Source organism: Rhinichthys klamathensis, unplaced genomic scaffold (assembly GCF_029890125.1).
Source record: "Rhinichthys klamathensis goyatoka isolate OS25496 unplaced genomic scaffold, OSU_Roscu_1.1 h1tg000103l_1, whole genome shotgun sequence".
Lineage (NCBI taxonomy): Eukaryota > Metazoa > Chordata > Actinopteri > Cypriniformes > Leuciscidae > Rhinichthys > Rhinichthys klamathensis.
In genome coordinates this window covers 4,289,287-4,361,375 of record NW_026606642.1, presented here as the reverse complement: position 1 = coordinate 4,361,375, position 72,089 = coordinate 4,289,287, and the positions used below count along the sequence as shown (strand labels likewise).

General features: G+C 39.7%; 1 protein-coding gene and 1 pseudogene across 1 annotated transcript; one reads left to right on the top strand and one right to left on the bottom strand.

Moving 5' to 3' along the window:
• Nucleotides 1-34,405: 34,405 nt before the first annotated feature.
• LOC130087023 (piggyBac transposable element-derived protein 4-like) lies at nt 34,406-37,535 on the bottom strand. The gene is made up of 2 exons (XM_056253224.1): nt 37,384-37,535; nt 34,406-35,975 (listed from the first exon to the last, which is right to left on the bottom strand). Exons 1-2 carry the CDS (start codon nt 37,533-37,535, stop codon nt 34,406-34,408), a joined length of 1,722 nt encoding a protein of 573 aa, XP_056109199.1.
• Nucleotides 37,536-48,529: 10,994 nt separating this feature from the next.
• On the top strand, nt 48,530-63,795 carry LOC130086930 (ribonuclease-like 3; annotated as a pseudogene).
• The last annotated feature ends 8,294 nt before the right edge of the window (nt 63,796-72,089 follow it).

Below are 72,089 nucleotides of genomic sequence, written 5' to 3'. Positions count from 1 at the left end.
CACACACACACACGTCAAGTCACTTACATTTTAGATGCAATATTGAATAAGCAGAAAAATCGGATTTTCTGCTCTGAAAATATAAATAAGCATAAAAATTTAATAAGCACTTTGAATATTCTAAACAGAATAAGCACTAGTCGCTAATGAATAAGTACTAGTACTTAATGGAATAGATACTAGTATCTAAAAAATAAGTACTAGTAGCATGAAAATAGAGACTAGTAGGTTAAAATGATTAAATGTTAAAACGGCTTGCCATATTGGCTCAGAGAGAGAGAGAGAGAGAGAGAGAGAGAGAGAAAATGACCTTTTAGATACTAGTACCTATTAATAGATACTAGTATTTATTCAATAAATACTAGTACTAAGTCATTAGATACAAGTACCTATTAAATAGATACCAGTACTTATTCATTAGCTACTAATACGTATTCAAAAGAATATCTAAAGAATAAGCACTAGTATCTAAAGAATAGGCACTAGTGTTAGGTAATGTTAGGTTGACTATTTTATCATTATATATTATTAAGGCTATAATGAACAGGCTGCGATGTCAAGATTGCAATGATGCAATATGTGTGTGTGTGTGTGTGTGTGTGTGTGTGTGTGTGTGTGTGTGTGTGTGTGTGTGTGTGTGTGTGTGTGTGTGAGATTGAACATTGTTACACATAAAAGCATACTCTGTCATTTTGTTCATAGAGGACATCATTCAAACTGCAAATTGTTTACTTATATGTGTGTACAGTCGCAATAAAACACAACAAAGTGCTTTTGTCAAACTGTAACTCCTGTCAAACTGTAACCTACAACTGTCACCCAACTAAAATCACACGCACACACTGTCTAAAAGCAAAACATATTTATCCAACCTCATTTAAAAACAGTCTGTGGGAGCCATCTTTTGGACATTCACCATATCGCATTGATTTTCATTTATTGTCTTCGGAGCCCTAATCTGTTTATTTTTCAATTACACATTCTACATTGATTAAGAAATAAAGTTCAAATGTGTTTTTATTTTATACAGGAATAAATTATTTATAATTCAGATGAACATACAATCTTAATTTAATTTAAAGCAAACAATACATTTAAAATATATGGGTTGTATGCATATTTTGGAATTTAAAAAAAATATATATATCCAAAAAGACAAGGCCTTAAACTTGAACAAGGGTTAAACTCTTGTCGCTGTAAGAGACACAAATGATTCAGCATTTTGAACGAATCGATTTACTCAAAGAGTCAATGACCAATCCATAAACATCCACTGTCTCATTCATGCAAGCCTATGTAAACAAAAAAAACACAGCCACTGTCCAAAGTGGCAATTATATGATAACGGACACAGCAATGCATCATGTTAAGGTCATCATGTTTGTAGCATGATCCAGGGGATTAAAACGTACAAAATATATTTCAGGCCTAGTGGAGTTGGTAACTAATAATAGTAGATGTGTAAAGTTGCATAAAATGGAAATACTCACTAATGCAAGAAAAAACTACCTCAAAAAACTGTTATCTGTGTTGTTGTTCAGTCACTCCAGTTGGAATTTTCACCCCAAAATGGCGGCCGCGCTACCGAAGCGGTTAGCTGTTACCAAAAAAGCATCAAAGTTTCGCCTCTTGTTCTTCTATACTCTTTGGTGACACTAAAAAGTATGTGGCTGCACTGGCATTCATAACGGTGCGCGTCCGACAAGCGAGCAAAACAGAGCGAACTTTTTTTCATTTCTACTTCCATAGAAATTCATTCGAGCGCACTGCGAGCGCCACCACTATAAATATCCGTGCGGACGTCCTTACTTTACTTTCACTTTTAACTTAGCGATTTAAAAGCCCCCCGGCGGTGTTACTCGTCAAATAACCGGTGAGAAAATGTTCTCGGAGTCACATAGGCTACCTTATATATTTAAATACAATAGGCCTACCTGATTTTGAACACAAGAGGGCAGTATAGCCCTATGTATTACTTGATATATTTATTTTTTGACTGAATAGTGAATCCTGGCTGTTTTTAAACTTTTACATTATTCTTAAATTGAAAACAAGAATAAAATGGGTTTAGTTCTGTTATTTCTATAATTGTATCTAGAAATAAATGGTGTATAATTAAATTTTTAAAAGATATGAGGCTTTTAGTGTTTATTTTTTTGACATGATTTTAATCCCTCGCCATAGCAAAACAATTTGAGATATTCAATAGATATTCACAATTATGCTTCTTTAATGTATTTTCATCATGTTAAAAAAGTTTGGTGGGAATAAAATAAACCACTTAAGAGGAGTGGGTAAAAATGTAGAGGCTGGTTTTGCAAAACATTCACATTCAGACCAAAATCCCACTTCCTTTTGGGCTGGCTTAAAGTTGTTTGGCCCGATGAGATCTATATACCGAGTTTCATAATATTACATGCAAGTGTGTTTGATTTATGGACCAAGTTTTCAGACCAAGTTTATGGACCAAGTTAATTTAATTAATAAACTAATTATATAAAACTATTTTCAATGCACTACAATTAATTTGGTTATATGCCTTTACTTATTAATAAAACCTATTTAAAAAATACAAGGCGTAAGCCATTTATTTTCCTTTTTAATGCAGGCTAAACCACACAGCAGTGAAATGGTTAATCTAGCCCCCCTCCCCCTCCCCCTCCCCCTCCCCACACTCACAGACACACACACAGAGACGTAGGCTCAGAGAGAGACACATAAAATGACAATTTTCAAACCAAAATATCTAACTTCCTGTTGGTCGTAGCTAATTACGGTAAATTAGAAAGTTGTCCGGCTCGAAGAGTACAATATACATATCGAGTTTTGTTACTGTAGATAAAACTAACCCCCCCACTTTTGTCAAAAGCATTTAGAAAGTGACACACTTCCTGCTGCCAGTTGGTGGCGCTATAACTTTGACTCACAATAGTTACATCCATCTGATTGGCCTCTTACCACGAACACACTGCTGAAGTTTCATTAAGATCAGTTAATGTATGCAGAAGTTATAACACTTCGTGTTTCTCTTTTCTCGCCATAAATTCGTTTCCTCGCCACGGCCAAACCGTTCGAGATATCAAAAATCCGTCCGCAATTTAGCATCTTCAATGTGTTGACCTCAAGCTGACCGAGTTTGGCGGTAAACGGATGCAATCTCTAGGAGAAGTACTTCAAATTCCTGAGCAAGCGTTCTCCAAACAACCCATAATAGCCGACTTCCTGTTGGGCTGGCGTAAAACTTGACCGAGGGTAGGTTGTTCGGCCCGATGAGATCTGTATGTGTATTGAGTTTCAGATTAATTCATGCAAGCGTGTTTGATCTATGGACCAAGTTTTGGGGACCCCGTTCAAGGGGGCGCTGTTGAGCCCCCTTGCCACGCCCGGATACCAGCTTCAGCCCGGGCCTGATGGCTGTGGGCGCTGACCTGTGTGCAAAGTTTCAAGAGTTTTCAAGCACATTAAGGGCCCCAAAAGCCCCTGAAACCTTGAACACCATTAAAATAATAGTCAAATTCCCCAACCCCCCCACACACAGAGACAGAGGGAGAAAATTCTCCTGAAAATCATATTCAAACCAAAATATCTGACTTTGTGTTGTTCGGAGCTAATGACTGTCAATTAGAAAGTTGTCCGGCTCGAGGAGACGAATATCCATACCGATTTTTGTTACTGTAGGTAAAACTAATACCCCATTTTTGACTAAAGGTGGCGCTACTGAGCCCCTCACCACGCCCGTTTCTGAAACTTTGCACGTGTCTACTAGCTAATAAATGAGATGTGTCTGTCGAGTTTCATGCAATTTCAAGCATGCTAAGAGTCTCAAAAGCATCAAAAAAGAATATTAAAGTTTGATGCGTTGCCATGGCAACATTATCTTAGATATTAAACAATCCTTTCACAGGTCTACATCTGCCGTGTTTTTACATTATACAGATGAAGTTTGAAGCAAATCGGGTAAAAATAAGAGGGTGATTTCAAAGCATTTTGAAAGTGACACACTTCCTGCTGCCAGTTGGTGGCGCTATAACTTTGACTCACAATAGTCACATCCATGTGATCGGCCTCTTACAACGAACACACTGCTGAAGTTTCATCGAGATCAGTCAATGTATGCAGAAGTTATAACACACTTCCTGTTTCTTGTTTCTCGCCATAAATTCGTTTCCTCGCCACGGCCAAAGCGTTCGAGATATCAAAAATCCCCTGGCAATTTTTCATCCTCAGTGTCTTGACTTCATGCTGACCGAGTTTCGTGCCGTGTGTTTGAATTCTCTAGGAGGAGTATTTCGAATTCCTGAGCATGGGTTTTCCAAACAACCCTAAATAGCCGACATCCTGTCGGGCTGGGGTAAAAAATCAGAGCATGAAGTATATATGAACCGATGAGATCTATAAGTGTACCGAGTTTCATATTATTCCATGCAAGCGTGTTTGATTTATGGACCAAGTTTGCGGACCGCGTTCCAGGGGGCGCTGTCGAGCCCCCCTGCCACGCCCGGGTACCAACTTCAGCCCGGCCCTGATGGCCGCGGGTTCTGACCCGTGTGCAAAGTTTCAAGAGTTTTTGAGCACGTTAAGGGCCCCAAAAGTGCCCAAAAGGTAGTAAAATAATAATAAATATAGCTGCGAGCAGCGATTACGGGCCCAAGCCGGTGGCACCGCAACCCCGGTGCCTTTAGTTACCTAAAGGCACCGGGGTGGCGGTGCCGCCGGCTTTGGCCCTTCATCGCTGCTCGCAGCTATATTTATATATATATATATATATATATATATATATATAAAAAGCCGGTGGCACCGCCACCCTGGTGCCTTTAGGGTTATTGTGCACAACGTGACACAAAATATCTGCTCGCTATCTGCCGAACGGCTCTGGTAGTTCCGCTACAGCACTGATGATGTTGTAGAAATAGTGTGCTCTGGTTGGTCTGGATTATTCAGGATTTTTTATTTTATACAGAAATAAGTTATTTATAATTCAGATGAGAATAAAGTTAGTGTTGATTAAAATGAAGGAAAACAAATATATTGTTCTGAAATATAGCAAATTAATTTTAAATTTATTCAGGTTAAAAAACCAAACATACAATCTTAATTTAATTTAAAGCAAACAATACATTTAAAATATATGGGTTGTATGCACATTTTTTTTTAATAAAAAAAGATATATATCCAAAAAGACAAGGCCTTAAAGGGTTAAACTAATAAGCACTTTGAATATTCTAAACAGAATAAGTACTAGTCGCTAATGAATAAGTACTAGTACTTAATGGAATAGATACTAGTATCTAAAAAATAAGTACTAGTAGCATGAAAATAGAGACTAGTAGGTTAAAATGATTAAATGTTAAAACGGCTTGCCATATTGGCTCAGAGAGAGAGAGAAAATGACCTTTTAGATACTAGTACCTATTAAATAGATACCAGTACTTATTCATTAGCTACTAATACGCATTCAAAAGAATATCTAAAGAATAAGCACTAGTATCTAAAGAATAGGCACTAGTACTAAAGAATAAGCACTAGTCGCTAATGAATAAGTACTAGTACTTAATGGAATAGATACTAGTATCTAAAAAATAAGTACTAGAAGCATGAAAATAGAGACTAGAAGGTTAAAATGATTAAATGTTAAAACGGCTTGCCATATTGGCTCAGAGAGAGAGAGAGAGAAAATGACCTTTTAGATACTAGTACCTATTAAATAGATACCAGTACTTATTCATTAGCTACTAATACGCATTCAAAAGAATATCTAAAGAATAAGCACTAGTATCTAAAGAATAGGCACTAGTACTAAAGAATAAGCACTAGTATCTAAAGAATAGGCACTAGTACTAAAGAATAAGCACTAGTCGCTAATGAATAAGTACTAGTACTTAATGGAATAGATACTAGTATCTAAAAAATAAGTACTAGAAGCATGAAAATAGAGACTAGTAGGTTAAAATGATTAAATGTTAAAACGGCTTGCCATATTGGCTCAGAGAGAGAGAGAGAGAAAATGACCACATTCATTTTAAATTCATACAGCTTCAATTACCAATACAATCTTAATTTTATTTAAAGCAAACTATACATTTTAAAGATCTGGGTTCTATGCATATTTTGTAATTGATAAAAAAAATATAAAATTGTTATGCAAAAAGACAAGGCCTTAAAGATTTCTTTATCCTTTAATGCAGGAAAAATCACACAGCAATGAAAGGCTTAATCTCTTGTCACTGTAACAGACAGACAGCCACACACACACACACACACATAAACACAGACACCAGCCCTCCCTCCCCTCCCTTCCCTCCCTCCCTTCCCCTCCCTTCAGCCACACACACACACACACACACACACACAGAAAGGGGGGGGGGCCCTCTCTCTGTCAGAGAGAGACAGAGAGAGATACCATTTCAAGAAATCCACATTCAAACCACAATATCTGACTTTCTGAGGGTCGGAGATAATGACTTTAAATTAGAAAGGTGTCCGGCTTGAGGAGAAGAATATACAAGCTGAGTTTTGTAACTGTAGGTAAAACTAACTAAGTTATAACACACTTTATATGTCCTTTTTTAGTCATAAAATTAATTTCCTCGCCACGGCCAAACCGTTCGAGATATCAAAAATCCCTCCGGAATTTAGCATCATCAATGTCTTGACGTCATGCTGACCGAGTTTGCTTGAAATCCGATCAATTCCCAAGGAGAATTAAATAGAATTTCAGGGGTATGCGTTTCCAAACAAACCATGATAGCCGGCTTCCTGTTGGGATGTCGTAAAACTTAGAGCACGAAAGTTGTTTAACCCAATGAGATCTATAAGTGTACAGAGTTTCATATTATTACATGCAAGTGTCTTTGATTTATGGACAAGTGTTCGAATCCCAGTCCAGGGGGCGCTGTCGGTCCGCCCTGCCACGCCCGGGTACCAGCTTCAGTCCGGCCCTGATGGCCACGGGTTCTGACCCGTGTGCAAAGTTTCAAGAGTTTTAGAGGATGTTAAGGGCCCCAAAAGCCCCCGAAACCTTGATCAACAATAATTAAAAGCTTTGTCACTCAAACAGACACATCCCCCTCCCCCCACAGACACAGAGGTATGCAGAGAGAGGGAGAGAGGGACAGAGATTACTCCAAAACATCCCATTTAAACCAAAATATCTGACTTCCTGTTGTTCGGAACCAAAATCTGTAAATTAGAAAGTTGTCCGGCTTGATCTGAACAATATGCCTACCGAGTTTTAAGATTGCAGGTAAAACTATGAAACTAACCCTCTCACTTTTGTCAAAAGGTGGCGCTACTGAGTCCCTGCACCACGCCCGTTCCTGAAACTTTGCACATGTCTACTGGCTAATATATGTGACATGTCTGTCGAGTTTCATGCAATTTCAAGCATGCTAAGAGTCTCAAAAGCATCAAAAAAGAATTTTAAAGTTTGATGTGTTGCCACGGCAACAGTATCAAAGATATCAAGAATCCATTCACAGGTCTACATCTGGCGTATGTTTACATTATACAGATGAAGTTTGAAACAAATTGGGTTAAAATAAGAGGGTGATTTCGAAGCATTTTGAAAGTGACACACTTCCTGCTGCCAGTTGGTGGCGCTATAACTTTGCCTCACAATAGTCACATCCATGTGATCGGCCTCTTACAGCGAACACACTGCTGAAGTTTCATCAAGATCAGTTAATGTATGCAGAAGTTATAACACACTTCCTGTTTCACGTTTCTCGCCATAATTTCGTTTCCTCGCCACGGCCAAACCGTTCGAGATATCAAAAATCCCCTCGCAATTTTTCATCCTCAATGTCTTGACTTCATGCTGACCGAGTTTCGTGGCATTTCTTTGAATTCTCTAGGAGAAGTACTTTAAATTCCATTGCATGCGTTTTACAAACAACCCTAAATAGCCGACTTCCTGTTGGGCTGGGGTAAAAAGTAAGAGCATGAAGTATATATGAACCGATGAGATCTATATGTGTACCGAGTTTCATATTCTTACATACAAGCGTGTTTGATTTATGGACCAAGTTTTCGGACCCCGTTCCAGGGGGCGCTGTCGAGCCCCCCTGCCACGCCCGGGTACCATCTTCACCCCGACCCTGATGGCCGCGGGTTCTGACCCGCGTGCAAAGTTTCAAGAGTTTTCGTGCACGTTAAGAGCCCCAAAAGTGCCCGAATAGTCGTAAGAAAAATAAAAGAGGAGAAAAAAAAAAAAAAAAAAAAAAAAAAATAATCCTTAGGAAAACAATAGGGCCTTCGCCTTTTCAAGGCTTGGGCCCTAATAATAATAATCCTTAGGAAAACAATAGGGCCTTCGCCTTTTCAAGGCTTGGGCCCTAATAAATAATCCTAAGGAAAACAATAGGGCCTTCGCCCTTTGGGCTTGGGCCCTAATAATAATAATCCTTAGGAAAACAATAGGGCCTTCGCCTTTTCAAGGCTTGGGCCCTAATAATAATAATCCTTAGGAAAACAATAGGGCCTTCGCCCTTTCAGGGCTTGGGCCCTAATAATAATAAATAATCCTAAGGAAAACAATAGGGCCTTCGCCCTTTGGGCTTGGGCCCTAATAAACGTCAAAACTTGACGTCAATTTGATGTCAAGTTTTGACATCGATTTGATTTGCATTTTTGACCAATTCTTTGATGACTATGTTTGACGTCAATTTGATGTCTATTTGACATCAATTGCCCGCTGGGATGTTTAACTATAGGGCTATGTGAAATATAAGCCTATGTCATTTTTTGATATCGACGATTATCGTCTGGAAACAGACTGTTAAATCGACATCGCGATACTTGCGAGACATCGTCGATATACGATAATATCGTCATATCGCCCAGCCCTACAAGGCAGAGAATTCCCACTGGAGTTTCAATGTATGAGTCCTTGTCAGTTACATCCTAACAGTGAAAGAAACGTTTTGACAAGGAGAGAACATAAACATGCCAGTTAGACAATGGTGTTTTGTCCACCAAAAATAACCTGTGACTGTTTATAATGAAAAGCATTGTACAATATGAACCACACTAAAAAGTAATTTATATTAAAAGGACGATACCAGTCTTGAATTTTTATCAAATGCCATATTCGGATCTGTACAGTTTGCAACACTTTGCCCAAAATATGGAGTTTACCCACTTTCAGTCACAGTCATGCTGAAACATTTTTTTACGACTCTCAGTACCTTTCACCTTAATTGCTTCTTTTTTTTTTTTACTTTACCAGTTGAAAGTAACATACACAATAATATATTTGATGACTGGAGCAACCAGAATCTAACAAGTGCAATCAGAACTCCCCATTTGAGTTTTAGACCCAAAAACAATTTCACAAGTTCCAACCGGTGACAGTAAAGTCAAAAACTAATTGGGCAATTGTAAAAGGATTCATACAACCTTAGTTATTGGGAGAAATGTTCTACTTTTTCAATAGGACTGGGACTGAAAGTGGGTAAACTATCTTTGTTCGGCCATTAAATAGAGACTTAATGGAGAGACTGATGCTGATCAAATAATTCTGAAAATGAATGGAAGTGTTCATTAACAGCTAAAAGTTAGACCAAAGGAGCATGCACCTGCAACATTTACAAAATGATGTTTTATTAACAAAGTTCGGGAGGAGCACGTTCAGATAATTAAACCTAATTAAACACACGTGGAGCACATTCAGATAATCAAACCTAATTAGACACGAGTGGTGCTTAATCAACGAGTTAAGCGCTGTGTATATATACAGCAAACTTACCTCCGTTCATTGACAGTTTAACAGCATCCCTCCACCACCCCATCTCCTCACTTATAGTCCTAATACTCTTACAACAACGGGGGGAGTACTCTGGGTTCGGGCAAAATTCCGAGCTCAGAGCCCTCCCCCCGGACAGCACGCCAAATACGCATAATCTTTACTCTGTTTAATTTATGTAAGTGTGAACTCGTGAAACAAATTAACTTACAGAGCATGTCTTGAAGAAGGCAGAAGAATAATCCGCCAAGATGACAGGCAGTCCCCGAAGACATAGGCACCTGATGTCTGTTGGCTCAGTGGTCTGCAAGACAGTGGACACAAGAGTTAAAACATATCTTGCTAAGGATACTCACATCAGGGTTTCCCATACATTCATTAATTTGTGGTGGCCCACCACAATATCAATATCAGTGTGTGTAAGTCTGTGTGTGTGTGTGTGTGTGTGTGAGCCTGTGTGTGTCTGAGTCTGTGTTTGAGTGTGTGTGAGTGTTTGAATCTGTGTGCGTGAGTCTTTTTGAATGTGTGAGTGTGTGTGAGCCTGTGTTTGAGTGTGTCAGTAAGTTTGAGTGTGTGTGTGTGTGTGTGTGTGTGTCCACATCCAGGTCCAGTTTGGTTTGAGTGTCTCCATCCCCAGGTTTGTTTGTGTGTGTGTGTGTGTGTGTGTGTGTGTGTGTGTGTGTGTGTGTGTGTGTGTGTGTGTGTGTGTCCACCTCCATCTCCAGGTTGGTGTGTGTGTATGAGCAAAATTTGCAACAAGAAGTCTGTGGAGCAGTCATAGAAAGTGCAGCAATGGCATAGCAATGTAGCAATACCATATGATTCAGTGTTTGCTGAGATTGGTAAAAGCTCAATCATAGGGATGATTTTGATTGTTGGCTTCTCTGGGAGCTCAGAGAGATTGGTGAGGTTACACAGTTCATTGTTAAATTCAGGATCCTGGTACTGTAAGGTGAAACTATAGTTCGCTTGGAGAGTGCCTTTGAGCCAGCCAATCAAATCATCAAGTGTGTCAGGTCGTTTTGTCGTCATCTTTCTTATATCTCCATCGGAGACAATAACCCTCATGGTTATATTCTGTTGCTCAGCCATCTGTAAAACCATGATAAAAGACAGGTATTTAGCAAATAACATATCGTCTCAGTGTTACCATAAGTTCTCCTTGTACCCTATATGCTGATAATGGGAAGACACCATTCAAGTCTGACATCTGAACCACAACCAAAGAGGGGACCTCATTACAGACAAGTTGGTAAGATCTTAAATGCTCACAATACCATGCTGTCATTTTGTGGCAAACAAACATAATTTCTGTGTTAACAGCCACAATCTTTTGAATCTGGGCAAATTCAGGGAGACATGAGCATGAGCCAGTAGAGAGTATCATGCCGGGATGATATTTGATTCCATCTACACAGACAGATGATGCATTAAGAACCGACCCAGGCTTTGTTATGTTTTGCGCGATTACTATCTGAACGTTCAATGGGAAAGAGTCGAGCAAAACTGGGGTAACCTTTGTCATCTCAACTGATGGTCTGAAAAAAGAGCTACAGTCAAGGTGGTAACTGACTGCTTTCTGGTGTTTGGTAGCAAGTGTCATGGCAACATGTTTGAAGTTTTGCACATTGCGAATTGCCTTTTTAAAGAACTTGTGCTTCCCCTCAAAGCGCATTGTCCAAACATCAGACAGGGGACCAAATCTCCTTACAAGCTGAGGGTAATGTTCCACAAAGTGATGCTTTGGCTTTAAACGAAAATCTGGAAATATTGACTCCAGCAGCTGTCTGTGCTCTGCTATTTTACAGTCCAGGAAATGCAGTGTCTCCTCAGTATGCCTTGGTGCAACAGCGAGCTCAACCACATCTTTGAGAAGCATGACAATTTCCCAAGTGTTGTCACCCTCAGGGACACAGTGACCAATAAAAAATGGAAGGAGCCTTATGAGACACCAATTCTCATGAGCATTTCCACCAATGGTCCCTTTGGCGGAAAATCCCTTTCCAATAATCTGAGGTCGGTCTGTTTTGTCAGTAAATGTGTAGTTAAAGTTTCTGATGGCCTGATTTAACATTTCTAGTGTGAAATACCCCTTGTCTATCAGGGCCCGTATTCCTAAAGAATCTAAGAATCCTTTTAGAAAACTCTTAATTTAGCTTAAAAACTTTTACGTAGGAGTCTTAGCTTAAGAATGATTCGGGACCGATCTGAGAGCAACTCTGAGTAAGGAAAAGACAAAAACTCTCATCTTAGTGAGGAGGCGGGGCTGACCCCGTTGCTATGTATGACACAATCTTTTGAAGACTGTGATTGGTTGGTTGTCCAAGAAGGAAAAAAAAGAGCCATTTTAAGTATAGAGTTTACTCACACACACACACACACACACACACACACGCACATTATATTTATGTATATAAATCCTTTTTTTTTACCTTGCTGTTAATTTGATTGGCTTAGAATGATAAAAATTGTTCCACTCTTTCCAATTACACTGATTGCTGTCTATTTAAGTGGTGGTTTGAATGTTTGTTTTGAAAACATGGATTAAAAAACAAGAAAGACGAGAAAGCCTGACTGGTCAGAAGAACCGTGTTTACTGTTAGCCGAGTTAGTGGATGAACACTAGGCCGTCCTTAAAGGAAAATTCGGGCAGGGTGTCACAGCATGGAGCGAGAAGCGGACGTGGGAGCTTATAGCGCACATTATTAACGGTTCATTCCCCTGCTTGTGCGCACCAGGGAAGCCTGCTATATTCATAAATACAGTTTTTTGAGCCTGCAAGGTGGGAATGTCCAGTGGAAACTAAATGAACTGCGACACAATAAGAGGTTCTGAAAGTGCTGTAATGTTTGTGTGATCACTGCTTACAGAAGGTTGTCACAGACCCAAATCACTATTGCTTTATTGCATTTTCCCATTTGCCAAATATCTTAATGTAGTGATCATTTCTGGCGTTATGGCATTCCTGCGCTGTGTCGGAGATATTAGCGTGTCTCTAATAAGATCAGTCACAAACATGATCACTGCACAATCTCATCTATAGTGTCTTATTAACTCACTGTCGTCATCTATTGTCTGCATCACATTTCTTCTCCCTCTTCATCGTTCTGTCATTTTCTCCTCTGCTAAAGAAACTCTTAAGCCTCTTAAAAGTCCTCATCCATACTCCTAACAATTTTGACCTTAAGACCTCTTTTAAGGGTTAAGATGCTTTCTGAATTACTTTTTTCTTTACTAGGATTTTTTCTTTAATTTTAAGAGTAAACGCCCACATTTCTAAGACTTTTCTTAGAATTTTGTCACTAGGAGCTACTTTTTACATTAAGATTCTTTAGGAATACGGGCCCTGGTCTTTAAGACAAAGGGACAACTCAGTTGGAACAATGCCTTCCAATATATCATGCAGGATGTCAGGAGGGTAACCAGTGACTGCATGAAAGTGCTCAAGATTCTCAGTTAAAGGACATGCTCTTTTCACACCATAAGTCCGACTCAATACTGGGTCCTCTCTCACCTCCTGCACCTGCTTATCATGGGAGTCTTTGTCTCGGAGTTTAAAGAAACCAGAACATACCTCTTGCAGAACTTTTCAGTAGTGAAGCTCTCCAGGAATCCTGCAAGGGAGTGGGCACCAAGATTATCAGCAACAACGTATAAGACTGTGCCTTTTACACTCTCACCTAGTTGCTCCAAGTAAACACCATTTTGCTCCAATGACTTTAGATCATAGATAAGAGGTTGCAGAACTTTAGCGTAACCACACTCTTTGACTGTTGAGGTATTGCACAGTAGTGCAAGTTGGATTGAGTTAAGGGTTGACCTATATTTTGCAGGTATTTTGGCAATGACCCAGTATATGGCACACATTTTATGTTTCAGCTTTGATGTTCCTAGAGGATTGGCTACTTCGAAGTCATCAATGTAAAGTCCAAGAGCAATTGTGAACTCGTCCCTTGCAAGAAGAGAGTTTTCATTAAAACACTGGCCATCTACATATGATCTATATTCCTGTGGGACATGTACTTTTTCTGACATGGCTTTATCTAATATGTCAGTTTTGTTCAGCAACTTCTGGAGCATGGGAACAATAGGGACATATGCAAGTGTTTTTTTGCCTTTTTCCACACAGTATTCAATCGGGTTCACCAGTGGAAACTCTCTACGTACATAGGCCGCTCTCCTTTTAGCAGTTCCTTGGGATCCATCTTTGGCACAAAATCCCATTATGTTACTTTCTGACACGACCGTAAGCTCTCTCACAACTGTTTCATTGATGTCAACATAATATTTCTTTAGAACGTCCCTCACTCTGTTATGCAGAAGTGGCTGTGACAGCTTATTGATTTGACAAAGCTGTTGTATTACTTCTTGCACAGAAGTCTCTGGTATGTGCAGGACAGTTTGCATCTTTAACAGAAGAGATGCTAAGTTGTGCTCAATCTGTTTTTCTAAATCACGAAGATCAGTCTCACTGGCTTCTACACTGACATCTTCTAAATCATCCATATCATCAGCATGTGACATTTGGTCTTGTGCAGCATCACTGTCATCGCTTACAGTATCCAAACCAATGATTTCTGACTTGAACCTTTTCCAGTTCTGGTCCTGGTGTACTTTACTCTTGTGTGCTTTGAAAGTGGAGTACATACTGGTTTCAAAGTTACAGTCTTTATACGGGCACCTGACTTTATGGTTTACTTTTAAGTGTGCAGTACGCAGGTGAGTAAAGTAGTCGGTCTGAGAACAAGACTCGGCAAACCCACATGACAGACAGCAAAATTTAACTGGTGCATCTGGTTGCTGCTGATCAGGGGTTTTGGTGTGAAGGCGGGATAAATGTACTTTTAGTGCATTGAGTGATTTAAATGTACATGGACATTCCTGATGTAAACAAGGAAAAGGCTCTGTTCTTGCATAACTTCCATGTTTTAGCCTATAATGCTTAAATAGCTGTGCTCTCTTTTCACAGCTAAGAGCGCAATACTTACACTTCCAAAGCATATTTTTCAGAGATTGATGTTGCTAATCTCAGGATATTGGGTTCAAAAGAATCTCTTCCCATGACCTGCAACACAATAAAAACAAAGAAAATAAGAGACAAGGGAACTTATATAAGCTACAGTATTCTATTGAAACAATATACCTGTATTTTTTTAAATAAGCTAACATTAAAGCCATAATGTCGTTATTAGGGGTGTGTATTATTGCTAATATACTCAGGTTGCATAATCCGGTTGCAATTCACTTTCACTAAAAGTGCTTGAAGGTAAAATAATCACTAAAGCGGAGCCTATGTCATGCATAAGACAATAATAAAATGAATGGTCAAAGTTGTCATTCACATTTAATACTAGGGAAAAAAGAGTGCGTGTCCCTCGTTCAGCGTGGATCGGGCGGTGTCACCAAGACGCTAAAGTTACGGGTTAAAAACGTCCAGTTGAACTGGTTACAACAACGGTTTTACACTGCTCAAAAAAGCCCCTCCAGTAAGAAAAAAAGTTAGCAACGTTACAACGTGGTTGCGCTCCCTTCCCCGCCATGAATGCGCGTGGTTTTCCTCCGCAGTGTCTCTTAATAATCTGCCGAGAGGCGGTTCAAAGCGGGGCGGCGCCGGCGCCCGCCAATACGCTACAGGTGAAAAATGTCCCGTTGAACTGGTTAAAACGACAGTTTTCCAAGTTCACAAACAGCGCGTCAAGCGAGAAAGGCAATTTGGCTAGCTAAGCCATCAAACCAGTGGCTACAGGTGATGTCCGTTGACCTTGACGTTGAAAACGTCTGTCCGGTCAAGGAAAAGCCCCTCCAGTGATAAAAGTAACTTACTTAACTTTTAGCTAGCTAGATAAGTACCTTAACGGGTGATAACGTTAATGTTCACATAGCTGCCAACTCTCACGCATTGGCCGTGAGACACCCGCATTTGATTGGTTTCACACGCTCACACGCCACACTCCCGATTTCTCACGCTGAAGTGTCAACCCGGGCGGTCAAATGCCTGGAAGATGAGTTTATCTATATATCTACCTGTTGAGCCACTCGTGATCGACTAGTTATACCGCAAATTCGTTAAAAATCTCCCGTTATCTAGAGCGAGCGTGCATGCGAGACAGAGATTGTGCTCCAAACCGCGTAGAGCGAGCGAGAGACCTTGCGCGAGCGAGAGACCTCGTCTTCTCAGAAAAGAGCATAGACACGGCGGCAAAGTGACGGCTTTCACGTTCCCATCGTGCATTGCATGACTAAAACTTGGGAATTTTAAGCTATTTCACTTAAAGTTATTCACAAACTCAACTAGGTCTACAAATTAGTTTAATATACTTATATTTGCTAGTAATGCAATCAAAACTTAATCGATTTGAGTCATGTAAGTACATTATACTTTAAATGTTTGATTAGATATGAAATCCGGGTTTACAGTGTATAACACTTGTGGTGTTCCTGGTAAAAAATTACCGGCCTTTAAAGAAATAGCTTATACATCCCTTGTTATGCTATATTATCACCCAATATTGGATTAAATCTTTTTGTCAACTTGTTCTCTTTTAATTAGTACTGGTTTTATATTTCTATTTGCATCTGATTAATCGTAGGCATCATTTATCTGAGAGTAGGCATCTCATTTTATTTTGTAAAAAAAGCCTTATTTATAAATAATTTTGAAAATATTAAATAAAATATGAACATCTTCATGTACACATATGTACATGTGTGCTTGCAAACATTGAGCCCTTGGATCTGTGCATGTGTCGATACATGCATACACGCGCTACCCAAACAAACACACACATTAAAACACACAGGGCCCTATTTTAACGATCTGAAACGCAAGTGTCAAAGCGCAAAGCGCAAGTAACTTTGTGGGCGGATCCCGGCGCTGTTGCTATTTTCCCGGCGGGATAAATGCCTCTTGCGCCTGGCGCAAATCTAAAAGAGGTTGGTCTGAAGTAGCTTCATTATTCATAGGTGTGGTTTGGGCGTAACGTGGAATAAACCAATCAGAGCGTCATCTCACATTCCCTTTAAGAGCAGGTGCGCATGTTGCATGGCGGATTGCTATTATAACGGCGGATTCACCAGGCGCGCGTCAGGAGCGGTTCACAGCCGAGGAGACCGACGTTCTTGTAAGGACCGTGAAAGACAGAGAAGTGACGTTGTATTGCGTGTTTTGCGTGCACCTGTAAACTATGGCATAAACCCTCATGCAGTAACACCCTCAGACGGCACTGTTTATTGACTGTCTGAGAATGCATGCAGAAATAACAAGAAATTCAACGTTCAAATCAGACTTATCTATCTATCTATCTATCTATCTATCTATCTATCTATCTATCTATCTATCTATCTATCTATCTATCGTGGGTGGGTTTCTCCCATCCCCATACAAATCAGCGTCGGTTAAACAGGCGTGGGAGGAAAAAAACTAAATTTTCATGGACACCACAATGATTTCCCTCATGTGTTAATATTTTTCCTTGTTATAATGTATGATTTGCAAAAATAAAAACTGCTGCATCTGTGTTGATGAGAGAATCAAAGTGCATGCGCGTTGTGCACCCGCCACATTATGGCCAAGCATGCGCGCTTAAAATAGCATAATGAACAACGCGCAACGCGCCACTTACTTTAGACTAGTTTTTTTTCTGGTCAGTGGCGCAATTGTTTTATAGAACAGCAAAATAGCATGAGGGAAAGTTTGCGCCGGAACACGCCTCCTCTTTGCGCTGAACCGCCCCAGGGAGCGCGAGTGTATTTCTTAGTTAACCGACGTGCGTCTGTGGAGGGAAAAGCCCGCTTTGCGCGGGTGCAAAATAGGAATGATACATGCGTCAGTGTACAAAGTCATTTGCGCTGAGTGCAAGATAGAGCCCACAAACTATTTTGAGTATTACACATTCTTTTCCACAGAAAGAAACTTGATCCTACCCTGAACTGCATCTAATATCCATTCATCCATCTGACATTCACTCTCACACTCACACACGCGCGTGCAAACTGGCTTTAGTCTGCAGTGACCCTGTTTCAAATGAATCTTTCATGTTCTTTGTTTCACCACAGTTTTCAGACAAAATATTATGACATTGTGTTTTGGGACTAGATGTTCTCACACAGAAAAAGATGCAAATTTACAGATATAGATGTTATTGCACAGACACATATAAATGATTCACAGTGTCTTGCTTGTCATTTATTTTGTAGCAGCACAATGGCGAAGAAGCTCTCTGTGCATGATGTTCTTCATCAGATCATTGATCGAGATTCTAGTGAGGATGAATCTCAGAAGAAAAACTACCTTGCCTCGTGGGGATGAAGACCAGGACAAACTTACATCTTTCGACCAGAATGTAACCATAGCATCAGCTGGCCCTCATCATCAGAAGATGCTGCTCATCAGTGGTTTCAAGGTCTGTAGCTCAATGGTGGCTTCTTCTTCTGATACATCTTCTAATGCTCCTTCACTGCAAGATTCATCCTGCATCGCCTCCTCCTCACTGGTGTCTCGATCAACGATCTGATGAAGAACATCATGTATAGAGAGCTTATTCGCCATTGTGCTGCTACAAAATGAATGCCAAGCAAGACACTGTGAAGCATTTATATGTGTCTGTGCTATAACATCTATATTTTTACATTTTAGTCCCAAAACACAATGTCATAATATTTTGTCTGAAAACTGTGTTGAAACTAAGAACATGAAAGAAAGATTCTTTTGAAACAGGGTCACTGCGGACTAAAACCAGTTTGTGCATAGATATAAAACTTAATTATACACTTTGTGAACAAAGTCACCAAGTTTCAGTCCAATGCGATGACATTAACTAGTATTTTAGGGAAAAATAAAATCTTCTCTGGGTCAAAATGACCCAAACACAAAATGAGGGTTAATATTGCTCATACAGTGTTACTTACGTTTGGATGTCAAAACCTTAAAATAAATTAAACAAATAAAAAATTTAAATATGAGAAATTTAAAAAATGAGAACAGATGCATGGTGATATAGGTGAAAAATATAGTGAAAAAATGGATATGAGGTTATTTAATGAGCTTCCTCACTTCACCTGTGTTTCCCACTTCTCCAGCAGCAGCTTTCTTCAGAAATGTTGAAGTCGTGGAACTTTCCCTCTGTTGTAGAGGGATTATTTTGTTGCTGCTGAAATCACAGAACAATTTTTATCAATATAAATTAACCATTGAGCTAGTTTCAGCCGTGTAAGCGACGTCATCGATTAACAGTACTTTTATGTTAAATATGTCACGGGGTGACAAAATTCATTCCTTTCTCAAGACGGAACTAATGTTCTCCGAATTGGCCTCTCGTCGGACCCATAACTAGTGATGGCAAAATGAGGCTTCCTGAACCACTGAGACCTCGCAGCCCATTGCTTCAACCAAAGGTTCATTACTCGAAGCTTCATTCAGCATTGCTCACTAGTGACACCTAGCTACTGTACAAAGAAATAGCAAGCAAATTAATGCATTGTGAACCAATGACCCACCCCCCTCCCGCTCTGTTTTATTTATTTATCTTCTTCTCACTGATAATGTCTCTGTAACCTTTCATAAAGATATCTGTGCAGACATTTGTCCATTGCCTGGGTATGAAATAAAACGTTTATCTTTCTCTGTCTGCATTTACTTGTACAGAGACAACTGTCACACACACAATTAACAGGGTTCTCAAGTTTTATCAAAAGCTTGGAGTGAGATCACATGCGGTTAGGGGAGGAGCCCTCCTCCCCGGAGCCCCAGTGGAGCCCCGCCCACCCCGCCCCCCAATTTTACCTTTTGTTCATAATTAACCAGCACAAATTAAAATTATAACAATTGGTAAATCTGATAAATGACAGAGCAATTCATCACATCAAATATACTCTTTAATGTTATATTTCAAAATTACTAAAATATAACAAATTGCTCCAAACAGTTTGGAAAAACAAATCTTTTTGCATTTTTCCCTGACATCTTTGAAAAATACAAATGCAATGGCAATGATTATAATGTATGTTTTGACAGGATATAAAATATTACCCAGAGCACTCTGCCTTAATACATGTAGCCTTAATTTAACTAGAAAGACTATTAATACAGTATAATATATAATTTAAAATAAAATTCAATTCTTCAATAAACTTCATTCCTTCCCATACCCACTAACATTTCCCTTAGCAAAAGCTTCTGGCTTGGTTGCAAAGTAGTTGTAGAGTTTTTGACTGCATCAATAATAATGTATACGATTGGCTATATATTAAATGTTCTAGCCTAAAAATGTTAGACGAGCTTTCTTCCAACTTACCTTCTCCATCACGACCTATGATCACGACGTGTGTTCGCGCGATATTGTTGGTTACCTAGTAACGAACGTACGATGGCCGAGAATGTGTGTGCGTAGCCTACGTTCGCGCGATGGCGGAGAATGTTCCGTCAACTTCCGTGTGTTCGCGCATCTATGTTGCCTAGTAACGAACGCAATCTGGCCGAGATACGGACGCGCTGGCGGCAGGAAACTTCACTTTGTGTGCCTGCGCCTCGTATACAACGTTATATAAAGCTTGCAGGACAACTTGGTTGGCATTGCCTTTTCAGCGTGAGAAATACATGGTGTGGCGTGTGAGCGTGTGAACTGGTTGAATTGCGTGTGTCTCACGGCCAATGCGTGAGACTTGAGAACCCTGCAATTAATTAATTATTCAAAAAAAAATTGGATAGTGACAGTATGAACAACAAAAGTGACACTGTGTTGAGTGCAGTGCTTATGGTGGAGGGACTCAAGGGAGTGTAATAAAGTAAATTTGGGGTGGATGAAGGAAGGATTACAATAGATTTTTATTGAGAAAATGAATTTTTTGAAGTGTGTTGGGGTTTAGACAATTCCTCTTCTTGGACAAAACCTCTCCGGCCTTGTAAAAATATCCTTTCACAAGGAACAGAGGATGCAGGGGAACATAAAATGTCAGTGCCAGCGGATATAAATGAAGATACTGATGCTTCTGTTGAGCCCAGACAGGGGAGGATCTCCTCTTTCTTGCTGGCTCCATTACCATGGAAAAGGAAGATGTCATAAAAAGCAAACAAATCCAAAAGGGCAATCCAAAACAAAAAGCAGTCCAGTCCAGATCCAAAAATCTAAGCTACCAAAAATCCAAAGCAATCCAAAATAATCTTATCTAATAAATATAACAAGAATATAGCTACTATAATTAATAATAACAATTATTAATTAATTTTAATAACTATTCTAACCTGACATAATGTAATAATATACAGCCCTAACACTGTATGACACAATATAACGACAATGACAATGAGATTTTTCTAACTCTGTCTCTCTGACACACTACTACAACTTCCAACTCCTGCAACACCCACAAGGTGGCGCGAGTTTCGAACCCTCTTTATCTGGAAGCGACACTCAGACCGAACCGATGACGTATCCTCACAAACCGAGGCCTCGTTTGTCATTAGTCACTTGATTTTCACGTTAACAACACAAGCCTCGAAACGCGGCTTCATCTGGCACGCCCATTTTTTCTCGACACAAGCTCCGACGCCTCGGTTCAAATGTCACATCACTACCCATAACAACGGGACACCGGGCTAGTTCCGGGTAGCGCAAACATCCCTGACAATGAGATGATTAGCCAAAGATCGCTAACAGCTGCGCATGGGGGAAAACAGGTCTCGCGATTAGGACACGTAGCGATCAAAGGAGGAAAAAAGGAGGAAGTACAGACCAGACGGGGTGGTGTTTTTGAGGAACGGTGTTCTCGGAGGGAAAGCGAGCGTGGCGAAGAGGACGGGGGGGGGGGGGCTGGCAACGGGCACGGGCACGGGCAACGGGCACGGGCACGGTACGGTGAAGTGGAGGATGAGCAGGCTGATTCAATGGAAAGGAGGTAACCTCGGGACCGAAGATCGTTTGTGAGAGATAGTGAGTGATCGAAATCAATTTCAATCTGCCTCCCGTGTGCCAGTGAGATCTTCGATGTAAAGGCCCGGTCAGGAGATGGGTAACGGCCATATATATATGTGTATCTTCCACTGAGTGTTAAATTGTTGAGATGAAGTGATGTGGTGCACTACTTGCTGTGTGAAGTGTGAACCTAAACCCGCTGGATGCCCATTTCTTACCTGAGCTTTCCATCTCTTTCTGACTGTATAGAAGAGGCTCACACTGTTGTACTCACTGGATCATTGAGTGTGTTTATCTGGCAGCCCACTTGAAGAGAAGTACGTACCTGCATACGGACCTGTCTGCTTTGCAGTAAAACCCCCCACTGTAAGCCCTCTGTTGATGCTTGAAGAGAAGTACGAGCCTGCACGCTTACCTGTCTGCTTTGCAGTAAAACCTCCAACCGTAAGCCCTCTGTTTGACACTCGAAGAGAAGTAAGTGCCTGCCTACTGACCTGGCTGCTTTGCAGTAAAACTTCTAGAGTGAAACCTCCCCTGCGGGGAGCCCCGTGTCTGTTGACTCTGTCAGTGAAGAGAAGCACGTGCCTGCATACTGACCTGGCTGCTTTGCAGTAAAACTTCCAGCTGTAAACCTACTGTCTGACACTTGAAGAGAAGTACGTATTTGCATACTTATCTGTCTGTTTGCAGTGAAACCTCCCCTGCGGGGAGTCCTGTGTCTGTTGACTGTCAGTGAAGAGAAGCACGTACCTGCATACTGACCTGGCTGCTTTGCAGTAAAACTTCCAGATTGAAACCTCCCCTGTGGTGAGCCCTGTGTCTGTTGACCCTGTCAGTGAAGAGAAGTACGTACCTGCATGTTTGCCTGTCTGCTTGCAGCGAAACCGTCAGCCTGAAGCCCTCCAACCTGGGGTTCCTGCAGCAAGTTGGCGACCACCAGCCTGTAACGAAAGGATCAAAGAGCTTTAATTCCCTCCGGATTGACTCCTGGAGGAGTAGACACAGAGTAGACACCCTGCATTCTTCTGAATAATTTTAGCCTGAATAAAAACCTTGTTTTTAACTTATTTCTCTGGTCTGTCCTCCTTGTTCCGTCCCCCGTCCGACTCCCCAAGGGTGGTACGGGTCTTAGGGGTGGGTGCAGGTCAGATTGGCCCGCCCCGACCTGTGACAAATACATCCGTTTATGTTAAATAAATTAGCTCACTTCCAAGCAAAATCTTTACAAAACTATCAAAACTTCTCATCTACACATAAGATGTGATTAAAAGCCCAAACCTTCATAAACAAAAGCTCAAGCTATAAAGTTAGCCTACCTCTTCTGAAAACGGTTGAGATGCTAACGGACTTTCTCGAAGACACTAAACCATTTCTATAAAGTAAATATTCAACAGAAGCGTGTCAATTACAAGTAAGAGAAGTGTCAAGAACAGTTTTGTGTATTATTTGTGTGATTTTAGAGACTAAACTCACCTGAAAGCAGTGAAATCAACAGCGAGAGTCGGAGTTTTGCTGCTTGTCTGTTGCACTGGTGACGCGTCCTGCGCCGTTTCCATGGTAACTCATCTCTGCTCCAGTGTTTGAAGGCGCCTCGAATATTCACGCGCACGTCTATTAAAACGCGTCAAAGTCACGCAGCATTTACAAACATAAACATCTAGAATTAGTACCTTACTTGAATAAAAATCTCATTATTAAATCATGAATTTAAAACTTATTTTGAAGATATATGACCCGTTCATAGGTGCAAATTACCACTCCAGCACGTGATAGTGGGACAATTGTGGCACTTTTATCATTTCAGATTTTTTATTATTGTTTTTACGAACACTCAAGCCCCATATTTCATTTGAAAGCGTGCTAAAAGTGCTCATAGGCAGTATTTTTTGTACCACCTACACTTTGCTTTTGATATAGCTACTGCAGCTATGTCAGTTTCACAATTCTTTTATTCAGTGCTTTCAGATTCTTTTTAACTGTAAAGAATAAATTAAAATAAATATACATTTATAAATTAAACATGTCCTGTAAGTGCTCAGCAACACTGGACCGACTATGGGCTTGCCACTGGTGTGCCGACGGTGGCCCAGCCGTGGAAAACCGCTGGTGGCGCGCCATCCAAAAAACGCTGGCGGACCGACCGCATTTTCAGATTGGTCGTTTTGCCAATGGCGTGCCGCCAGAGGTCCAACCGTGTCAAGCCGCTGACTTTGTGCCCAAAAAACACTGGTGGACCGTCAGGTCATTGTTAGCTGGGAAGTAAAATATTTTATAATTTAGTTTCCATAATATGTCTCATAATATAAGAATAAATTAATTTCTGTTTCTTTTGTTTTTAAAGGATTTTAATCACATTTTTGTGCAAAGCATCTTGCAGAAATGTTAAAAATGGCCTGTCCCTCAGTATGATTTTTCTACTTCTACTTGCTATCAAGGCCAAAAAAGTCAAACTATTATAAAAAAAAACACATACTTATATAAAGCCTTAAGTGTCAGTTCATTAGTTATGAATGGATTTTATTCTTAACGTGTCAAATTTAAAACAAAAACACAATTTAGTCGGGTACCTAGGTTCGCGTCAACCCTGTTACTTTTTATGAAAACACCTCTTTAAAGATAATGGACTATTCCAAAAGTTGCATCAGTTCCAGGAAATGACATAATCTGCCTTTCATGAAGTTGATGGTAGAAGACAAGTAAGTGTTCTCTTCTTTTAATAATTTTTTTTAGTTTATGTAATGTCTGAAAGATGGGGACACGCTCATTGTGTCAGCCCTGTTACCAGAAAAGCATACGTTAAAATGTTATTTGTACATATTTAAAAATGTACATATATAACAACATTTAAGCCTCTCATTAAGGCACATAATGTAGTGTTATTACCTATACCTCATGGCTAGTAATGGCCGCCAATAACATTTTTCGTCAACCCTGTTACCGTCAACCCTGTTACCATTCCAGGGTAACAGGGTTGACGAAAGTATATGCTTTGTGTGTCTTACCCATGTTGTATACCCAAGACGGGTTAAATCAACTGGACTTGGTACTTCCATATTTGAAGATATTTTGCCTCTCATCCAAGGGGTTTCTTCAGTTCTAAATGACTGATGGGGAGTGCCAGGTATTTGAACCTCTGTGGGGTTGTCACCCCTGAGCCAACCCTTCTTGGATAACTATGACCTGGATGACTGAGAATTTTCACAGACGTACTTTTCTTACTAATAGTATTTACATAATATACATGTTTTTACAGTTTTCATCCCTAAAAATCATGTTTTTTATTTATTCTACTGATAGGTAGGCTAAAATGTGTTGAGGTTACTGATCTATACTGATACACACAAGTGCATTGGGTTTTATAAATGTGCTTTATAAACCAAAAGTCTTTATTATTTTTATTATGAGAAGTCAATAAATGAACAAGGTTGCTGTTAAAGTGTTTTATGTATTTGATTTGATTTTGTTAGGATGCCTCTTTCTGCAGCTGAGAAACCAACGCTATCTGACAAAAAAATTCGTACGAGTGATTAAAAGGTGGCTAATTCGTAAGAATTCATACGACCTCACGGGATGGGTAGGTTTAGGGGCGGGGTCAGGGGTAGGTCATTCGTACGAATTTGGCAACTCGTAAAATATGTATGATTTAGCAAAAATCTTACTAATTCGTACGAGTGAGGTCGTACGCATTGTTACGAATTAGCCACCTCGTAAAATTCGTACGAATTGCCGTGAGATCGGGTTGGAGAAACAGTGCAGATACAGACAACGTAGAGATGCTGATCCTGAGAGACAAGAAGCATATTTAGGAAAAGAGAGGGCAAAATGGAGAAAGGACAGAGACACAGGGAAAAAGCTGCCCGAATAGATATTTCTGGCCAGCCCGTGAGGACTGCATCTGGTGATGAAATTTTAAGAATGATTCCTGCTCCTCTTAAAAACACTGTTAAAAAAGATACTTGGATTGAGGTACAACCTCTTGCCCAAACAATTTATTGATCAACTGCAGTAAATCATGAAACTCAACCAGTTATTTTATGCTTTGCTGCATGGCTCATAATCATTAGCATGGCCTAAGCTTTTGTGGTAGTTCCTGTGGCAGTCAAAAGCAGTGTCCATGTCAGGCTGTAGGTCAATCACTGACAGGGGATCAGTAGTGTTCTGCTTCATGCTGCCTGTCCTATGGTCTCTCTCAGACTCTGACTCTGTTCCACTGCATGCCTTTAAAAAAGCAACATCTCTGTTTAAGGTATGGTTGTGTGTAGGTCTGCTCATACACATATTCACGTAGGTTCTAGTTATATATATATATATATATATATATATATATAGGATAATGTCACAAATAATGTATTTTATAATATTTAAATGTATCTTTGTTTGAACACTAGGCTACTGTTTAACAACAGTACACAATATGTAGCACACTGCTACAAGCTATTCAAAATGCTTTTCTTAAAGTCTTTAAATAACCTTTTAAAAATAGGCTCTACAAAAAATAAAATGACAAATAAATATGAAACTTATGACCACTGTCTCACCTGTTTCACTGTAATACTTTTATTTAACAGGTATGTTGTGTGAAGACTTTTATTTTGATATCCGATGAGAATTCTTCTCCTTTTCTCTGGGTTTTAATTAATTAATTTATTTTTTTATTTGTCTATTAAAAATCAAAAGTTATTCTTCAATAAGTATGTCAGACTTTGCTGGATCACCTCCGCCGTATGTAGGCTACTAAAGTTTTTCTTTTTCTTTTTCTTTTTTAATAATCAAATTTATTCAAATAATCGGGACAAACCTACTGGATAATAAGCTTGATAGCCTCACGTTACCCGTTACATTGGCTGTTTGGCTCTCTTCCTCGTCAACATCAACACCTGGCCTCCCTGCTGAAAAATCCAGCTAAAACCAACCTAAGCTGGTTGGCTGGTTTAAGATGGAAGTAGCTGGTTTTAGTTGGTCTCCCAGCCTGGCCAAGCTGATGAACATCATATATATATTAGGGCTGTCAAATGATTAATCGTGATTAATCACATCCAAAATAAAAGTTTTTTTTTTACATAATATATGTGGGTGCACTGTGTATAATTATTATATATATATATATATATATATATATATATATATATATATATATATATATATATATATATATATAAATACACACACATGCTTGTATATATTTAAGAAATATTTTCATGTATATACTGTATATAGTATATATAATTTATATATAATTTATATTATATATAAATATAAATATTTTATATATACAAAATAATTATACACAGTGCACCCACATATATTATGTAAAAAAAAACTTTTATTTTGGATGTGATTAATCGTGATTAATCATTTGACAGCCCTAATATATATATATATATATATAATAATTATTGGAACCCAGATTTTTTTGTTGTTGTTGCCATTTAGTTATATAATATAACGCAATTATTAGTATTGTAACAAAACCTGGCATATAAACTGGGTTCTGGCATTTTGCACATGAATGGGTCATAGAATTACACAATGAGTTTAAAATTCATGAGTTAATATTAATGGTATTTTAAATGATGTTATATATTTTAATTCTAGATGTTTATTTAAGTTCTGCGTGAATGCGCGTGCGCGTGAACATTCGAGTCGCATTCAAAGACTGGAGCGAGCGCGCTGCGCGAGAGCAGAAGATGGAAACGGGGAAGAAACGTCATCAACTGACAAACAGCAAAACTCGCGTCTCTCACTTTTGTTTTCACTGCTTTCAGGTGAGTTTAGTCAACAAATTCACACAAATAATACATACAAACGTCCCTGACACCTTTATTACGTGTAATTGACACGCTTCTGTTGAACATTTACTTTATAGAAATGGTTTTGTGTCTTCAAAAAAGTCCGTTAGCATCTCAACCGTTTTCAGAAGAGTTAACGTTAGGCCTAACGTTAATTTACGTTAAGTTAAGGCTAATTGGTGCTTTTGTTTATGAAAATTTGTGGTTTTAACCACATCTTTGTGTAGATAAGAATTTTTGATAGTTTTGTTTTGCTGGTAATTTGTCAATGGGTGATTGTTAGTATGCTAATTTATTTAACCTAATAGTATGCACATACTGTTAATCAGTGACGTCACTTACAAATAGTGATAAAAAAAGAAGTGATTTCAGGAGCATCAGAAAAAAAACCTCTACAACAAAGGGTGAATTATTGATTAATCATGATACTTATTTCATATGCATTTATTTCACAATACATTATCTTAAGAATTATATATATATAATATAAAATCTTTTTTTTTTTTTTTCTGAATTTATATCCCCAATGCAATATCAGGGGGTAAAGATACCATTAGAGTTCTTAAACTTATCGCTATGCTCTTGTTATCAGATGAGACATAATCCCCAACGTTTGGCCCTGTGATTCTTCAAGACAAGACCTTGATCCCATCTACACTCAGTGCATGAAGAAGGTGAGTTTCACAATAGCTGCCACTATCACATATCAAGAGACCGAACACAACAGGATTTCATCCATATGAACACACCCATATGTAGGCATGGGTACTGAAACCCGGTATTAAATGGGTCCTGGGGCCAAATTATGGAAGACCGCAGTATCGATAAGCTTGGACATTATCAGTTCTGCTGACGGTACTGAAGAAATTACACGCACTATTTATTAAATATATTGTCTCAATTTTCCTTCATGATTTATTTTCAGACATCATGAGAATTATGTTATACTTGGTATTTTAACGTGACATGTTATAACAAGAATATCTATGGCAAGAGCTCTTTTCAGTCGCTGCTTTCTTTTCCTCGTGATCATTTTCTTTTCTTTTTTCCCCTTTGCAATCTGCTGTAAGAGTATGAAAAAGGACAACATATGCTGCACATTTGTGGTCTGTTCTCCCGAATTTAATTTACGATATATTCCTTGGAGCTTGGAGAGTATTCACTTAAACACAGTTTATGTCTTAAGTTTAAGCTTGTTGAATAATATGTCAAAAGAAATGCAATGGTCAGGATTATTGAGGGCATTTTTCTATGACAGCAGACACATGAGATGATGGCTGAAGTGAGTCAGTGAAGGAGAAGATCAAGATCTGGAGGAGGACATGCAGTTTACACTTCAGGAGAAAGACACAGATGAGCTCCAGGGCAGATTCAGCAATCATAAAGGTGAGTTCAGTGTTTCCATGCTTAAGTGACACTGTTTTAAAAAAGCAGGTACATTATGTGTTATTTACAGTGATGATTTTACTTGTTTTATTATTATAAGGTAATATTAAAGGTTAAAAATGACCCACGGTAAAAGACCTGCACGATATTGAAAAAAACTGATATTGCAATATTTAATTTTTTCTGCAATATATAGTGCAATATTTCAATAAAAACTATTTCACCAAATGATTAAATAGCTCTATTTGAAAATTAGTGGTGTGATTTTGTAGGGGTTTGCATCTGCATAGAAAATAATAAATTGCAAGCATAGGTAAAAAAAATTTAACAAAGATGTGAAATAAATATGCCTCAAATATAGGGCTGCAACTAACGATTATTTTGATAATCGATTAATTGGCCGATTATTTCTTCGATTAATCGGATAAAAATTTCAATTTGATTTTTTGTTTATTATAACTAAATAAAACCCTAAATCAGGGTTGTGGCGAGCAGGACGAGGCCGAGGGACGTGAGAGATGCGAGACCGGTGCGTCTCACAGGTGTCGTTCATCATCACTCACGCCACCGGCCTCATGCCGCTCTCTCACGTCCCTCGGCCTCGTCCTGCTCGCCACAAGGGTATTTATGTGTAAAAGTGTACTTTAAAAAGTGCAAAAGCCACACATTGAGTTTTACTAAAATCAATATTTGCTTTGTTTTTAATGATAATTACTGATGGCAAGTTGACAACCATGATTAATGTAAAATTAATTAAAAATTATATCCAACATATGTTTTAACACAATTTTTGTTAAAACAAATGTACACAAACATGTTGTTCAGATGTGAAGAAATAAACTAAAAACATCTCAAATATATAATTCATTTAAGTTTTATTTAAAATTAATTGAATTATAAGAATAATTAATAAAATAAATATAGAAAGACTGAAAACAAGCGTGTGAACGTAGAGCCGCAGTAGATCGCCTTTGAAAAACAATTAAAACTTAATAGTAGACAAATGCTATAAAAAGAGAACGGAATGGTACGCAGCAAGCTAACAGGCTTGATTAAAAGGACAGGAAAAATTATGCATTAGTGCACAAGCATTCGCTGAAAACCACTGAGTACAGTAACTAAAACAATCTTTTACTGCTGCTGTTATTAACTGCCTTTAATTTAGTGCTTCACTTTGTAAACACAGTTTTAATTTAACCTATTTCTGCGGTAGCACTGTTTTAATCCATCACTTATGTTGCGAGCGAACTGATTGCGCAATAGGGGTGGGAAAAAAAATCGATATTGCAATATATTGTTGTGCTCTCTGTCGCAATAAATAATCGATACACTAACGCCCAATATCGATATTTTATTACAACACAAAATGATTAATTTACCCGTTGTCAGTGTCACTGTCACTACCCATATCTACCATTCTGTTTGCGGGGGGCGCTGTTCGAGTAAATAGGGGTAAAGTGGCGCAAACAGCGGCCGGTGAAGAACACAAGTGAAGAGAGCGCAACGGCCGCGTGCGCGCACTCTCACGTCTTCAAACAACACGAGCGCTGTCTTGCTCTCTCCCTCGCGCATATTAATCAAGATCAATTGACACGATAGTAAAAGGTCGGAAGACCGCAGTTTCACGTGGAGCATTTGGAGATTTTTAGAGATTAGAGACTCGCCTAAACTCAATGAACAACATCTCAACACTAAATTATAAAGGCCTGTCTCATATAGACGCCTGTCTCAAATACAAGCCGGTGCAGTTCGACGATTTGGGAAAATAAAAACCCGGGAAGTTTTACGGTATATTAATTCTCAATATGTACACATGCATTATTAATCTTGTGCCTAACATAATGAAAACGGCTTTTCCCCTCACAATGACAGTAAACTAATTATTACATTAACATGAGTCACGTTGCATAGGCTATTTTCAGTTCAAAATGGCGAAACTAGACAAAAGTATATTCGTGTGCCTGATTATTTTTGTGCCTGATTATTTCCTTATTCCTTCTTTTTCTTTTCAGTCACATATATCGTTGATGAAATTTCTTCCAATATATTGAATATCGTAGATATCGTGAATCGTGATATCATCAAATCGTGGACCACATATCGCCACAGAATTGAATCGTGAGGTACCTGTATCGTCCCACCCCTATTGCGCAACCTGATGCTCCAGGCAAAATACACACATCCCAAGTCTCCCGGAAGTTCCGGGAGTCTCCCGCATATTGATAGCGGCTCCCTGATGCCCGCAAATTAGTTCAAACTCCCGGAATCTAGAGTGCGCAAGCAAGAGCGCGCATGCGAGACAGAAGACACTGTGCTCCAAACATATAGACTGTAAAAAAGATCTCGGTCTCTGCGCGCACAGCAGATCGGCGAAGGGAGAGAGACCTTGCGTGAAGCGCAAGCGCACATGAAGCGCAGCGCATGTAAGACAGTGAGCATCATGATTGGCCTGTTTCAACCAATCACCAGTAAACGCACCCCGTGACGTAAGTAGACCAACTAATCGATAATGACATTCGTTGACAACTATTTTAATAATCGATTTTAATCGATTAAATCGATTAGTTGTTTCAGCCCTACTCATATATTCCAGGTAAGTCTAACAGCATTACAGAAATTGAGAAATCAACTGTAAAATAACACGGCATAGTCTTTACATAGCCTGACTTCACAGAGGCCTATACTGCAATATCACTACCACAGATGGGTATGAATGATAAAACTATGTTCATGGCTTTAATGCATCACATAATATTAGGGCTGTATTGTCCTAGTCGATTAGTCGATTAATTGGTCGATACGTTCTGGTTCGACCAAAATTCTGATTGGTCGATTTTTTCCCCGCGTTCATTTCATCAGTTTTGCCCATAGACTGTAAAAAATGGGTTTGCCGCGCTGAGGCGCACTCATTTCATCAGGTGGAAAGCACTAACTGCTAATAGGGGTGTTTTCAGAGTACCCTTGTTTCACAGGTAACAGTCTGTCTTCAGAACACCCCCCTTGTTTTCACCTTTTTTGGATTAGCCCAACCCAAGAGAGAACGATAAGTAGCTAGAAGGTTTGATGCTGAATATTATTTATTTAATTGTGAGAGCGTTTAATAGTCAGTCCTCTTCTAACATGTCAACAACAAAGAAATCGACAGTGTGGCAGCATTTTGTTAAAATTGATAACGGGAAAAAGGTCGAATGCAAGTGTGCAAGCAACCACAGCTCGACGACAAACATGACATATCATCTAAAAGTGGTAAGCTCACTTGTCTGCGTTAGCTTGCCCTGTCTGTTTTGAGTAGGCTATATGAACAAATCAGAATTTGCATATTTCAATGTTTTAGTGTGATAACCTAACTTTTTTATTTTTTGTTTGGAGCCTAATGCGCAATTGCGCTGTGCCGACTGTTTGTGTTAGTTTTGAGCCTAAGATGCTTTATTTTTCAGTTATGCACTTTATTTCGTTTCTGCTCTTGATCTGGTTTGTTTAATAAATATTCTTTTTTTTATTAAAGTGTGTTTATTAAGAGTAAAAGCTTTAAGTTTATAGTCTATTCGTGTCTCAGCCGCGAAGCTGATCTCTCCTATGTTCAGCCTGTGCGAGGACATGCACAGAGCGGCTGAAATGATAGTGTCTGGCAGTTATAACATATGACAAAAATAATTGTCTAAATTATGTTGCATATTCCTCAACAGTTCTTGTGATGATATCACTAGTTGACAACATAGTACTATCTTCGGAAATCATAGGCTATGATATTGCGCAGGTGCACGTGATGCAACGCTGTCAGAGCCGACAGACTCGTGTGTCAGACTCATTTCAGTGCAAAATAATTCGGTCAAAAACGATTTAATATACTGCAAATAGCCTACTAGTTTTTTATGTTTATTTATAATTCATTTAGGCGGACAACAAGGCTACCAAGTACTGCGCACTGTGCGCAGCTAATTAATTTAAAGTTTTTTTTTCTAACGTCATTTTTAGTCGATTTTAGTCGATTTTTAGTCGAAAATGTCAGGACTTCAGTCGACCAAGATTTTCTTTGGTTGAATACAGCCCTACATAATATGCATGTGTGGTGCATGTAAGATACATAATTCACCTTTGTTAAGTGTAGTTCTATACACTGTTGGTTGTAAACACAGCACTCTGTTCTTCACGACTGTTCAGGGATCGCGGTCCCTTTAAATACTCTGAACGTGTGCTCACGTGGGACGCATGTCAGCGCCATTTGTTATTATTACTTTTCTGTCTATAAATAAATGACACACGCATTCGTGTGCTCAAAGTGAGAAGTTGTCTCTTGCAATTTACTGCAATTTCCACACTGGTGACCCCGGCATTAGTCTGCTGGACGTATCCAGAGACACGACACGACCATGACCGCGAACGCTGTCACCCTTAACCCTCTGGGGACCAGAGTGTTTTTGGGGCCCTTTGGATGTTTTGACATGCACTGACATTTGTGCTTTTTTCAGTTATTTATAAACATGTTAATGGCAAAGGTGTAAATTCACTCTATATATCACAAACGGGGCTACCATAATATGTGAGCAACATGTATGTACATATTTGTTTTTTTTAAGAGAATAATGTTTATGCGTGGTTATTGAAAAAAATAAAAATGAAAGTTGCTGAAATAAAACCACAAAACACATACTAAATATGTGTCCACAAGACTTTTGACTAATGGATGTTGTCGCTTCGAGTTCTGGCTTCAAAATGATGTGAAAATCACCCTGCCTGATCGTTCACATAACACAATAACATTCATTTATACTTTGTATGACAGTTTTTTGGTCAGAAGAGGTTTATGCGTGGGAGTGGTAATGGCCTATCAATATTAATGAGATTCAGACCAGGGGTGTGACAGACACTCTCCCAATGGCTAATGGCCCATCAAGTGAGGCAGCCTGAACAAAGAATGAGAGGAGATTCAAAGGTTTTCAATCTGTTTTATTGTAATTCCTCTATGTGGAGAAACTAAATGTTCTAAATTTGCTCTAAGCAAATCAAATGTGAGTAAAATAAATAAATAATCAGTCGGCTATAAACAAAGCAATTGTGAGCGATAAATAAACAAAACTAAAGGCAGGTATCTCACAGTAAATGCATATACCCCATTGATGCGGGCTCTGAGGAAATCAAATGTGAGTAAAATAAACAAAACTAAAGGCAGGTATCTCACAGTAAATGCTTATGCCCCATTGATGCGGGCTCTAAGCAAATCAAATGTGAGTAAAATAAACAAAACTAAAGGCAGGTATCTCACAGTAAATGCTTATGCCCCATTGATGCGGGCTCTAAGCAAATCAAATGTGAGTAAAATAAACAAAACTAAAGACAGGTATCTCACAGTAAATGCTTATGCCCCATTGATGCGGGCTCTAAGCAAATCAAATGTGAGTAAAGGCAAGGCACAAGTAAAGGCAGATCGCTATCCTCGCAGACCACGCCTGCTATGCTAGTGGGCTAAGGCTAGTAGCGGAAGTTCGGAAAGGTGGATTTAAGTAGTGAAATCAAAGCAATCCAATTGTTTTGAGAATACAGTTACATGTCTTGGTGCCATTTTTGAAAACAGTTCCTGTTCAACTGAAGACACAAGTGAACATTACATGCCTGGCATTTCCAAGGTGTGTCCTGCATTTACCAAGCTGTCCTTTGCAAAGCACACAGATCTTGCGACCAACTGTGCAAATGTTCGTTGCATCTGAGCTCAGCTCAGCGCCTGGAACCGGCACATGGTCACTACTGGTTTGTTTTGGTGCTACTTTCTGTGACACACCACAGAGCTCTGCAATAAGCTGTTCCATGAACTGTTTATGGGTCATGTTACCACATAACTCTTTGTGGATTAGGAAAGCATTGGTGGCAGCAATGTCCAAGAAGTGTAGAAAGATCTTTCTGTACCACTTCATTGTTTTGTGTTGTGCAGTGTAGTACTGTAAGAGTTGATCGGACAGGTCAACACCACCCATATGTTTGTTGTAGGCAGTCACAGGTGCAGGACATGGAAATGTCATTGTCCTCCATGTATCTTGCGTTTTCACCCTCCTCTGCACAGTCTCACCAGTATAAGCAGACTGAATGGTGGAACAGACAGATACCTCACGTGTGTCCATCCACTTCACAAATACAAGAGGTCCATCCCGAATCCACCTGATGGATCCCCTGGCAGATTTTTTTGAGAGTGAATTAGTTGTATCACGTGGGCAGTCCTTCCTGTTGTCCCTGTAAGTACCACATGCACCAAACTTCATTGCAAACAAGTCTTTTAGGAGCTTTGGGCTTGTGTAAAAATTGTCCATGTACACATGGTACCCAGAGCCTAAAACTTTACAGTCTAAAAGAGATGTTACAGCATCATATGACAGTCCATGGCCTGTGGGAAAGTTGTTCTTTCCTGTGTACACAGAAAAGTCCAAAGTGTATCCATTCGAGGAGTCTGCAAGAACAAACAACTTGAAAACCCATCTGGTTGGCTTAGCTTTCATGTACTGTGTCATGCCTGTGTGTGCTTTGCATGCCACCATTCTTTCATCCACAGCTAAGTTTCTTCTAGGATGATAAATGGCTTTACAAGCATGACGGATAGTGTCCATGAGAGGTTTGACCCTGAAAAGACGGTCATGTTCAGGTGTGCCCCTCTTTCTGTCATTCTCCTTATCTGCATCTGGGTGACTCATGTGCACATTCCATGAAATGGTGCGGTATCTCTCTCTTGTCATGATTGTGGCAGGAAAAGGCAAAGAGAAAAGACTGTCTTGCCGCCAGTAGTCCTTGATGGAGCTCATCTTCACCATGGCCATGTAAAACACCAGCCCAATGTAGCGGTACATCTCACTGATGCTGACATCAGTCCATTTAAATTTGCGGCCCTTTTCAATTGCACCAGCAGCCTGAGCATTGGTGTTGTGGCACAGATTTGACACTGCATTCTCAGAAAAAAACACTTTGAAGAGACTCTGAGGAGTGTGTGTGTCAGCAGGTCTCAGTTGTGGTCCAGGTTCCTGTGCTGGCAGGAATCTCAGAGTCTGTGGAACCAGATCAATGTCAGTCTCTGTTTTCCATGACAGAGTGGACTGCTTGTTGCTTGTTTGAATGTTTGTCTTGGCCCTCTTTGCAACAGGTGTCTGATGATCACCATCATCTTTATAGCTGTAAAACAAACAAACAACTGTGAGCATGTTTATTACACAAAAAACTGTATTTCAATCACTAAAAGTAATATTGCCCAGACAAAACCGGAATATGTAAACAGAATTATACTAATATCTGAAAGAAAGGGAATACGTGTACTTACTTGTCATTTTCAATTGTTCTCAAAACTGAACGACACCGGTTGCGTGCCCTCCTCCCAGTGTGAGTTGCAGGTGAAGGTGAGAGTGATGCTACCACATTCCTATAAAAATAATAATATTAATAAAGGTTTAACAAAGTACTATGCCAGCACATGCATAACTGATGGACAATCAGCATGTTGATAAAAAAAAAAAAAAAGCTTTTATATTAACATTACCAATCACTAATTGTAATATTAGCATGCATAACAACAACAACACAATTTTTGCAAAGCCACACAGGCACATATGCATATTGTATCGTCACTAAGTAGGCCTATATAAACAAAATTGAACTAACATCTGTAAAATAGTGGGTATATGTACTTACTCTTTCTGATTTCCGTCTGTGTTGTTGCGTGCCCTCCTAGTGCGAGTTCCAGTTGATGGTGAGAGTGAGCAAGCTACATTCCTTTCAAAAAAAGTTGAAAACTTATTATCATAATTTACAGAGTAGGCCTACTATTCCAGCACATGCATAACTGATAGGTATTAGCATGCTGATAAATAAAACATATGTAACATTATCAACCAACCTCCAAATATAAATAAATATATTATCACTAAGTAGCCTATATAAACAAAATTGAACTGACATCTGTAAAATAGTGGGTAAATATCTACTTACTCTTTCTGATTTTCGACTGTGTTGCGCGCCCTCCGAGTGGCAGGTGAAGGTAGTGATGCTGCAACTACATTCCTTTAAAAAAAGTTGAAAACTATTATTACATAAATATTTCAAAGTATAGTACCATTGGCCTATAGTATGAATAACTGATGTGAAAAATGGTAGACGCATGCTGTATATGCGTGTCAATGTGCCATTACCGGAGATAGCACTAACATTAAACATTAACACATTTGCGCACTTCATCAACTGGGCATATTTACACATTTCAGCACATTTACAACAGATATTTGCGAGGCAATGCAAGCACACGCTTAGTTGATGATAATGAGGCAGCATAAACACTATAGCCTAGTCAAAATATAATCTAAACATAGATAATATTTTTTAAATATCATTTTACATATCATACAGCATTTAGCCTATAGGCTAGACAATTTAAATGGAAGTAAAACCTGCCTATTAAGATATATTTTAAATTTCAATACTCTGAATAGGCTACTGGATGGCAAGTCTGGAAATAGTCCAACCAGTAAAATATGTACATGTTTATATAAAATAGCTTGTCAACTAATGTAAGTTCAACTAAAAGACTTACTCATCCGAAATTGTATCCATGGCTGGATCAAGTCGCTCTTCAAAATACAAACGCTCATCGTCGGAGTCCCGCTCTTCTTCTGAGGAAAATGTGAACTCTTCGTCACTGTCCAGGACGAGCTGAAGAGCTTCCGCGCCGGTGTATCGTGTCATCTTCCAAATGCGCAGGAAAGTGAGTGAATCTTATTATGAAACTTGCTGCTTTTAAGGCATTTGCCTGGGGGCGTTTCTATTTTGCATATGGCCTCAACACATTATCTTATGAATAGCGCGCTCTGCGAGTGGGTGTGAACAAATTAACGATAATGAGCTGAGACCGGAGAAACTGTACTTCTCTTTAGTTTTATACAGTTTACATTGCAGGAGAATATTTGTTTTAAATGTGAATTGTTTTATTTAAAAGTAGAAATTTAAAGCGTTCTTTAGAGGTATGTTTCATGTTTGTGTGATAAGTATTGGCTGAGTTTCCGTTAATTTTCCAGACATGTTTCAGAAAGATTTTTGCAGAGACAGAGTGAGCTGAAAGCGCACCCTGTTTATTTTATTTATTTAAAATAAAACACACGGTTTTGATGTTAATGTGAGTGTACACAAAAAAAGAAGACCCTCTATAGTTTATAATCATGTATTGATTTTATTTATATGACCATAAATGACGGAGTATTTTAAGTCTATGTTGCTGCTATGTGAAAAAAAACAGCAAAACGCGCGGGCGCGTTTCTGGTCCCCAGAGGGTTAAACTCCCCGAATTCTGGGAATCGTCAGCATCTGCATGGTTTGCCCAGACTGAAGCGCAGTTTGCGTTACGTGAGATCACCGCGGATACAACGAAATACTACTACGTTGTGTCGGCTCTCGGAAATTCAACAGCATCCAGAGTGGTGAGCCTTCTTACAAATACTCCCGAAAATGAGAAGTATGCAGCACTCAAAGCCCACCTGTTGAAAACGTTTGAACTGTCGGACACTGAGAGAGCCAACAGGCTTTTCTCACTTCAAGGACTGGGTGACAGCAAACCGTCTGAGCTCATGGACCGCATGCTGGATCTTTTAGGTGAGCACAGACCAGATTTCCTATTCATCCAGTTATTCCTGCGTCAGCTACCTTCCCAAGTGAGAGCTGCATTAGCTAACACCACAATCACTGACTGTCGGAGACTGGCTGAAGAGGCTGATACATTTTTTCTGGCGAGTCAAGGACATGGTGCGGCCGCGTTTTTTCCCGCGCACATCGCTACGGTGACAAGGGACGATTCCACACTCATCGGTGCAACCACTTCTCGTCGGCAGCAGTCTTCTGGCACCCAACAGCTTTCAGGCTTATGTTTCTACCATGCAAAGTTTGGAAGTAAGGCTACCAAATGCCGTTCGCCATGCAGTTTCGGCGGTTCGGGAAACGCCGCGTAGACAGGCTGTTTTCATCCGTGACAGCATCTCCGGACGCCGTTTTCTGTGCGACACGGGAGCACAGAGGAGCATCCTGCCTGCATCCCGTTTGGACATGGTGGCCGACAGCCACGGCCCCCCTATGGAAGCTGCCAATGGTAGCCCCATCCGCACATATGGAACGAGGTACGTCGAATTGTGTTTCGAAGGACAGCAGTTCGGCTGGGATTTTGTTACAGCAAAGGTTGCCATCCCCCTCCTCGGTGCTGATTTTTTATGTGCACATGGATTGTTGGTGGATGTTAAGAACCACCGTCTGATTGACGCCGTTACATTCTGTTCATATACGTGCACGCTCAGCGAGGCCGACTCCATACGATTGTCTAGCATGCTCTCAGCTTCCGATTATTTCCACAGTCTACTTGCCAGTTTCCCAGCCCTCACTCAGCCCACTTTCTCTGCATCTGCCGTCAAGCATGGTGTGGAGCACCATCTCGCCACTTCTGGCCCACCCGTCTACGCCCGTGCTCGGCGCCTTGACCCGACCAAACTTGCCGTTGCAAAGGCTGAGTTTGCGAACATGGAACGCCTGGGCATAGTCCGCCAATCCGACAGCACGTGGGCGTCACCCCTCCACATCGTCCCCAAACCGGGCGGTGGCTGGCGCCCGTGTGGTGACTACCGGCGGCTTAATGAAGTAACGACACCTGACCGATACCCTGTTCCGAACATACAGGATTTTTCTGCACACCTGGCTGGCAAGGTGATTTTTTCCAAAGTGGACCTCATCCGGGGATACCATCAGGTGCCGGTGCACCCACTGGACATTCCCAAAACGGCAGTGATCACGCCATTTGGGCTGTTTGAGTTCCTGCGCATGCCGTTCGGCCTTAAAAATGCCGCCCAATCTTTTCAGCGCCTCATGGACTCTGTTTTGCGGGACCTGCCTTTCCTTTTTGTGTACTTGGATGACATCCTGGTGGCGAGCACGTCCAAGTCTCAGCACCTGGCACACCTCCGAACCCTTTTTGAGCGGCTTAGCCAACATGGATTAATTGTCAACCCCGCCAAGTGCCAGTTCGGTCTCTCCACCATCGACTTCCTGGGACACAGAGTCACTAAGGACGGGGCAGTTCCTCTCCCATCAAAGGTGGAGGCAGTCACACAGTTCCCACGCCCGCTCACTGTCAAATCGCTGCAGGAGTTCCTTGGGATGGTGAATTTTTACCACCGCTTCATTCCTCGAGCTGCTCAGCTCATGCGGCCCTTGCACGAGGCCTTAAAAGGTAAACCCAAGCAAGATGTGGAACGCCCTAGCGAACGCCACCATGCTGGCACATCCTTCTCCTACAGCCCCCATCGCCATCACCTCGGACGCCTCGGACTACGCCGTCGGTGCGGTCTATGAACAGTGGGTAGGCGGGGCCTGGCAGCCACTGGCTTTCTTTAGCCGTCAGCTGCGCCCCTGTGAGCGGAAGTACAGCACTTTCGATCGGGAGCTGCTGGGTCTCTACCTAGCCATTAGACACTTTCGTTCAATGCTGGAAGGCCGACATTTCACTGCTTTTGTGGACCTCAAGCCACTAACTTTTGCCATGGCCAAGGTAGCTGAGCCGTGGTCCGCCCGCCAGCAACGTCAACTGTCCTACATTTCAGAGTTCACCACGGACTTGCAGCACGTTGCTGGTAAGAACAACTGCGTGGCGGACTGCCTATCACGTGCTGTGGCAGGGGCAGTCCATCTTGGTTTGGATTACGCCCGCATGGCAGCGACTCAGTCCACAGACCCGGATGTGCAACTCCTGAAGACCTCGAACACAGGGCTGCAGATCGAGGACGTGGTTTTTGGTGATGCCGGCACTACGCTCCTGTGTGACATCTCCTCAGGTAGTCCTCGGCCGGTCGTTCCCTCAGGATGGAGACGACAGGTTTTTGATGCCATCCATGGTCTCTCCCACCCAGGTTCGAAAGCGTCACAGAGGCTGGTTGCAGCAAAGTTTGTTTGGCACGGCCTCAAGAAGGATGTTAGGGACTGGGCTAACACCTGTGTTGAGTGCCAACGTGCCAAAGTACACCGCCACACTAAAGCCCCGTTAGAGACTTTCCCGGTACCTGAGAGGCGTTTTGACCATGTAAACGTGGACCTGGTCGGTCCTCTGCCCTCCTCTCACGGTTTCACGTATCTGTTAACCATGGTTGACAGGACCACCCGCTGGCCTGAGGTTGTGCCACTGACGTCAGTGGCGTCCATCGAGATGACACGGGCATTTATTGGCACTTGGGTTGCCCGTTTCGGCACCCCTTCAGACATATCCTCTGACCGAGGCGCGCAGTTCACGTCTGAGCTGTGGGGCGCTGTCGCACAGAGCCTCGGAGTAAAACTCCCCCGCACGGCCGCATATCATCCGCAGGCTAACGGACTCTGTGAACGTTTTCATAGGGCAATGAAGGCTGCCCTGCGTGCCAGCCTCAAAGACAGCAACTGGGTCGACAAGCTCCCGTGGGTGATGCTGGGCATCAGGACTGCGCCAAAGGAGGACCTTCAGTCCTCATCCGCTGAGCTTGTTTATGGACAGCCGCTGCGGGTGCCAGGGGATTTCGTACCTAACACCACAGTTCCCTGGTCTGCTACTCTCCAGCGGTCTACTTTACTGGACAATGCAAGGCTTTTCACACCTGTCCCAACTTCCTGTCACGGCCTCCCTCAATCGCACATTCCCACTGGTCTTCAGACGGCTGACTATGTTTTCATTCGCCACGATGCCCACAGGGGACCGCTACGCCCACCCTACGAGGGCCCATTCCGGGTTCTGGAGACAGGGGACAAACATTTTGTGGTGGACAGGGGCGGCAAACCAGAGCGATTCTCCATTGACCGCCTTAAACCAGCTCACTTGGACATAGCTAGGCCTATTGACCTAGCTCAGCCCCCACGGCGCGGACGGACTCCTGCTCTGCCCCCTCCCCTACCTCCCACACTCCATGCCCCACACCCGTGTCATAACGGGACACAGGTTACAGTGGGGTCTCCTCGACCTCCGGCACAGCGCAGCCGTAGTGGCCGGCTGATACGTCCACCTCCCCGTTGACTGTTTGGTTCTTTTTCTAATACGGTGAATTCTGGGGGGACGTGTGTGGTGCATGTAAGATACATAATTCACCTTTGTTAAGTGTAGTTCTATACACTGTTGGTTGTAAAATCAGCACTCTGTTCTTCACGACTGTTCAGGGATCGCGGTCCCTTTAAATACTCTGAACGTGTGCTCACATGGGACGCATGTCAGCGCCATTTGTTATTACTTTTCTGTCTATAAATAAATGACACACGCATTCGTGTGCTCAAAGTGAGAAGTTGTCTCTTGCAATTTACTGCAATTTCCACACATGTTTATTATGTCAGGTTGTGTGTGTCTTACACCCGTTTTATGAGGACACAGTTTTATGGGGACATCATAAGAACATGTTCCTGATGTTTAACTTGACTAGAGAATCTCAGTGTGTTGTGTTAGTTTGACTGAATCCTGGTCTATGAGGACACCGTTTTACGGGGACACACATATGGAATATTAGGAGGATCGATACTGATAACCCATAATTTACAGCTCATTGTGGCTAATACCAATATCGAAAACTATTTTTGCTTGTTAGATTAAATATAATCATTGAAGTTGGTAAAAAATAGTAACCTCTGTTGAAATTGGCTTTCAATTTGACTAAAATTAGTATTTATTTGTCTTTTTTATATATATTTTTATTTGCTGCTCTTTTTTTTTCAGATGATAACTGAGAATAATCAGATGAAACCTGAACAAGATACAGCAACTCTAAAGGTATCTAAGAAGTTAATGTAATAATGGAGTTATTCCTTAAAGAATAGCAGATTTCAGTGTTCCTCAGAAACAGATTATTTGCCACAGTTATCAGTCACTGAATTATGAATTAGGATTGTGTGTGTAAGTCAGTGAGTCACAATCACTTACTGTACATCTAGCACAGGCGCAATGTCTCGTATCACTCTAATACATACACACACTTGAACTCAGAGTGCCGTCCAAATGTATCTAGTTACCAGTGTCCCAGTAAAACAGTGTCCTCATAGACCAGGATTCTGTCAAACTAACACAACACACTGATAAAACAGTTGATAATTCCGTGAATAACTGCAATTGCAGATTTCGAACAGAGATGGCGACAAATAGGAAAAACTGCAGGCTGCAGCTTTAAAGAGTAACCCTTAAACCAACTTTGTTTAGTTAAAGGGATAGTTCGGCCAAAAATGATATTTAACACATGCATTACTCACCCTCAAGCCGTTCGAGATGCATATGTCAATCTTGTTTCAGACGAACACATTTTCAGTTATTTTAGAAAATGTCTTAGACCCTTCAGTGGATATAATGTGAAGCAATGGGGTCCACCTCCTTCAAGTCCCAAAATACATCCTTCACAAAAGTAATCCATCCGGCTCCAGGGGGATAAACGAAGGCCTTCTGAGGGTAATCCGTGCGGTTTTGTCGTAAAAATATACATATTTAAAACTTTATTAATGAAAATATCTGACTTCCGGCAACGATCGACGCGCGTTCATGGGTGATGGAACTCTTCACGGAAATCCTGAGTGTAGTTTTGTTTTGCTCTGCACTCTGGGTGCGCAGGCGCGTTCTTTCTAGGTCACGACGGTTCCTATGCGACGTCCTACCTCGTACGCCGACTTCCTTCACCCGTGAATGCGCGTCGATCGTTGCCGGAAGTCAGATATTTCCATTTATATATTTTTTTTTTTGGATCTAGGACATGGAGTCATGATACCCACAGAAAAATGGGTATCAAAGTATGCCCAAACATGTTGGATGAATATATTTAAATATATAATGTATGGATAATCTTATGTACTGGTAATGTGGTTTAAGAGGTACATTGTCCTAATGAATTCTCCTTCTTTTTGCAGGTCTAATCAGTCAGCCCAAGTGAAGCCACACAATGTAAAAGAATAACTGAATCAAATAATTAATAAAATAATGTAATATTAATGTTTTGTGTCAGATGTTTATTTCCAGCTGGGTTGAGTAAAAAAGCAGGTCTTAATACTATCATTTTTATTTCAGGTGCAAATTCTTCATTCTTTGCAAAACAAAACCTGAGCTGTAAGCTATTGAAAAGTTGGTGTGAAGTTTATATCAATTGTGTTTAATAGTAGTTATAATTCAAATTAATTTATTAAAATCTATAATTAATGTCCTAATTATTAACAGCTAAAAGCATTAAACCTACAAATCTTAACCAATACAAAACTGTAATGGAAACCATTAAATATGTGCAAATCAAGACCAATATAAATTTGTATTGAAACCATCAGAACCAATACAAAACTGTAATGGAAACCATTAAATATGTGCAAATCAAGACCAATATAAATTTGTATTGAAACCATCAGAACCAATACAAAACTGTAATGGAAACCATTAAATATGTGCAAATCAAGACCAATATAAATTTGTATTGAAACCATCAGAACCAATACAAAACTGTAATGGAAACCATTAAATATGTGCAAATCAAGACCAATATAAATTTGTATTGAAACCATCAGAACCAATACAAAACTGTAATGGAAACCATTAAATATGTGCAATTCAAGACCAATACAAATTTGTAATGAAACCATCAGAACCAATACAAAACTGTAATGGAAACCATTAAAATACAGACCCAATACAAATTTGTAATGGAAACCCTTAAAACCAATAAATCCTAATGGAATATGGCCCAAAACACACTACGTAATGGACTCCACTTGGTAATGGTTTTAATGGTTAACGGCTGGTGGTTTGTAATGGTTTTGTAGTGGAAACCATTAGGAATTCTGTAATGGTTTCTATTGTTTTTTTCAGCAGGGATCTTTCTCTCTCACAGCTTTCAACCTAATGAATACATAATATTTCAATATTTAGTACAATATTTCTCTTAGAATTTATATCTCTCAAGGATATTTCCATACCAGTCGATGCGTTCAGACAATGTCTTCAACGGAAGAAAGGTGCATTTTTTTCAAAACTCCCTGGAGTGTACGCCCCACCCTCTTGTGGATTAGAGGGTTTGCACTTCAGTAACCGTGTGTGGGTTACAAGTGTGTGCTCTTTTCTATGCAAGTCTACTGTGTTTTTATGCAAGTTGTGCTTTAGTGTTGTAAATTCTTTAAAAAATGCTTTTAATTAGCTCTTAACTCATATTCCTTCATCTTAAATTTCATGAACATCAAAAAACTGTCTCACCAGACCAAAATCATAATTCATGATTGCTTTTAAGCAGTCGGTCAAATCAAGCGAGAGGTCACATTTTAACTGAGCGTCTGAATGTCTTGTGAAATGGAATAAAAACAGGCCTTGCTTGATCGTGCAGATTGAAGATACAGTACTGGGAGATGTTATGAATCATCTATGACTTCTATAATCTCTCCAATCTTCACGTGAGAGGGAGAAATGTGTTCCTATTTCCCAAGATAACTCCATTGAGCAGAGCTCCTATCAAACTTTTCAATCTGTAAACATAATACATTTAGTGGGACATCTCATTTAGCCTACATTAATTTCTGTCCCTGAAACTTCTCCAGTGAAACTTCCGATGAAAAGCTTAAGTGTGTGATTTAACGAGGGGGTCTCTATGATTCACCCCAACATGAGTGAAACTGGTACACACATGCCATCACATTAACAGATCCGATTTCCCTGGTTGACATTCCTTGGTGGGAATCATGTGAATCAGATATTGAAACAGGGTATATTTTTCTCTCTTCTCATCTCTGCTTTGGAAATTTGGAATCTATAAGTAAGCTGTCATACAAAGGTACTGTAGTTTGCTCCATATCTTTACTGGTATACATGCAAATACTGTATGAGGTTTGACATGCAGTTTCTTTCTTACGCATATAACACGTGCAACTACTATTTCTGCATGAAATTCTTAGATTAATTCCATTAAAGTAGGATCAAAATGAATGTGCACATTCCTTGTCTCTGTGTGTTTAACAGATAAGGTAAACTACCAACAACAAACAAGCAAGCTCACTGCTCAGTTCTCAACCGTTTCTCAAATGTTCCCCTTGGCTCCATTCCACTGCAGTCTGACGCAAAGATAAAGTGAACCAAGGATACATATAGTACCTAGATATTTAGTTTCTTTTTCATGTCCACACATTGAGATCAACAAATAATTGATAAACCAACATTTATGAACAATTGTTTTATGGCTTAGTCACATTTCTTTGTGTTAAGAGCGAGTGGTTTTCAAACTCTGGTAAATCACACCACTGAAGAAAAAACATTTAACCCTCTGGGGTCCTTCATTTCAGGGTCACACTCAGGGTCTTCGGGACCAAATGGTCCGGAAGGGTTTGATTCATATTTATTAAAAGAAAATCATATATATTTTTTTTTACTTGTTTTTTATAAAAAAAAATTCTTTTATTTTTTGGTGTTTTGAGAAAATTTTATGATTTATAATTAATATTTATGCAATAATTATGACCCATTTTTTCCCATTGAATATAATATAATTTTTTTATAAATATGTTTTTTTTTTTTTTTTTTTTTTTTAAAGCTGTATTTCATTTTAGAGTCAAGCCTAGGCCTCATGAAAACAATTTTTGAAATGAGATGGATGCCATCTGCTGGACACACTGAGCATTTTTATCACGCAATAGCACGATTTACAGCTCTCTGTAGAAAGGGTTCAGAATTCTTGTGAGTTTTGCACATCTTTGACAATTTTTTTCAGGTTGTTGATTTTAAAATATAATAACAGATTCTCAAAGACTATTTTTGTCTTGTTTTTTGTTTGTTTGGTTGGTTTAAATGGTAATTTGAAGTGCCAGTTTTACTTTATAATACAGATTATTATAAATATATAATACAGTGTGTGTGTGTGTGTGTGTGTGTGTGTGTGTGTGTGTGTGTGTGTGTGTGTGTGTGTGTGTGTGTGTGTGTGTGTGTGTGTGTGTGTGTGTGTGTGTGTGTGTGTGTGTGTGTCTGTTTTGCACTCTTGATGTTTTAGAGATTCACCCCTTCACTGTTGAGTCCTTTTTTCTGCATCCTGGCTGATTTGTAGATTGTATGCAAAAAAAAAAAACTCTGACAATTTCCCATTCATTTCCTATGGGGGTCATTTTTGACCAAAGAGCAGAAGTGTGACGACCACTTAGCATGCTTGGATCATGACCTCAATATTTTTTGTTTGTTCACATACCTAATACCATAAAAGTCACCTAGTTTCGTAACATTCCGATGAAGCTGTGATTTTTAAAAATTCAAAACATATTTATGTAATCTGAATTTATTAGTGTGTTTGTGTATAAAAGTGTGTGTGTGTGTGTGTGTGTGTGTGTGTGGATGTGTCTGTTTTGCACTCTTGATGTTTTATAGATTCACCCCTTCACTGTTGTGTGCTTTTTTTCTGGATCGTGGCTGATTTGTTGATTGTACGCACAAAACAACTCTGTATTGTCACATTTTTGTCAATTTCCCATTCATTTCCTATGGCGGGTCCATTTGGACCCGAAGACCCTGAGTGTGACCATTTTTTTTACAACCACTTAGACTATTCAAATCCTGTCCCCAATTTTTTTGGGTGTTCATATACCAAGTACCAACAAAGTCACCAAATTTCGGACCATTCCGATGAAGCTATGATTTTACACATTTTTTTATTTAAATTCTTCGGGTCCATTTGGTCCGAAGAACCCCAGAGGGTTAAAATGTGCATTTTATTTTACCATGTTCTACATCTAATTTCAGAACTACAATTTTTTTTATAGCTTTGCGTGTCTAATCATTAGACCTTGAACCCTTTAACCCATACCTCGGGCCATTCACAAGACAGACATCAACCTTCTTAGTATTCCTCAATGAATTCATTATAAAAAGTATATAACGGGGACCTTTTTTTTTTATAAAAGAATGCCTGGTTTCCCATTCATTTTTTGTTAAAATCGTATAGGGTTGCTAATGCCCCGAAGTGTGTATAAGTATATTTTTATGCACAACAATAATTGAATCTTTGATGATTGAATAAGTGCAATTCACCTTTATGTCCCAAGCAATGTCTGATACACAATGATGAGGACAGTGATGATGGTATAAAACATCTGCTCAAATCAAATTCTTCCAAGCTCCTTATTTTATTCATCTGCAATTTTTACTCGAATATCAGGAGAGTTTTATATTATTGCGACAGGTAGAGATCCAGAGATATAGATCTAGGTCGCGAATGACACGAATATGAAATAATGATTGGCAAAACATTCATGTATTTACTGTTTAAGTAACCCTTTCTTACATTGACTGTGAACAGCAAGAATAGATGATTCACATGTTAGTGACACTTCAATTTGATCATGTGTTTCTTCATCTGACAACCACCAATCTAGAGTAAAACAATCAAATCAACAGTGTGAATCACAACAGGATATTTTAGATCATACAGATCTATATGAAGGATCTCATATAAACTAGACTTTGAAACATCAATGTTTTACTTTTTGAATATTTGCAAATAGCAAATAAGGGCGATGAAATTCCCGTCAACTGAATAAATTGGCCAAGGTCATGTTTGCACTGCCCAGTGTTTAAAGGTCACGTGAGGTTTGCAATAAAAACTCCAGCGATACTGACGGACAACAGTGAAGTCTAAACTAAAGTTTCGGTTTGTTCATTCTGTGCTGTTGATACCGTAAAGCCTTCAGGCAAAAGAAGACAACTGTTTGAACAAGATATTCGTTTACCCAGAACAACAAGGTAAGAACTTTAGAACTTTACTCAGAAACTATAAAATATATAATACAGAAAAACAAAGGGACCGCCACAGCTGGGTTATACGTACAAGTAAAAACAAATGAAGGGTCCAATCATTTATTTTATTGGGTATCCTATGTTCTTAATGAATCTCAACCAAACTGCTTTATTAAGTGAAATGTCAGTAAAGGTGTGTTGGTGTGTGTGTTGTTCAGCAGGTCATGGAGATTCATCAGTCTGCTTTGATTCTGCTGCTGGTCTTGTGTGTTTCATTCTCCACTCATGCTGAACCACAACCACCAGCAGATATAGAGCCCCGTTATCTAAAATTCCTCAAACAGCATTTCGGTCCTGATATGAGTGAGCAGAAGTGTGACCGTAAAATGAATAGTGGCATTACTGGAGCTAACGGTGTCTGCAAAGATGTCAACACCTTCATAAAAGCAAATTCAAATCAGATTAAAGTAGTTTGTGACCCAGAAAACGGAGGAACTCATCAGAGCGGTAACCTGTTTAAGAGCGGACAGCAATTTCCTGTGATCACGTGTACATTGAAACGTGGGTCAAGACCCCCAAGATGTGAATATAGAGGGAAGAAGTCGACTCGTTACGTTGTGTTGGGGTGTGAGCAAGGCTGGCCTGTACATTATGAAGAGGGCACAATTAATTATTAATGCATAGAAAACAAAATGAACAGAGCTCTACAATATTTTCCTAATTATTTGTTCACTTCTTATTTTCTTTCTTTCTTTGTTTTTCAAGTGAAAAAAAATATATCATGCCAAAGATTTTTATAAAATAATATTAATGTGCAGTTTTTAACCAGTCATTGTGCTGTAAACATGACACAGTTTGAGAAATCTATAATGAAGCACAGCTGTGAACATGAACACAACAGATTTATACATAATTATATTTGAGCATGAATCAGGGGAACAACGTTTTTGCTTTTCTTTTGAAGAACAGCACACAATGAGAATATATTCACTGTCTCTCATCATTTAATAAGCATAATGTTAAAAAGTAACTAGTATTTCTTCAATGAATTGTTTATTCTGCACTTCTTCATGCGTGTCTCTGTGTGTAATTGTGCTTTTCATGTGCAGATTCAGCGAGTCTACTGAATTTAAGCACTCTGTTAACACTTTTTGAGCATTACAAAACTTTTTAATGGGAGTAGTGAATGAGCAAAAACAGACGAGGGAAGAAAGACACAGATGTTTTTACACCTGTCTGTAATCCTCAATAAAACTTCTCTACCCTTAAACTCGTCTGCTGGATTGTCTTGCATCTCAACAACACTAACTGAAGGAAAAGTATCCAATTACTTAATTTCTTAGTCTTTGCTTTTATTCAAAGATATCAAGTTATCAACCACTTCATATTTTGTTTCTTTTTTACATCCACACATTAAAATCAATAAATTATAATGAATAATTTACGAACTTAATTGTTTTATGACCACATTTTTAATATTTGGAGCCAGTGGTTCTCGAGGACAAGTCCCCCCAAATTTGCCAAATTGTTGAGATGGCCAATCAAATCAAACTTTTACTTTTCACAGAAGCAGAGCGTGAATTCCAGCGCAAAGACTCAGTTTAACGTTGAAAGAGAGTGAGGTAAGATTTAGCTAAATATTTACCTATAACAATATATAATAACAAATAAGGGTGATGAAATTCCCATCAACGAGTTAAACAGGTCATGTTTGCACTGAGTTAAATGTAATGATTATTCAACCAGTAGATGGCGGTGCATACCAGTGATGTAGATGTAGGTCACATGTTCATATCACATGACATTTAAACTCATCAAGATCGATTCTAAGCTATTTGTATGGTGGACGAGAGAGCTCAACGTGCTGTTACTGAAGAAAACACATGCAAATAGAAAAACACCCGCAAATTAAGAAAACATCTTCTTCAGTTTCACAACACACGTGTGCTCCAAAAACTCACAACACAACCAAATACAGAAACTCTGCAAAAAGCACAGAACACAACAGAAATGTTTCCAGGGGACCCCAATAAGCGATGAACTCGGCTGGGACGTGCTTATAGCCTGTGGGCATCCCTATCTACCCTTCGAAGTGAGTAGGGCACTAGTGTGCCATTATGTAGCCGTTTGGAATGCACTTGGTGAAGGGAGCAATGAAAGACAACGTAATTTCCTCTTTATTTTGGGGATGTTCAAAATGGGATATTCAATCCGCAGCGCAATGTAGCACAGTGTCCATCAGCTGAATAGCTGTTATGATATAAAATAGGGGCAAAGCACTGAAAGTACGTATGCCCCTATTTAAATCGTTGGTGTTCTTTTTCTTCTTCTTCTTCTTCCGCTCTGGAAGTCTATGGCAGCTAGAGGAGGAAAGTAAAGAATTACATTTACTAGCGTTACTGTAATTGAGAATTTTTTTATTGTGTACTGTTACTTTAAGTAGTTTTTAAAATCTACACACACACACACACACACACACACACACTAGAGATGCGTGTTTGGCGGTTACAGCCGCGGACTCCATGGATAAACCGTGGATAGGGCGTGTGATGTGACGAAAAATAATATTTTAATTAAATTCAGGCGGGTGGCGGTTGTAAATGTAAATGTATATTAAATGTAGAATCATTGCGATTAATCGTGCAGCCCTAATTGTGAGTGATTTATTTTTATTGGGAAAAAAATTCTAAAATGAAAAAAAAAAAAAATTTATATGACCCCCCCCCCCATTAATTTTTTTATGTTGATTCCTAGGTGTTTGTGTTTATGTGCGCAGGTGTGTGTATGCATGCGAGTGGGTTCTGCATTAGGGATGTTCTATCTAATGCCTTCATTTGTGTGTGTGTGTGTGTGTGTGTGTGTGTGTTTGTTCTGGATTGTGCCAGATTTTTTATATAGTTTTTGACAAACAAACAAAAAAACTCCAATGGGGATCAAATTGACCCGCGAGGGAAGGATCTGTTACTTTTATGAATTTCAACATAAACTCATTGAATCCAGTAAAAAAAAAAAAAAAAAAAAAAAAAAAGTTTGTATTCCAAGTTCAAGTATCTTTGACGCATATTCATAAATGTAAATAAAGTAAATGATAAAGTAAATAAATCCAACCTCCAAATTCAAATATACGTATATCAAGAAATTGCTTTTATTCACTTAATAAAAAAAGCAAATAATCATTAATATATGTGAGACATTTAACGTGTTTACATTGTGGTTAGTCTATACCCCTGTCTGTTTTTTCATGTTTATATGTATCATGTCTGACTGTACATTAACTTTGTCTGGTTGATAAAAAAAACAAATAAAACAATTTCCTTTTTCCTTGTTCCTTGTTTCTTCACCGTTGTTTTTGATTACCCTTTTTGTAATTGAACCAGCTGCACCCATAGCCTTGATAACCTCATAACCTCGACTCATTTCCCTGAACAACCCATGACAAATATTGACATATTATTGGTTACCTGTTGTGTGAAGTGTCTTTATCTGTAAGGGAATGTACAGAGTTTAGTGAATTTGTACTGTGACATTTCTACTTTTAAGGTAAACTTGAAAAAATAAATATTTTCTAAATTAATATACAGAGTTTTGCACTATTCAATGACAATTTCAGTTTTTTTATGTTAAAGGGAAATATTTTGTATGTTTTTTGGAAATAGGCTCGTTTTACAACTCCTCCAGAGTTAAACTGTTCAGTTTTACCGTTTTTGAATCCATTCAGCCGATCTCCGGTTCTGGCGGTACCACTTTTAGCATAGCTTAGCATACATCATTGAAGTGGACAAGACCATTAGCATTTCTAAAAAAAAAATGACCAAAGAGTTTCGATATTTTTCCTATTTAAAACTTGACTCTTCTGTAGTTACATCGTGCACTAAGACCGACGGAAAATGTAAAGTTGCGATTTTCTAGGCTGATATGGCTAGGAACTATACTCTCATTCCTGCGTAATAATCAAGAAACTTCACTGCCGTACCATGAGTGCAGCAGGCGTAATGATATGACGCAGCGCCTGAAAATAGGCTACCTTCCGTCAACACAACGGAACTATTTTCAGGCGCTGCGTCATATCATTACGCCTGCTGCTTTTCTCCGTGGGGAAATCCGTTTTCGCATGATCAAGGCTATGCCTACGTGCCTCGGTCATGTGGAAGAACCTTGGTTCCTCGCCCAGGCCCAGTGTTGGGGGCTTCTTGTCGACGCATAATGCTATCGACGGATGCTTCCCTCACAAGTCGGGGGTGATCATGAGTGGTCGCTCGGCGAGGGGTGTTTGGCAGGACCATCTACCTTTTAGCAAAAAAATTGGCTTAAAGTGATGGCGGTATTCCCGAGAATCTCAATACTTCCTGCCAGACCCGAGAGGTCACCATGTGTTTGTCCTTCCGGACAACACACTGATGGTTTCGTATATCAGAGCAGATATCCTGTTGAGGCAGGGGCTGAGGCCCAGGGAATGGAGACTTTACCCCGAGGTGGTGGAGCTTCTTAGGGAGAACTTTTGTCAAACTCAAGTCGACCTTTCGCATCGTTTGTACAACGCATTGCCCTATGTGGTTCTCCCTCACGCATCCAGCTCCGCTTGGACTGGATGTGATGTATTAGGTGTGGTTGACGCTACACCTGTACGCATTTCCCGATATCTTTGCTCCCGGGAGTTTCTGGGATACAATATTTCACCCTCATCTGGAGTTATGGATACGGTGGGCTCGGCATCTGAGGGGGCCCAGCTCATAGATTCAGGTCTCTCGACCGAGGTCGTGGAGACCATACTCCAGTCTAGAGCTCCCTCCACGAGAAGACTAAATATGCATTGATATGAAAACTGTTCTCTGCCTGGTGCAGAGAACGCCTTCTGAATCTTGTTTCTGCCCTGTTGGTACAGAACTTGATTTCTGTAATGAATGTTTCTTTGCTGGGTTATCTCTGAGGAGAGATCCTTAAATTTGTCTTCTCCGTGGTACATGAGGCTGAGGCCTGCACGCACTTGGATTTGCACCTGGTATGGTGATAGTATTTCTTCACCCCAGGTCGGGTTGTATTTCTAGGTCCCTACTAAATGTGTGGGTCATTTGTGCTGCAGGCCTTCTGTCCTCCACCTTTAATACCCCAGATCAGGAGAAACTTAATCTGTTATGCCCTGCCCGGGCTTTGGATGCGTATGTCCACAGAGCTGCTCTGTGGCGTATATCAGAGCAATTATTTGTCACCTAAGATTGGTTGCCCTGCATCTAAACAGATGATGAGCAAGTGGGTAGTTGAGGCTATCTCACTTGCTTATGAAGTGGCTGGACAGCCTTCACCTTTGGCTGTCCAGGCTCATTCTACGAGGAGTATGGCTGCCTCTATGGCATTAATCTCGGGAGTTTCCCTTCATGGCATTTTGGATGCGCCAGGCTGGTCCTCACCGCTTACATTTGTTAGATTTTATTACTTGGATCTTGGCTCCACTCCAGGGTCTAGGGTGCTTGCTTCTTAGTGTGCGCATTGACTTCACACAGAACAGGCATTTGTCATATGGCGTCATGGGTATAGGGTTCCCACCGCGTCTCGACGCAGCTCGAGTTCCCTTGAAAGGGAACGTCTCAGGTTACGTATGTAACCCTGATTCCCTGAGAGGGAACGAGACGCTGCGTCGCCTTGCCATACTCCCTGCATGCCTGTGATCGACTTGCTTCGGCTTTTCAGAAGCTGACGCGGTCTATTTTCAGGGGTGCTTTATAGCTTCCTGGTCGATGATGTCACCCGCCTATGACGTCTCGTCTTTCCATTGGACTGATTATACACTTGCTTCACGACGCAATCACGCAGGGCATTCCCACCGCGTCTCGACACAGCGTCTCGTTCCCTCTCAGGGAACCAGGGTTACATACGTAACCTGAGACGTTAGCCTATACCCCCTGACTGTTTGTTTTTCAATTTTTATATGAACTATTGCAGTTGTGACATACATTGACTTTGTCTGTTTGAAATTTGATTAAAAACATAACAAAATGTCCTTGTTCCTTGCCGTTGTTTTGGATTACCTCTGTTTAATTAAACCATACCCTTGCCTCGACTCATTTCCCTTAAAGGAGTCATAACCTGTAATTTTCACTTTTCCACGAGAAACAATGTATGTTATGATTGCCTAACGATTATACATTGGCCGGGAAGCCGATATTCAAAAGTGAAGCGTTTGTTTACCCCAGGGTTCGTAAACCAGCCCACGTGCACACGCACTCAAATACGAGTTTTTAATTTCTCCCCCGACTTGACGTCAAGACGGGGCAGGATATACCATATATGGACACCGCAGACATATGCTGCAGGAAGCCCGCCCTGCCCCTCTCCCCCTCATATTCAGTCAAGAAAGATGCAGAAATGTAGTGCACACGTGAGTTGCTCTGTGGTTGACTGCCAGAATCAACATTCAAATGTGTTTTCTCTACCAAAAACGGACCAAACTACCAGGGACCAGTGGATGAAATTCATTTTTAATGACGCTGTTCCAATAACCCTATCAACTGGCTCAACGTTAGGTGTCTGCGCTAAACATTTTACACTGGAATCCTTTACAAATTTGGGGCAATATCAGGCGAAGTTGGCCTCGAAGCTACGTTTGGAAAACATTAAATAAAAGGTAAACTTATGTGGGAGAAAATAGCAACAAACGTTTTAGCTCGTTACTGATGTTAATGTATGTCTCAGTCAAAATGATTGTCTTTACCATTCAGAGACATGTTGATGTAGACGTCCTTCCATTGACTCTATATCTTCCGTTTCCAGCTCTGGTTCAGAGTCTGCCTCAAACATATGAATTCCGTAGGTCGCGGCCAGGTCGGGTTCATTCACAACTTGCGCCATGATGTCATTTTGGAATGATATGCTGAAGTTACCTGCGGTGTCAAGCCCCCTCCTTCCTGCCACCAATCAACGCGCCCCTCATTTGCATTATTAAAATGACCGTCCACGACAGCCAAAATATCGCATCAGATCTCGCGAGACAATAATGCATTCAGAAATAAGGGTCAGAGGAGCTCTGTGTTTATTTTTTTTCCACTTTTCTTTTTTAGAAGGGCCTGAAAGACTATAATAGAGCGTGGGTATCCAAGGTAATACTAGGTTATGACTCATTTAACAACCCATGACACATATTGACATATTATTGGTTACCTGTTGTGTGAAGTGTGTCTTTATCTCCCACACTTTAAATTAGGGTCCAGTTCTCACTATTACAAAAATGTTACTAAATTTCTTCTACAAAAAGTCTTCCTTATACCCTATTTCATCTCTGTACACTATTTAAATACTGTACAGTATGTTATGAATACATACATTTTAGATAACACTTTATTTTGATGGTCCCTTTTGATCATTCTCTTGACTATGAAACTTTTCAACTACATGTCAATTAACTCGCATTAGAGTATTAGTGGACTGTCTGCTTAATATAATAATGTGATTATTTTTCTGTAGGTAATAAGGTGTGGAGAGTTTTGACATAACTTGTTAACTGGTGTGGGTGTGCCCCATGTAAATCAACTTCTGTCCCCAGTAAGTCTGGGACGGTGATTAATGCAAATTCCCATTGTGAACTCATGTTTACATTTGAAAAGTTTTGTATTTATTATCTTTGAACTGATTATGATATTGGCATGACCCTGAGCCTGCCTGAGGGTAGGGTGTTTCTTTGTGTTGATGATTAAGTTGTTTCTGCTACACCATGATACCAGTAATTGGACCTCCTCCCTGTAGGCGGTCTCCTCATTGTTGGTTACCAGCCCCACCACAGCTGTATCATCTCCAAATTTGAAAATGGAGTTTGAGTCATGAATGGGAAAACAGTCATAGGTGAATAGTGAGTAAAGGAGCGGACTAAGAACACAACCCTCGGGAGTGCCAGCATAGGCGGAGCGTGTGTAAAGGCCTGTTCACACCGGGACGAATTTCGCGCGCGTTATTCGCCGACGTTTAACGCCTCGTGACTAAACAAAGGGCGCCAATGTGAGTGTTCACACCAACGCGTAAAACGCCACGCGTAAAAGCGTCATTTTTTTAAAAACGCCTCGGGTTCGTTTTTTTGGTTTGACGCGCCGCGTCAAAAACTATCCGACCAATGAGATTGGCGCTTTTGCTCACGTGTCTGGAGCTTCTGAAGTTACAGTAAAACACAACTTGGGGGCGCTCAAACACAAAACGGTCTTGCCGAGCACACATACGTAATGGCGAAGAAGATATACAGCGTCTACACTCTGCCGGGAAGAAATAAGACGAGGAAGATGTAAGGCTAGATGAGTAGAGCTGCTGGTCTTGTTGGTGTCTTTATAAAGAGACACCAACGACAATAAAGAACCATATAACAAACGCGACAAACTTGCTCTCTTCTTCTGAGTGACAAGCGAGTGTCAGAAGCGTAGTTGCGCAGCGCCACTTTGTGGACCGGGGTATTTCTGTTTTACATTAAGCGCCATCTAATGTCAGGGAATGAATTTGCGTGTTCACTCGGCTCATCGTCAGCGAAAATCGCTTGGGTGTGAACACAAAAAACGCGTTGAAAAACGCTGACGAATAACGCGAGCCGATATTCGTCCCGGTGTGTACAGGCCTTAAGGCTGGGGAAGGCTTAGCCTTCCCCTGGCCACGGACTTGAGACTAGCAATATACAATTCGAGTGAAATTTGCTCCCTCAAAAGCAGCCTGCCTGCTTCTACTAGTTGCTTTTATAAAGAAAAGCTGCACATAATTGCTGGTATAGGATCAGTTTCCTCCACTCCAAAACCAAATGATAAGCGCGACTGGGCTGGCTCAGCTGTGGCCTGTGGAAAACGTAAATTGCATGCCGTGCGCACGCGCAGAGATAATTCATTTATGCAGGATTTATGCATTTTTTCGATAAACAATTTTTAAATAAATGAAAGCAATATAATTTATAAATTGCAATGTTTTTATTAAATTGTGATCACTTTAAATATAAATTCATTCATTTGCACGTTGTGTCCGAGCTCGGCCGATACATTAACTGTATGAGCCCAAGCCCGATTTAAACCCGACCATTTTTTAATACGTGGGTCGTTATAACTGACGTTTCTCAACTACTTTCTATGTTACTTTATCTCTCCCTCCCGCAACATTTATGTTTTGTCCCGCTTCCGCCCGCAAAAGCCCGCAATAGACTTTTTTCCTGTAGGCTACCTCCAAATACTTTCAAGTTAGCCTACGTATCGCCACCATACACATCAGCATGCTCCTGATAAATTATTTGTTGTTAAAGCATTAACACACAAACCACTGTTATAACATAAAAGCAAGCAGGCTACTCACTGCGTGCATGGTTTAGCATGACTGATGCGCGCAAAGTGCGCTCCCTTAATAATTCCTAAAAAGCTGACATCAGTTCATCGCGATCTCACACAACTCTGTTATTATCAATGAAGCTGACCGCACAATGAATCTTTCATAATATAGGCTACACTTAGTTTGTTAAAATTTTTAGAGGATTTGCCAGCATACAGAATTCAGCACTGAACAAAAAGTCCGTTTTGAGCGGTGAGTGGAGTCTATCTTAAATGCTTCTGATTGGCCATTGCGTTCAAGAAATCAACACATATGTCTGTGATTGGCTACATCCCTCAACGCTGCGAACATGTTAGCTAAATAGAAACTCTGGCCTGTAGCCTAAATCGTTTCTATTTTGTTTGAGTTGTTCTTGTTGCTTTTCTGCAACAGATGAATAAAAATGTATTCGTTTTTATATGTTTTATTCATAGATATTTCTAGTTTGAATCGTAGCCTATCGTTTATTCTCCCGCGCAACCCGAACACACAGAGTGATTGCATATCGCCCGCGCCCGCGCTCGCACTCTATTGCGTTGGGAGTGCACGTCTCTAGATCAAGGGCCCGGCCTGTCACGTGTCTGTCCTGTCCTGTGTGACACTTGGGTGTTTGTTATGTTGGGCCATGTGCTCATGTCATTGTCTGATCCCTCCCCCTCGTTACCTGATTATTGTTTGAGTTCAACCACCTGTTTCCCTCTTGATTTGTTCCCTTTATAAGTCTCCCCTTGTATGCAGTCTTTGTCGGATCTTTGTCTTTTGTCACCCCGGTTTCCCTGTGATGGTCGTCATGTTCTTAGTCAGTATTGGTTCTCCTAGTTCAGTGTTGTTTTATGTTTCATTTATTGTGTTTTCCCCTTTGTGGGTTTTTGCTTTGTGTTTTGTTTTATTTAGTTAATAAATCATCCCTTCACTGCACTTGAGTCCTCCTCTCCACTTTTGTAAATTGTATCGTGACACGGCCCGCCCCGAGAATAGTGATGGGAAATATCGTCGGGTCGGGTCAAGTTCGGGCTCGGGCACAGAATCTAAGCTCTAATTGAGAGGACATCATCAACGCATATGATGCCAGGCAGGTCTAAACGCAGGATTTTGCTGCATAAGGTAAAGCAATGTTTATTTATATTGGCTGCCAGGCATACAGTAGCCTAGGCCTACTGCTTGTTTTTTTTGCTCAAATTAACAGTTTGTAAACGTTTGCGTTAAAAAATTAGTTAACGGGAGCGTTTACTGGGACGTTTAAGTTGTTGCTAGGCGACACGTTGGTTAAAACTATATGGTTATAGGTGGTAGGAAATCTATTTAAATGCTTCAAGGGGAAGCGCACATAATAGCCTTACCCTGGAGTTGGTTCACCCTCCGCCTATGAGTGCCAGTGTTGAGGATGGTGGTGGAGGAGGAAATATTTCCAAGTCTGACATGCTGGGGTCTGTCAGTGAGAAAGTTCTTAATCCACTTACAGAGGTGAGAGTCTGAGGACCCCCTCGAAAACGAGGACGAGGACTGAGGACCCCCTCGAAAATGAGATGTTCCATCTCAAGGGGTTATCCTCGAATAAAATGAAATTAAATGAAATGTTTAAAAGAGTCCAGACCAAGTAACAGCAGTTTGTTGACTAGCTTGCTGGAGTTGATGGTGTTAAAAGCTGAACTAAAGTCAACAAAAAGCATGCTGACATATCTGTTGAGGTTCTCCAGGTGAGTGAGGGCAGTGTGAAGTGCAAGTGAGATGGCGTCATCGGTGCATCTGTTGGCTCTGTAGTAGGGGTGGGCGATATGAGCAAAAATTCATATCACGATATTTTTCACTGTCCGGACGATATCGATATTATATCGCGATATGAGAAAAAAAAAATTGGAATCACATTTTAGTACACCTTAGTTAAATTACAGGCAAAATATGTATTTTAACACTAGATAACTAGAAAAAGGTGAGGCATTTCATTGGACATATAGACCTGAAATGTTTTTTTTTTCTCAAAAAGTGCAAACGTGCAACATGAGGTAGGCCTGAATGCACTTGTTATGTCTTTCCACTTTTTGCTCGTCTTGTCATAATGAGAACCGGCAGCGAATGAAGACTTTATTGATTTCTGAGTGAGAGCCGTCTTCGGGTGTGCTCTGTCTCCGCCGGGAATATCTGTTGTTATAGTTTTGCTTTTTTAAATTAGTTTTTATTTAAATATCGTTTTCAATTTTGTTTTAAATTTCAGTTTAGTTTTAGCTAGTTTCATTGATGGTTTTGTTAGTTTTTTTATTTAGTTTTTATTTTGCAAACACATTTCTATATAGTTTTTATTTTATTTAGTTTCAGTTTTAGTAATTATAGTTTAGCTTTAGCAGAGCGAGCAGAACACTTCCAGTGTAGACCAAAGCGAGACGTTTAATTTAAGTTTAATGTTTGCACAGATTACAGTTAACTCTTGTGCAGACATCTTAATAATAAAAATAAAATAATGGTTTGAGATTGAACAAAGCACCAAATAAATAGAACTTAAAATTATACAAGAAAAAACAATGAAAATTTTCATACAAACTAATTCATTAGTGTAAGGAGACAGAATAAAGGCCTACAGTTCGTACAGTATAAAACCCATTACGTCTATGGAGAGTCCCCAAAGATAGTGGACCAGTGTGTGTGTATGCGCGCGCTTATGTGTGTGTCGTGTGTATGCGCGCGCTTATGTGTGTCGTGTGTATGCGCGCGCTTATGTGTGTGTCGTGTCCTGTTATTCATAGCCAAACGTTACATTGCGGGGAAATGTCTCCACGTGGATAATATTATTAGCAGTAAATGTTTTGTAAAAACAAAGATAATAATAGCAGCTTTCAGCCTTTCAACCTTCATGAAAACATGACATCTCAAACACACAGTAGCCTGGAACTTTAACGTTTTTTGTGCTTGACGAACTTGTTTTGGTGTTGCACCCGCGTCTCGCAAATGAAACGGCATTCTAAAAATGCTGCGCTCAAGTTAAAAGTCAAACTTGCGTCTCATATCTCATTACCTTGTAATTTCCCATTCCACCGCAAAAGATGCATCCTTTATATACAGCCGCTTAGCACTAGCGATGTGTTCTACGTTACGTCCTTCATTGAACGCGTCACAGGACAGCGGTTAATCGCCTCAGCAACTTCACGCGTATGAAGCGCCAAATCAGCCATTTCCTTAAACAGCGTATTCGATTCTGTATCGTCATTAGTGTTAACAGTTGTAAAGAGTAAGTTACCAAATTGAACAAAACAATATAACTGCAAAATTTGAATTTATGAATACGGTATCCTCGGTATCGCAAAATCCATATCATGGCACAACATAATACCGGTATTCACGTTCATACCGGTATAGCGCCCACCCCTACTCTGTAGGCAAATTGATGTTGGTCCAGATTAGCTGGAATGAAGGCCTTGATGCTGTTCAGTACCAATCTCTCAGTGGAGACTGGTGTTAACGCTATTGGTCTGTAGTCATTCAGGCATGTAACCGTTGTCTGTTTTTGAACAGGAATGATGGTTGCAGTCTTTAGGCAGGTATATTGAACTCCCGAACATTCTTACAATAATGTGATAGCGGTAGCAGATGCTTGTTGTGGAGTTACATTTCCTTAAACCAGGAAAAGAAAAACATTATTTTTTACTGTTACTAAACAAATTGACATTGGTCGTTCATCATTCGTTCTTGGGAAGAAATATCTTATCATTCATCAAAACACAGAGGCTTGGTCTAAAACAAAAAGTTTGATTATTACCATAAACCAAAGATGGATGAATGCATTATGTAAGAAATAATATTTTCATAATAATGTTATTAGCTATATAGCTTAAAATATATATATATATATAAAAATATATATATATATATATATAGAGAGAGAGAGAGAGAGAGAGAGAGAGAGAGAGAGAGAGAGAGAGAGAGAGAGAGAGAGAGAGAGAGAGAGAGAGAGAGAGAGAGAGAGAGAGAGAGAGAGAGAGAGAGAGAGAGAGAGAGATTTTAATTAAGCTTATTGTTGTGGGCCAAAATAAATTCACTTTCAAAGTGAAACATTTAGTTATTTTCTATGTTGCTTTTACAAAAGCTTGCCTCCTATTTCTTGTGAAAATATTTAAAGTCTTTGATAATCTCTGATCTAATCTCTTGTTCTTCAGTGATTGGCTGTTCACTGCAAACATCACACTTTTTTTTGCTCATCTGAGTATTAAAAGCCTGATGATCTGAGTAAACGGCAATCCCTGAACTTAGCTGAACAGCATTTGTTTGTGGCAGGACTGAAGGCTCTATTTCTGCAAACTACAGACTGTAATATGTAAGTATATCCTCTTTTTTCCCCCAATGATTGTGTATTTGTAGATTGCTGTTCTTTGTAAGCAGACAATTTGGAAAGAGGTTGTGTATCAATAATCATATTGAGTGTACTGGTGTATAGCAGGTCTTAAAAAAGCAACACAAACCTACTGAAAAACTTACATTTCAGATGAGTGTCCTCTTTGTAAAGTAGGGTGATAGCAATTAATTTTCAGTGCATTATAAATCATGTAAATAGTGTTGATTTGACTGATGTCACTTGCCTAGTGATGTTGATGAACGACGCTGCTCTCAGTATCAACTTACCTGTCAGTGTTAGATTTTCTCTCCAGAAACACTTTATAGGTATTTGTGCTGAACTATCCTATAAAGCAAATAAACTGTAAAATTTAGCTTCAACGTAAAAAAAAAAAAAAAAGGAGTTGGCTAATCTAATGTGCCTAAATATTATTAACTCACCAACTGTCCGAAGATTTTTAGCATGGTATGGATATGATCATTTTAATGTATTTTGTCTAATGTAAAATAGCATAAATAGGTTTATTTTTTTTATGTATTATAAGATCAGTATAAAATCATGACATTTTAATTTCTTTAATGTGTACATAGTTTAAAACATTTAGCCAATTGGTTAAGTGTTAAAAAACAACCTTTTTCCATTTTTTCAGTGTTCTTCCAAAGTCTCCCCATTGGTGTACTACTTTCTCTTGTGTTTGAGAATGATTACAGCTTTCACCAACTAACACATAGTTGAATATTTGCAGAATCACCAAACTGATGACAAATAAAAGTGATGTAATTTCAACCAGAGAAAATATCAATCAGAAAAATTGGACAATGTCACATATGCAGTGTCAAATATTTGAATATCATGGTAGGTTTAAAAAAATAAAAATACAAAAAATTTCTGGGCAACACTTAAGTATATGTTGAAGCCAGTTTAATTCCAGCACATGAGTGGTGTGGAGCAAGTTTTACTAGTATTAGTTGAGCTTTTGATCATTCATTTGCTTTTCATTGTTTTACAGCCTTGGAAGAAGAAAATAAATAAAACTCTTGGAACATTTAATCACTTTACTCAGAAAACAAGGTATATCAGCTCTTTATTTAATCTCCCACAATTTATCACAACTAAACTGCTTTATTAAGTCAAATGTCAGTAAAGGTGTGTTTATGTGTGTGTTGTTCAGCAGGTCATGGAGATTCATCAGTCTGCTGTGATTCTGCTGCTGGTCTTGTGTGTGTCGTTCTCCACTCATGCTCAACCAGACCATATAAAGCCCCGGTATAAAAAATTCCTCATTCAGCATAGGGATCCTGATATGAGTGAGCAGAAGTGTACAAGTGAAATGAGAAAGAGAGACATCACTGGAACTGGAAATGTCTGTAAACACCTTCATACAAGCAAATTTAAATCAGATTAAAGCAGTTTGTGACCCAAAAAATGGAGGAACTCCACAGGGCGGTAACCTGTTTAAGAGCGGACAGACATTTCCTGTGATCACCTGCAAATTACAAAGTGGGTTGAGACCCCCAAACTGTGAATATAGAGGGAAGAAATCCACTCGTAACGTTGTGTTGGGGTGTGAACAAGGCTGGCCTGTACATTATGAAGAAGGCATAATTAATTAATAATGCATAGAAAACAACCTGAAAAGAGCTTCTCATCATTTGTTCACTTCTCATTTTACTTCTTTCTTTGTTTTTCAATAAAAAAAAAAAGCCAAAATAATAATAATAATAATAATTAAATAATTAACAAATTTAATAAAAACCTCTTCAGTTAGAGGTTAATGTGCAGTGGTTTTTAGTTATTGTTAGTTATTGTGCTGTAAACATGACAAAAACAGTTTGAGAAATCTATAATGAAGCACAGCTGTGAACATGAACACAATAGATGTATACTTAATTATATTTGAGCATGAATCAGGGGAATTTTCTTTTCTTTTGAAGAACAGCACACAATGAGAATATCTTCACTATCTCATAATTTACCTTTAATGAGCGTATAATGTTAAAAATAAAACTATGTTATTTCAAATTAATTGTATATTCTGCACTTCTTCATGCATATCTCTGTGTGTAATTGTTCTTTTCATGTGCAGATTCAGCCAGTCTACTGAATTTCAGCACTCTGTTAACACTTTTTGAGCATTAAAAAACGTTTTAATGTGAGTAGTGAATGAGCAAAAACAGATGAGGGAAGAAATAAGCAGATGGGTTTTCCACCTCTCCTCTCTGTAATCCTCAATAAAACTTCTCTACCCTTAAACTCGTCTGCTGGATTGTCTTGCATCTCAACAACACTTATTGAAGGAAAATATCCATTTACTTAATTTGTCTTTGCTTTTATTCAAGAAATGTTTTACATTTTCGACATATTGGGCTTACAAATAAAAGTAGGCCTACATGTGTGCATATTTTAATGCAAATGAATGCAAATAGTTCAAAATGATTATTTCCCAAATAAAATTAGTCCTAGAATACCCAATGATTATTCAACCAGTAGATGGCGGTGTGTACCAGTGGTGTAGGTGTAGATCACCTGTTCATGTCACATGACATTTAAACTTCCTGTGGGGTATTTTAGTGAAGGGACAGGTGGCGGGGACATGTGCCTCTTACCATAGATCCACATACTTTTTTTCAAACCAGCTGTCCCTTTTTTTTATTGACAGCATTTGCAGTTACAAACAACACATACAAATACATACTGTGACGGTGTGATCTTGAAATGAATATATCACTCGTTACAGAACTACATATTACACCATATTAACATACAGTCAATTCTTTATTTGAGCCTTGTTGTATAGCTCTTTTGGTTTTTTTTTCCTCTTTCAAAAGCCCCTTTCTAAAGCAAAGACAAAACAAAACTATTCTCATAGGCTCATAATTCCCAAAGCTTAGAGCGTGATGTTCACAAAATTATAGTGAATACATAATCATCTTGAGCAATCAACAAAGCATTTCATCAACCACTGCGGTAAATGCATTTAACAAAATTTCACCCGTAAAGGTCCACAGAAAATAAAAAATAATAAAGTGGTTAGTTCAACTCACATCACAAAATAAATAGTTCAATTCGTTAACCATAGTTCATGAATGACCGCGGGAAGTTAACGTTAGCAGTCCTTAGTTGAGGAAAGAAAGTGCGTGTATGTGTGTGTGTTCTCCGTTTGTAGCGTCTTTTTTGTTGAGGGCGGGTTGAAGGCGAGTGAATAGTTTACTGTTCCAGCAGTCTTACCTGGAGTTAGATGCTCAGTATCTTGGATTTGTGTCTCAGTCTACAACGAAAAGTAGTAACTCACAGGCGCTGCCACGATCAGCTCTCGCTCAGCCAAGGCAATTCTGAAAACGAGCATCTTCCAGGAATAGCAACAATGACAATCCAGATCCTCTTTCACAGTGCAGCCAGCGAAATACTTAAACACAGCAATCTTCAATCGAGTTCGTCCTTTTCGGCGGCATTAAAATGGAAACTCATAACAAATGCTTTACTCAGCTTACGCACAGCCAAAACACAGCTGATGGAGTGTCCTTCAGGAATCGCGACAACGGTAATCCGAACACTCTTCCACAGTGCAGCCAGCGAAATAGCGACACGAGATTAACTCAGGCTTTTTAAAACTCTGTGTTTTTTAAACTTCCCCGCTTTAACCCTGCACACCTGTTGCTTAATTAAGCTACGTCCTACCGCAGTAACCTCTTGATAACCACATTGCATTCTGGGCAGTGTAGTTCGTTCCTTATTTTCGTCACAATACATAAATAAACTATGCATAAATAAAGTACATACATAAATAAATCATATCCAGTGGGGTCTGCAAAGTCCAGCAAGGCTAATCAACAAGCAGTCCAATTCGCCTTTGGCTAAGCCACACCCTAGAATGTAGATTGACCAATCACAGCGCAGCCAAGAAGGAGCTCCCACAGTGGTCCGACACTTTTTCACAGCGCTCCATTGACTTTAACACAGGCGTCTCATATTTTTATTCTCGGCAGGCTATTACCGTCGTAGTTTTATCAAAAATATGGTTAAACGTTGTGCCTGGGGCATTTATAACACAGATACGCGTTTCCCAGAGAGGTTGGAGGGGGGTGTGCGTTTTTTTCCCTTCCCAAACCGAAGTCAAATCCTGACAAGTGTCGTCTAGCACACGCTGCTAATAAATACAACGTTATACACGCGTAGTCCGTTTGCTTTGTAATAACGATTATATAAGTGAATGGAGACCTACCCAGCTTTGCATGAACAGTGTTGCTCCTTGATATTGTCAGTCCCAGCCTCCGTCTCGATTAGTAGGATATGCGGTGGTTCATTTTTTTTGACTGTGACCGGTATGCTTTTGCCTCTATTTGGATGCCTTGTTGTTCCTTGCGTTTCACCTGTATGTGGTGAATATAGCCTTCGCACGTATATTGCAGCCCCTTTTGCCTACTTCTATCGGACACTTTATTTGCTGCTTTATAAAAGTTTGATAACATTTCAGCAGGAAGAGCTGTCACAGCATAACAGAGGGTAGATTGTAAGAAGTGTCTCCCGATGCAATATTAATTACTTCTCGTAATCCCTCGTCATCTACCGTGTTAACTGGGCGGCAGTTTCTAGCTATCCATCTAGCTAAAGAATCGGTTAACGTTTCAGTTACAGATTTGTTCATCGGCCCGCCATGATTAGGCCTACAGTACTCCAGTAAGGTGGATTGGCGAGACCCTCCTGTAGCCTCGCTAGTTGCGGCAATAACACCTGAGTGTTTTGCGTTTAAATGGTATAGTAAAGACGAATTGCTTCGGTGGTATTTAAATTCGGCTTTGCAAATTTTACATACCACCACTTTTTTGTCTAAAGTGCCATCAGGACATTTTTTAAATGTAAACTTTCCATCTAAAACTCCACCATTATCGCTCTCCATCATGCAGTGTGATTTGGCTCAGTTAGCACACTCATCTGTCGCAACAGGAAGCTATTAAAATGGATGCGATTGGCTTGCGTCAATTGCGTTAATTTATTTTAATGCGTTAAACATGTAAAATTAATCGCAGAGATTAACGCGTTAACTTTCCCAGCCCTAATATATATATATATATAGTTCACCACCATTTATTTCAGTTTATAAGCTGTCAGATGAGACCAAACATGGCATAGTTACATATTAGAAAACACTAGTAAATAAACAGTATGTAGATGAAAGCACGTGTCCTGTGAAGGAAATGGTACAGATGTGTCATTGAGGTGAAAACGACTGTCTCCCCAAACAGAAGCATCCTGTGCCTGGAGCGTCCCGTCAGTATATCAGCAGATTGATGAATCCCTTGCACTAGATAGGCATTAGCATACTGTGATGATGAAGGCCATTGTGCCACGTTTACTTCACATGTATACCTTTAAAAGGCTTTTTGAAGTATTAGTGCAGTAACGAGTTCTGCCCATATTTGCTCAGCCCTACACATTTTAAACAAGAATCTTTGTCTGTAAATTCTACTTCTCCTCTTACCTTTCTATTTAACTTTTTATAGCAAAGTATTGCAGAAGGCTTTATTCCTTTGAATACAGAATTTCTCAAGCAATTTGACAAGAAAAACAAATATCCTCGCTGATGGCATATAGACTACTGGATCTGAATACATGGAGGTTTAGTAGTAGTTAGTAGTTTAGTTTATTGTCATTGCATATCTCTACACAACAAAATTAAGATGACATTAATCACTCACTAAGCAGGCTATAGGATAAAAAGTGACACTGTCAGCAACAGTTAATAGATAAATATAGAATATAGAAATACAATAAAACAAGAATAAGAAAACCAGTATATTTAAAAACACAGTATGATTCATGTCCAAATTTGATTAGTCTTCCAACTTCTTTCAGCCTATCAGCAGCTCATTTATGGCCCTTGAAAAAAAAAACTGTTTCTCCTGCGGTTTGTCCGCGCCCTCATGACCCTGAGCCTGCCTGAGGGTAGGGTGTCGAAAAGGGTATGGCCAGGGTGTGTAGGATCCGTCCTGATGCTTGCTGCTCTTCTCTGCAGCCTATGTCCTCAAGGCTTGGAAGAGGTGCACCGATGATTCTCTGGGCAGTTTTAATTACCCGCTGCAGGTCTTTTTTCTCCTCAGTGCAGCTGGAGAACCACACTGTGCAGCTGTATGCCAGCACACTCTCTATTGTGCACCAGTAGAAGTTTGTGAGGAGTGTCTGCGGGAGCCCAGTGCTTCTTAGGGTTTTGCTTCTAAGGTGTTTTGATGTGTGTGTTGTTCAGCAGGTCATGGAGATTCATCAGTCTTCTGTGATTCTGCTGCTGGTCTTGTGTGTGTCGTTCTCCACTCATGCTCAACCACAAGGTTATGTGCGTTTCCTCAATCAGCATGTGTTTAAGGCCATGACTGAACAGAAATGTACCAGTGAGATCCGCGCGAGAGGAATCACACTCGCCCAAACCACCAACGGCTGCAAAGAAAACAACACCTTCATAATAGCAAAAAAAGAAGATGTTAAAGCAGTTTGTGGCGCAGCAGGAACTCCACTGGGCAGTAACATGTTTAGGAGTAACAATCCTTTCCATATGATCACTTGTAATTTAGACAGTGGGGATACACAACCACAGTGTAAATACAGAGGGGTCAAGGACACTCAGCAAATTTGGTTGAGGTGTGAAGGAGGCTGGCCTGTAAAATTTTTTTAAAATGAAATAATTACTATAGGCTGAAAAGAGGAAATTGGGAAAAAAAACAACAACAGTAACAATTAAATAAATAGATAAATAAATACTTGTCCCCATTGGAGGTTAATGTGTCGAATTCAATGAAGCACAGCTGCACATGTACGTAATTATATTTGATTAATTGTGCTTTTCATGTGTAGATTCAGCTAGTCTACTGAATTTAAGCACTCTGTTAACACTTTTTGAGCATTACAAAACGTTTTATGTGATTAGTGAATGAGCAAAAACAGACGAGGGAAGAAATAAGCAGATGTTTTTACACCTGTCTGTAATCCTCAATAAAACTTCTCTACTACCCTTAAACTCGTCTGCTCGTCAACAACACACATTTGAAGGAAAAATATAAATGTACTTATTTTTTTGTGTTTATACCTTATACATTAGTTCATAGATTATTTCTATCAATCGGTGTCTAATTTACAGACAAATGTACGCTAGTAGGAGCGTCCCTGAATGGTAAATCACACCACTGTGAAAAAAAAAAAAAAAAACATTTGAAAGATGTTTGTTTTCCATTCTATATCTCAGTTCTGATCTACAATTTTATTATAGCATTGTGTGTGTAATCATTATACCCCTTAGGCATTGCCCACGCTCTTACATTGACTGTGATTCACATGTTTGTGACACTTTAATTTGATCATATGCGTTTCTTCATCTGACAACCACCGATTTAGTGTAAAACAATCAAATAAGTGTAAATCACGACACAATATTTTAGATAATTTAAAAAAGAGCTCAGGTCTGGTATAAACTAGACTTTGGAACACCATTAATGGTGTCATTTTTGAATATTGGCAAATCTACTATATAGGCCTATACCAAACACTTTCCAGTGTTTAAAGGTCACGTGAGGTTTGCAATAAAAACTCCAGTGATACTGATGGACAACAGTGAATGAAGGAGCCAAATGTGAGCTAATGATTGTTCAACCAGTAGATGGCGCTGTGCACCTGTGGTGTTGGTGGATCCACATGCTTTTACATTGCAAGGTATTTCCAAGGTGAAAAGAAACATTTAAATTGTGTTTTTATTACTGAAAAATAAAGTGCAGAAGTGAATAGAGCATTATTTACAAACTTAAGCCTGCAAATGGCTTAACTTAATCCAAACAAAGAAACAGAAATTTGTGTACGGTCACTTCTTTGAGTATGTAGCGACATCGAGATGTGCCTTAATTAGCTCAAATTATGCATAGGGAATTTTAATAATTAATCATGAAAATGATTAATATATTGCATATTACAGTTAAATTATCGAAATTGAAAATAGATCGATTGTATATATGAATGATCAATCACAACGAATTATAATTCCTCATTCATATATCAATGGTCTCATTTCAGATCGATTATATGAGATAACTTTAAGGGAATCAATTGGCTATCAAACAATCGGTTTGTCCAGCAAACGGCTGTAAGATTAACCCATCAATTAATTCAACAACGTTATCCCTTTTTATAAACTCCAAGAAATCTCAATGTTCCGGCCGTGAACATTAATTTTCTCGTGTTTATAAAATTTACGTTACTGATATAGTAACAACTTGTAAAGCTTTGTAGCTATAGGATCGCATTTCATTGACTTGTAAAATATGAGCATTCAAAACAATCAAGAATATAATGGTTTTAATAAAATGAAACTACGGATACAGAATTCTACATTTAAACACGGGATACATGTATGTACAGTAAACAGTAAAACAAACGAGACAGACGAATAACAAACAGGAGTGAGAGAGAGAGATTGCGAGAGCGCAAGATTGGGAGTGAGAGAGAGAGAGAGAGAGAGAGAGAGAGAGAGAGAGAGAGAGAGAGAGAGAGAGAGAGAGAGAGAGAGAGAGAGAGAGAGAGTGAGAAGATGAGAGATCTTCTGGTTTGGCAAAATTCATCATAGACACAGAAACTTTTTAGACACCAAGAGATCTTAAACCTCGAAAGAATGGTAAACGGTTACTTGCACAGGTAAAGCTCTTTGTGGTTGATAAGGGTGCGTGTCTCTGTCCTCGCGTCATGCGTTCACGTGGTAGTTCAGAGCGGGCAAAGCGCGTTAGTTTGAATGAAGGCTTAAAGGTCTTTGGTTCTCCTGGTGTTGCTGAGGAAAACCGCGTCTTGCGTGCGTGTCCTTAGGAGCGGGTGCGTGCTTTCTCAGCTCTTCTGGGCGAGCGTGGTCGCTGCAGATTCGAAGAGTCTCCTTCAGGTTGAAGTTGCCGATTACGTTCATTTCACTGAAACTAAACGTAAGAAAAGTCCGAAGACGAAAATAAAGAAAGATTAAAGAAAACGGAGAAAGCTCCCCGAAGGAGCCATGGATCCTCTCTCAGGAAAAGCTCTCATGTGGCGTAGAAACTGCCTCGAACAGATTGTGGCGTTCGAGTTTTGAAGGAGCTAGAGGCACGCCTTTCTTGCGTGTCCTATCCAATCGTTTGGGGAGGAGGCGTGTTGTCAAACTTCTGTGTTTGCGAAAACACACGCCCTCCGGGTCATGTGCATGGAAGATAACATTTAGTAAAAATACACTTCTAAACTGGTATTGATAAAAGTATGCCTCATGTTGCACTTTGGTTCGGTGATTCGATCTTATTCGATTCCTCTGATTCCAATCATACCAAGCGCGACATTCCTAGGGCTAGTAAAATGCAGATACATGATTTTCGTGATTAAACGAATGTCAAACTGATTACATACCATAAAAGCTTATAGTTACATCAATTTGGTCACATGGGGATTGTAAAACACAACAAGAGAAACACTTCATACGTTTAAAGAGGTAGGCATTTAAAAGTTCATGAATGAGTGTTTCTGCGTGTGTGTGTGTAGCAGAGTTCAGTTAGAGTTTGCCGGGGTGGTGGACTCTCGCTCACTCCCCCTCCGGGGAGTTTCGTGTGTGTGCGTACTCCTCTGAGTTGATGAGTTTAATCATTTGAGTGGTGGTGATCACGTTATTACACTTATGCTCTGTGTGTGAGGTGATTAAAACAGAGGAGACCCTAAGGGGTCGCGTGGTCTTTGGCCGGACTCACGAGATGTCATCTCGAGTCACATGTCCCAAGCTGGCTCGATTAGTAAGCAAAGCACTTCGTTGTTCATTCATCAGAGAAGACGCTGCATGTGCGAATGAGTCAATGATTTAATCAATTCAAAACACTGTCCCCTTTGTTTCACGAATGGAAGAGACTTTAGTAAATTAGAATCTAGTTAATTT

Excerpts from the sequence above, each read along its gene's own strand:
- LOC130087023 (XM_056253224.1), bottom strand. The coding sequence starts at position 37,535 with ATGACACGATACACCGGCGCGGAAGCTCTTCAGCTCGTCCTGGACAGT. Across the intron at positions 35,976-37,383 it reads ATGGATACAATTTCGGATGA|CTATAAAGATGATGGTGATC; the intron begins GTAAGTCTTTTA and ends TTTGTTTTACAG.